Genomic DNA, 64237 nt, shown 5'->3' on the forward strand with positions numbered 1-64237 from the left:
CCTGGTGAGGTCGTCCGGTGTTAAGACACGAGGGCCACCATAGCTCTCCTCTAGCTCAAGAAGGTGAAGCAGCCCTGACTTTGATGCCATATTACACACTTAGCCTTTAAAAGCCTGTCTGCAATATAATGTTGAATGTATTTGTGTAAGTGTGACAATATCAATTTATTCTCAGAAAAAAAAAAGAATAGGAGAGAACAGATTTCCATGTTTTCGGCAGAAATGCTAATTTGCAATGCAAAACATCAGACTAGCTTGAAGGGACCAATGAACAGTAACTTGAAAAAAAGTTAATTCGTCAAGCCATTTTAGGTACCTTTATTTATACTTGGACTAATTTTTAAAATCCTTAATTTAAAATCAAAAACAAATTAAAATAGTTCCAGACTGAGGCTGAGTGAACCCCATTTAGTCTGGCCGGCTGATGACGGGTGTGGTCACTTCTCCAGGTGATGCTGTGGCGAGTAGCAGCCAAGACTCTCTGCACTTTGTCCCTCCTCCTTGTACAGGATAAACTAAATCTGGTTCCAAAGCCGCTGCTGACCGTTTTCAGTAAAATGTCATAGTGCATTCATTGTACTACACAACTATAACAATAAATACACATTCAGGCATATGCACATACAAATACTACAATGAAAAATGAGGATGATCCAAACTCTCAAGCTCTGACCTTATATGCTACACAATGTAAAAAAAATAAAAGGACTTAAAAAATACTTTGCAATCATACATGATAGTATAAATAAAGCAATTATTCCACTCTGCCCTGCAGGACACCGTCTGTTAAGCCACCAGAGCCAGGCTGGGGGCCAATGTCTTAACGATAAGTTCCTCTCTCTCTGGACAACGTAGTTTGCTCAATGCTGTGCGTTCATCGCCGCTCTCCACGCTGTCACGCCTGGTATCCCTCCTCCCACGTCATCGCGGTGAAGTCCATGTCTGTAAGCGTGACAGTGAACGGAGCCTCCACCCTCTCGGGCTCCGCACTCTCCTGGGCTGCCCTGGAGTTGTTCAGGTTGTTAACTCTCCAGGAATTCAGAGGTCGAATCGATTTCTCGAAACGCTGTTGGACAAGAAGCAAGAGACTCGAGTCATAAAACGTCCTAAACAGGCCATTTCATCTACAAATATATTTAAACAGATGGACTGGTGGTGTCTGGTTGGTTCGTGTGACAAGAGTAGCAGAGGTGTAACCAGACCTCACACCACCAGCAGTGACATAGTGGTGATACTCACTTCTCTCAGTGTTCCAGTTTCCTTGTAGATTGCCACAATGGCCCAGATGAGGATCTGCAGGCAGCAGGTCGCACCCATGCACACGCCCAGCGCTTTACCCCACAGAGGGTACACGTAGGACCCGTAGTGGAGGGACGTTCTGTACATCTCAATGAAGATGTACGTCAGGATGAGCTACAGCCACAAGGAGAAAGGCACAGAATGAACAGAGGGATGTTTTCCTCTTAAGTAAGAAGAGGAAGAAAGACAGAGGAGGAGCAGAATAATGCTGCAGGGGGAACTTGGATTGAATGTCAGTTTCTTCTTTTGAAATGTCCACCACTGTTGTTGTGAAGATTCCAGCACAGTTAGCTACATTTCATATTAGAGATGTCCTTTTAGTTTATTTGATGTTTTGTCACAATTTTTAATTGAGTGATTTATGCTTTTCACTTTTTCAGTTTCTGATAAAACTATTCGGCCATTTAATGGGATATTTTCTAACTTTCAGGGGCTCATCCCAGATCAAGTTACAACCTGAGAGTACAAAAATACAAAACAATAAAGGAGCTATTTCAATATCAATCAACCTTGATTCTGCTTCAGGCCACATAAAAAAAGGAACAGCAGAAATGTGAGAGGGAGTGACGTCACAGGCAAAATGATACCAACCAACAATATTATATAAACTGTAGATGATACTCGATTTAGCTCAAAAGTTTACTTAGGCTGGTAGTGAAGGTCACGCCTGCTTATTGTTAGTAATAACTAGGTTATATATATATATATATATGAATACAAATTATATTTTCTTTCTTTCTTCACAAAATATACTACCAACTGCCACAAAAAAATCTCAAGGTATGTTATTTTTAGTTTGAAGTGCTCTGCAGAGGTCATATTGATTTCAAATAGTCTAATCTTGTCACCAGAGGCAATTTGAAAATCTAAAAGTAAATCAGGAACACAATGAATCTAGTGAACATGAACATTTCTAAGAACCAAAGGAAGGGGATCTGCTATTAACTAGGGACCCTAAAGGAATTTCAGCCACAAAAACAGTTCAACATTATTGTGTCAGCTGTTCTCATTGTAGCAAGGAAGAAAAAAAATCCTCATTGATTCGGTGTTAGGTGTTGTCCATGAGAAAGAACAAGGCAGGTTATATTTACTTCAGAGTGAGGAGTAGCTAAAGCAGCATAATGGCAGTGCATTGAGAGCAGGGCTGGGCCCTATGGTTTAAAATCCTCACATTAAAACATCACATTATCATTTCTAAGCTTAAAGGTTCAGCTCCTGAGTGAAGGTTGTGGTTTTAAAATCTTCTTCATTCTTGATAAAACTGAATAATCAATATATCAGTATATATATTGTAGGGCTGGGCAAGTTAACTCGTTTTAATCGAGTTAACTCATCACTTATTTAACTCAGACAATTATTTTATCTCGCATTAACTCAGGTTTGATTATTTATTGTTTTATTGTGAAAGTCAGGCTTTTATTTTGTGAAAGTCTGTTGCTGACTGCTGCGGAACCGGAAAAAAGAAAATAATTGGCGGATAAACAACCATGGATAAGGGTACGGAGCTTTTACATGGCCATTTTCATTTTAAAGTTCTTCCAGACGGCGGAGTCGACAGAACCAAAGTAATTTGTAGCCACTGCCAAGGTGAATTTTCTTATCACCGGAGTACTTCCAGTCTAAAATATCACCTAAATGCAAAACACACAGTTGATACCAGCAAATCACTCAACGAAACAGCGAGCGGAGCGAGGCTTCGGCAGACTACGTTAGACGCAGGGAGGAGTATACATTTTTCATAACGAAGAGGATAACATTAATGCCCTGGCAGTGGCATTGAGCTTTAATTTTGTATTTGCTTTGATAACATTAAGTTGAGATTTACACTGAATATTTTATTTAACTGCTACTGTATTAAATGCTGATGTTAAAAGTGTTTGCACAACAAATGTTATGGCACTTTCGTTCATATGGCAGAACATTGAAAATAAAATTGCACTATACACTACTTTTTAATTCATTATTGGATTTTGCGTATGCAAATGCAATTAATCGTGATTAATCAGGGAAATCATGCGATTAATCGCGATTAAAACTTTTAATCGTTGCCCAGCCCTAATATATTGTATTTATTATATTGCTATTGATGAAAACTCTATTGCAATAGTTACTGATTTTAATTGAGCCCTATGATTTTAGAGATCAGATGACACAGTGAGCCAGCCACCCTCATTGAAGTTTAATTCTGAAAAGCAATTGTGTCCCATTGTACCTGCATCTGGCCAAATACCCAAAATATTGTGTTTACTCACCAGCAGAAGAAACGGAGTGAAGAAAACCCAGCATGCTTTGAAGTAAAGCAGCACTTTTCTGCACCAGGGAGGGCAGGGGTTGATCATATCAAGAATGTCTTGACAAAACTGGTTGACTCCTGAAAAGAAAAGTTCATTAGGAGGTGTGTATTATGAACGCTGGAAAAACCAATATACCACTGGGACAATCATATAATAGAAACTTGTTTTCAGGTTATTATTATTAAGTAAGAAACAAAACTGTGAAATTGTGTGATGTGAAGTGGTTAAAATAACTGCTTGATATTTTTTTTGCAGTTTTAAAGGACACATATTCATCTCATAGCCAGGTTCGGGATTTTAATTTGGATAATTACTTGAATTAGTTTAAATGCTCTAATGTTCAGAATGGTCACTCTCCTTTTGCAACACCTCTTTTCAGAAACTCTTGGTTCTTCATGCCCCCGCCCCTCTTGATAAAGGGGAGTGCATTGTGAAAAAATTCACACAACGTACTTGATAAAAGGGAATAAACTGCTCCCTTAAAAAAGATTGTAACAGTGACTGCCTATTTTTTGAACGGCTCTGGTTCTGGAAGTAAATTTCCATTTTATTTCCCCCCATTTTTTGTTTAAGAAAATCTCTATAAAAATAGTTTTTACATCTCAAGCAGGCTAACCAGCTACTCGATGAACATGTCCATGAAATATTTAATTCGGAGCAAAACAAGACTGTGTACATAATTGTCTTAACAATAAATAAACTACGCATCCTATAAACCATTTCAAATGAATACTTTACATTTCCAGTGCGCTTCTTCTTAAATTTGCCCCTTTGGACTCTTCTCCTCATCTCTTAAAAACCTTGCAACTGACTCAAAGAGGGAAACCATGGTTGCTCTGTGGTAAACGTAATGTAACGCTGAATGATCTGATCGTAGCCAACATGATTTTCATGGGTGCGATAAACATTTGCATGGTAACAGTAAGCTCCACAAATCAGAGATGTCACTATTACAACTGAGGATTGTGGGTAGTGTAGTATATCTCATTGACACTGCGGATAAAACACGTTTGTCTTAAGTTGAATTTGTATCATACGCACCTGAAACTTCTACAGGAGCACATAACATTGTTTCACAATAAACAGGACTTTTACTTTCGAAACAACACTGTTGATCTTGAGAGAAATTGGATTTGCTTCACAACACAGAAGCTCAGGTTTCTCTTCTTTTAGAACTTGCGTGTCTTGGATGACTGAGACTTATACAGAGGAACAATGTGGTGTTAGGGGAGTTTGATGTGAAGGTTAGGGGGAGTGAGATGGACTACCATAGAAGAAGGAGATGCCAATGCACATGAAGAGGGCGATGATGATGAGGCCAAAGCTAGTGCTGAAGGAGTCAATGAGGGTGAACCAGTAAATCCCTCCCTATGAAGACACAGACAACACAGGGGCATGTGAGCGAGATCACGGAGCAGATGCATGTGCAGACAAATTCCTCACTCACTGCAGTTCACTGAAAACCTACTCACGTTGGTCACTAACAAGAGACCCATAAGGTAGAAGCAGAAACACAGCGCGGCCAAGAACAGCGTCTTGTGCAGCGGGTTCTGTCTGAGCTGCGGAAATTCATCCATCACGGCGGTTGTGATGCCCTCCATGTTGCCAAACTGTGAGGCGGCAGAGCAGAAGTCATCACACACGAGAACTTGAATTGTGTTTTTGCCAGCATGCACCAGCCGGTTAATTGAGTGTGCGTACTTACCAGTGTATCAATACCAAGCATAAAGAGCATGATGAAGAACAGGATGGACCAGAACACCGAGCCTGGCAGGAGAGCAAGGGCCTCTGGGTAAGCAACAAAGGCCAAACCAGGACCTGGAGGCAAAAGGGTTCAAGAACAAAGGCAAGACAATGAAATATAACTGGAGATATAAGACTAGATTAAATTCATGAAGTAGAAGCACTGACTCCACAATACACCAATGAAATGAAATGATTTCAGAGAATATATCCTTCTTAAAAACTGCACAGAGGAGCATTAAAGTGGGATTTTTATTGTTTTAAGTGGTTGAAGTAACTACCCGTATCTGCCACCTCTGCAACAGGTACCCCCTTCCTCCATGCCATGTGGCCCAGGATGGAGAATATAGCAAATCCTGCTAAGAAGCTGGTTGTGCAGTTTCCTGTGGTGATAATCAAGGTGTCCCTGAAATGAAAAGAACCACGATTAAGAGCCTGAAACTGTCAGGACGGCAGCAGCAGAGGAAATGTTGGAGCGAAGCGCTAACTCACCTGATGACGTTGTTGTCGAACTTATTGTAAGAGGCCATAGAAAGCAGCCCTCCGACTCCAATACCTAAGGAGTAGAAGACCTGTGAGGCCGCGTCATTCCACACCTGCAAAGTTTCAGAGAAAAGTTAAAAACAATGGAAATATCTATTGTTATTTTTATAATAGTAACAGAGTATTGACTTAACACAGTCTATCGAGTCTAGGTACCTGTGCATTAGATAGTCTGCTCCAGTCTGGGGTGAGGTAGAAGGTAACACCCTGAAGGGAGCCCTCTAGTGTCGCACCTCTGATGATCAGAACAAGGAGCACAAAGTACGGGAAGGTGGCTGTTACATAAACCACCTGAAACCCAGACGACACAGACACGTATTAGGATAGGAAGTTGAAGCAGCATAGGGAAGGACTGTGTGTGTCTGTGTGTGTGTGTGTGTGTTTGGGAACTAACAATAGCAACATTATGTATATTCACCTTGCCAGAGCTGCGGATGCCCTTGAGCATACACAGGAAGATGATGATCCAGGCAGCCAGGAGGCACAGGGCCAGTTGCCACCGGACAGGGCCCGGGTCATGAAGGCCCTCGCTGTGTACTACACCCAGCACACGCTCACTGCAACACAGGTCACACACAAATATGTATCACTGCAGACCCACTAAATACACATGAACTAATGCAAAACAAACAAGAGTTGTTAGAGTTGGCTAGATTTATGAGTCTGAAGAAAAGAGCATTATTCATTCAATTATAATATTGTTCTTTTTATTGTCTTCTTTTGTTTAAATTTGTTTTAGTCCATTACTATAAATGTACACTATAAAAGTACTTGACGAACACTAAACTTGGAAGAAGGATGTGGTGTGGGTCAGGGAAGAACTCCTACAATTTTGGTTTGGATCTGGATTTTCCACTTTCTTTAACTTGTTATTGTGATATAAGGCGTTATTCAATATTTTCCTTGATTTCCCAGATCTTGATGAAAAAAAAAAAAATCACACAGGTGACTGATATCTACGAGTGTGTACAGTTTGGTGCAGTTCCAAATAAAATCAAGATCTGAAGGAGGCAGTTGGTGGAGATATGGTTTCTACTGAATTGAATTCTGGTATTTTCTAGAAAACCTTATCTATAGCAGGTTATGTATTAACATGTCCAGCAGATTCCCTTTGGACCGTCACAGAGCAGAGAACAAGAAAGAAGCTCGGGAGTGTTCGGTCACAGGTGAACCTTTCCCTGCACGGCACCTTTGTAAGGAGCCGCAGGAGCACAAGGCCCCTGTTGTCTAAATGCTCCACTGAAGGTTTTAGGTTGTCTTTTTATTTTGTTTTAGACTCTTACATGAGCAACGTTGATGACATTTCTTAATAAAAGGAATCCAGGTATTTTTAAGCAATAACATCTCAATCAGTTCAGTCTTCTCTTAAACACCATCCTAGCGTTTTGAAACTGGTTCTCTGGTTATAGTGTAAACAAACTTCTGGCTCAACGTTATATCTGGCCTCATCCTGAGCCCTTTGGTTTGTTTGCTGTACATCAGTAAAGCTTCATTTTCTCTCAGAGCAGACAGTAAGCTGTTATCACTGCACTATGGCTGACCATAACGCTATCAGCATGCTCACCACACCACACAACCTTTCATGCAGTGTTTTTTTTTTAAGTTCTTTGTCACGTTAGCTGAAAAAGACACGGTTTAACGGCTCTTGTCATTGTAAACAACGGTGGCGTTTTCTGAAAAAAGTCAAATATTTGAACAAGGTTTGTGTTTGTACTGCCAGAGCAATTCGCAAGTCTGACAAAAAGAAATGTATGCGTCCTGAAATATTAGATTGTCTCTTAGAATGAAAAGCATTAATTGTCGGAAGAAGTACAGTAGACATGAGAAACAGTATGAAAATATGTATTAAATAAAGAGAGGTGAGTGAGTGAGCGAAAAAAGACACTTACTTCCAGAAGAATTCGGTGGGGCTGAGGGTTTTACCGGTGGAGCTGTTACCCGTGTTGTTGTTACCACAGAGACCTGCATTGGCCAAAGCGTCACAGGACCAGGGCAGTGGGCTTTGGAAAGAGCTGCCCAGGTAGTAAAATGTCCACGCTATGATGATGTTATAGTAGAGACAAACCAGAGTGGACACACAGAGCATCCCAATGCCAATACCTTAGAGAAATGACAAACAGAAGCTTTTTAGATCTCATAAAAACAGAATATGAACTATTGTGTCAGGCAATGAATACAAAATATCACTTGATTGTCTGAAAAGAAGTGAAGTGAAATAGATAGAATTAAATAAATAGAAAGAAATAGATGTACCTTTTATCGTATAGTACTATTTTCTAATACTATCCTTTGGTGGGGATTGTACTTGCATGATGATATTTAATATGTGCAAAGAATATATATTTAATAAACACCTCAGAGTGAGAGTAGCTGATATTTTCAGTTTGAATAAAAACTACCCTGATGATAAAATCTGCTTTTCTGGCTTTTTCTTTGAGGCTCTGAGACTTTCTTTATTAGTTTATATTTAGCAACTGAGTTGTATTGTTCTGAGGAATGTTTAGGAACGGCCAATGACGTCAATATAATGTGACGGGATGACATGAGTCAGCCAGTTACGTAAACTGTTTAAATGGTCTGACTGGTGAAACAAGTATTATGATGTCATCTCGAGTTCCTGCTCACCCCATTCAAACTGCAACAGATTTTTAAGATTCCTGGATAAGTGCGATGAGATTTTGCTTTGGCCACTTGTAATGGATCACAATTCTTCATTCCTTGCTGTTTGCAGCACAGACGTTCTTTCTGTTGCCGAAGCTCTCCCAGTAATATGCAAACGTACCGGGCGACCCAAGCAACCCAAGAGGATTATGGGACAAGACAAGACACCATATGATCCCACACTGCTTCATGACTTCAACAAAATATGTCTTTATTCCTTATTTTGATGGAGTCACATATTGTGCGTTAAAGTCGACATGCTGACAGAGTTACAACAGTTTCCAAGGTAGGGGGGGGCAGAACTACAGTGTATAAATAGCGCACTAAAAGCATGACGGAGCAGATCATTACCTTTGAGCAGAGGGCAGCATTTCCACACAGTGATGGGGCCGGCTGCTCCGTACTGGCCTAAACTCAGCTCCATGAGGAAGAGTGGAACGCCGGTAACAAAGAGCATAATGAAGTAGGGGATGAGAAACACACCTGTGAAGATCAGGAATAGGTTAGCGTGAGGAAGGGGGGTGCTGAGGGAGACATCTACCGTAACGATCGGGTTTGTGCAGGCAACAGACAGCCTGTAGACGCAGGCTAACTTAAGCAGCCTCTGTCTATGTGGCAGCCTCACAGACACATGTTATTCTGCTTGACAGATAGTCAAGCTCCGACATGTTTGATTTCAGTTGAGGATGCAGAGTACACGAGGGTGGGTTACACAGCCAGACCGCATGTCTGGTGTGTAACCAAGGAAAAACACACTTATAGGATTAGGAAATGCTTTGTGTTCCAGCTCCCAGGAAAGGCTGCCATGGCGAGCCCCGGACTGAGTGTGCAAACTAAGCCAGCGTGATTACAAGGTTGTGCACACCCAAGGGCAGGGCGAAGAGGGCCTCCTGCCCAAATGAGTGTAACAAATGATCTCAGACGTGCACCCTGGCATTCAGAAGGAAGCTGACATGCCTGCAGACCACTCACCTCCTCCATTGCGGTAACAAAGGTATGGGAACCGCCACACGTTGGCCAGTCCCACGCAGTATCCAAGACAGGAGAGCAGGAACTCGTACTTCCCTCCCCACTGCTCCCTGGGGATGATTGGGGTCGTTGTGAGTGCAGGACTTTGAGGTCGGGAATCGAACTCTGGAGCAGGTGTACCTGCGGCGCTGTGGCCATTTTGAGTGATGCTATGCCCTTTCAGATGTGCCGAATTCTAGGGGGGGAAAAGTAAGATATATTAAGAGAGTGAAATCAGTGAGGAAATATATAATGATGCGAGTACAAATCTGGAATCGATCCAGTATTAGAGAGAGAGAGAGAGAGAGAGAGAGAGAGAGAGAGAGAGAGAGATAGAGAGAGAGAGAATATAGCATAGTGATTAGTCCATTATTCAGATTGTTAAACAACAGCGGGTTAATCAATGACATTTAACAAGTCACAGAGGTACCGTTTTACTATTATTTAACTGTCAAATTAGTTTGTGTAAGGTTTACCCTGTGTGTGTGTGTTTGTCTGACTATGACGTAAACTGGACTATTTCTTCCTCCTTCCTTCCAGTAGATGATCCGTCTCTAAACAAGAGAGGAACTACCTTCTCTCACGTCAGGTTGCAGGGAGGAAGTCAGGTTAGAAAGACTTCTGCTTTATGTGCAATTCATTGTTTTGTCTTTACATTAGTTATTCATCAGTGACACACAAGAACCAGAGTTTGAATAAAATGATGTTTAAGTCACGTTATCCAAGATATGACGTCTCTGAGATTCATTGAATCACTACAGAAGGAAAATGTATCCAAACATGTAAACATGTATAGGCTCGGGGACACTGATACAGGAAGGAGGAAGTTGAAACACGAGTCACGACACAATGTCAATGTGTTGAAAGAGAACTATCATCACAGAGGATGGGGATCAACCAATGGCAGCGACTACAGTAAACCAAGAGGGCTGAACAAGAATCTGTGATTGACCAATAGACTCATTATCTCAAGAATTGCTACTATTATTTACTGTACTTAGTTTGAACCTTTAAAGGTCGTATATAAATCCAGGTCATTATTATCATCACTATAAGTTACATCCCTACTGAATTGAGAACTTATATATGTATATATATACACATGCTTTCTTTGACCCCGTAAGGAGGACAAGTCTCTGTTATGTGATTTAGGTTCCTGGACCCCACACATACGCATATACATACATGTATACATACATACACAATCAAGATTTACTTGTAAAAAATCGGGACGAGTTTCTAAATGATATTGATTGTTTGAATATGCAGTTAGGATTGATAAAGCCATCAATCCTAATAATAAATGATAGTGTTGTGTGCATCTTTATAAGCTGTCACATACATTTGTTAAAACCTAAACTAAAGAGACATTTATTGGGGATAAAAATCAGATTATTTGTATTATCTGCGAATTGCTCTGCTGCTGTTGTGTAAACACCCTGAGAAAACTCTGCTCTGACACATCTGGGGACTGACTGAGTCCCACCGACTCCTCCGGCTTCACCTCCGCCGGCTGCAGCGCGTCTCTCCGCCCGTGCTGCTGCCGGAGCACCGGCCCCGAGCCTGGAGCGATGTGGACGGACAGGTTAGACGGCTTCACCAGGAGAATTTGAATCTTTCCTGCCGTGACCACAGCACCTCCGGGAGGTGAAACTGTATCCCCCCGAAAACTGGGTCCCACGTTGCTTAATTAAAGAGCCCTAACTCGCTTCTAACTCCCCCCAACACACACAGAGAGAGAGGGGGCCATGGTTGGCTCGGATCCAGCGTTAAAGACCCAGACCTCCGATCCTTACCTGCGCCGAGCTCGCACTCACTACATCGGGACTCCCGGGTGCTGGTTTGCCGCTGTCCTGCATTTCCCTCCCGGCTTTCACTCTCTGTACTTATCGCTCGGTGGTCCACATGCTTAAAGGTGGTGGTGGTGGTCGTGATAGGGGGGGAGTCGTGCTGAAATAACACCGGGTCGCTGTGGTTTCGGAAGCCGGCGGAGAGGTGCAGTAGTTCGGCTTTCAACGAGTGAAACACGACCGGTGACGAGGAGGAAACAGGCCGCTGGGTGGAGAGGTGCAGGGCAGGGAGGGAGGAGGAGGGCAGGGGGGGGCGGGGGGGGGGGGGGGCGGCGCAGGTGCAGCTCACACACCGGGGTGAGGAGGAAGAGGAGGAAGAGGGCTCCTCCTTCTACCTGCTGGGTTTGGGAGGAGCAAGTGGGATGTTCAACATGAGAATGACTGAAGTCACAGAAACTGATCCAGATCTTTCATTATGCAGCATATATGGGCCCTGGTCCTCACAGATAGGTAGATAGATAGATAGATGGATACTTTATTAATCCCGAGGGAAATTTAGATCATCCAGTAGTTTATACACTCAAACACTTAAACATATTTACTGATACAGGCATGGAATGCAATGATGTGATTGTGTCAGTGTCCAGTAGGGAAGTGTTCTTGTGCTGCTGGAGTGGAAAGTAGAATAAAAAAAATAAATATATATATATATATATATATATATATATATATATATATATATATATATATATATATATATAAAACAACAAAAATATATACATATATAAATATATAAGAATATGTAGTGGTAAAGTCACAACAACACAGTGTAATTTACCTAATAATAAAAAACAGGATAAGTATATATAAAATAGTATTAAGGGAGCATGAAAGTCCTTGAAAATGGGCCTAGAAGTTTTGAATTAAAGTAAAATATCTAGTAACTGCACAGATCATGACATGAAGATATTTTGTCAACCCTATCTTCTATTAAAACAAAAGCTTCGTCACTTTAGGAAATAAGGTTATTTCTTGTGTATGCAAAAAGTTTGTGTTTTACATGCTGCTACTAGCAGGCTTTTAGAAAACACCCTGCGTGTGTGGAGCTGGAGCCACGCAAATTAGCTTAGTTTGGCATAAAGACTGGAAGAACAGGCTCCGATAACCTACACCAAATGTTATAACTGGTGAATGAAATGTCATTAGAAATAGGTCTACTATCTTCAAATTGTAAAAACGTATTTAAGTGTGTGCTTGTTTCTTTGTCAGTTTCATCTGCACTTAAATTATTTCTTTGTTTCTTCTGATTAATACCTTCTGTCACATTTCTTTAACCGGTTTATACACAGAACTGTGAAAACAGTGCACTGGACTTAATTCTTGACAAACAACGTGTTGGTGCAGGGCCTCGGCTGCACTGTTGACATGCTCTTTCCACACCTGACCACACCCAGATGTGATCATGGGTAAGGTCAACAAGCTTTTGACCTTTCAACCCCTACAGGTCATTGTTTCAATGTTTACCTGCGATACAAGATCAAGTGGAGCACCTGAGGTCTTGTAGAGCCAACAGAAACAAATAACCATCCGTCAGTATGTGAAAGATCAGACTTGATGTGAACACATACAGGAAGTCTATAATGAATGCAACAGCAGTTTCACAGGAAGAGCTCTACATACTTAGCTTGTTGTCTTTTTGTTAGATTTCATAAACCTACTGCTCTGGTGCCAAAAAGTTCAGCACCATATACAAATATTACAGGCCATAAATTACGGTAAATGCTCCACACTCTTAAACCCTGATTGTCAGTTGGTATGTGAGGACACTTGTGTGTGTCAATTCCATTACTGCGTGTGGGTGGTGTGTGCGTTTCAGAGAGGGAGAGAGAGAGCGAGAGAGAGAGAGAGAGAGAGAGAGAGAGAGAGAGAGAGAGAGAGAGAGAGAGAGAGAGAGAGAGAGAGAGAGAGAGAGAGAGAGAGAGAGAGAGAGAGAGACTGTATCTATGATCTGACCACACTTCTAATGGCAACTTCCTCGGGTGAGATGTGTGAGGCAAACACATCTGAAAACAAATAACCACAAACATTCAGCAACAGCTTTTGACATGACAACTAAAGAAAGCAGCAGCAGCAGCAGCACGGTGAACAATACAACATCAGTGCTACAAAAATATCAACACATATAATCTATGCACACTTTATAGAGAGAGTACTCCCCCATGTTTTGGACTTAAAGAGTTTAAATTAATATTTGAGTAATCCAGGAAAGCAAAAATATATTGAAAACCGCCATAGGCTGAATCGGTTTTGTCAAAATCAGTCTTGATGGTGCGATGTACAGTGGCTATTTTTTCTTTCTTAGTAACAGCTCACAAACTCTTTAATCCACATAAGCTCATGATGCTTCTCTAAATCCATCCAATCTGTTGAGTGTCTATACTTAACAGCCCTACTCAACAAATCTGGGTCAATATATGGTACAGTGAAGCAGCACACTGGCGGTTTGTGCAGACCTACACAACCATGACTGCAACTCTGAAGAATCCTATTATCTTGAAATTACGTTTTTGTCAGATTCTGGTTTGACCACATCTTAATTTTGGAGACCCGGGGTGGAACAAGACAAAACTGGTCAAGGTGTTTGAAGAAGGGAAGAGCTGTGAGAATCTCTCTTCAGAAACTGGAGCTCCAAGATCAGCCGAAGAGCAACTGGGACTGGGAGTTTGACACCAGTGCAATCAACCATCTCTTCTCCAGTGAGATGAAGAGCAACGCTGAGCAGCCGAAGGACAGCTTGCATTCATACTGCAGCAGCTGGATGGACACAGAACCTGCAACGTTTAAGAGTTGCAACGGTCACTCGTTTGCCATGGATGCAAGGGCCAGACTGGATCATTTGAAGTCAGGGTGTAATTCACCCCCACCTTGCTCCGTCACGGACGGAACATTGAACGACTACAACAGTCAGAAAAACGCTTCGGACGATGAGCCGAAAGAAGAGGAGTCCGCTTTGGACTCTGTGGAGCTCCTTGATGTAGAGGAGGGTGAGCAGGATGAAGAGAGCTGGTGGGTGACATCACATCTTTAATGACACTCTCACTCCTAGTGAGGGACAATGTTTAATGTAAGAAAGTAATGAACCAATCTGTCAGCCAAGTCACTTTACATTTAAAACTAGAATTAACCAAAACATGCCACCAACAAGGTCCAGTAGTCTATTAAAATTCAATGGATCAGTTTCCCAAATATGTCTGATTGTTGAACTGTTTCCTGGGAAATGAGTAAGAATGTTGAAAACACCTTTTTCTCTGAACTTTAAAGAAAATGATAAAATAAATTCCTGGACCTGCACCTGCACCTGAAGACAGATCCATGCCAAAATTGAATTGGTTTCTGTCTCGGCCCATGTGCCATCCTTCCACTAAGTTTCATGGCAATCTGTTCTGTAGTGTTTGCATAATCCGGCTGACAAACAAAAAGACACACAAACAGAAAACACTTCCTCCAGGGTGGAGTAAAAGCTGTGTAAAGCAGCTAATGTGGTTGCTGATCAGCATAACCAAATTCTAGATACCAAATTTGTTTGTAAACTCCTCTGAACGTGTCTGTTCTTTATCGAGCTGAAGCGGGGCTTGTTCTCAGTCAATAAAAAGGGTAAACGTGCTCTTCTATTCCTCTCAGGTTATACGAGTCTCCAAAGAAACAGGCGACTGAGGAGAAGTCTGAGTCGGCTCTCACATGGTGTCGACACGTCCTGGATAACCCCGGTCCTGAGGTGGAGGCGGCGTGTCGTCAGCTGATGAACAGGCTGGATGGAAGTAAGCGAGCAGCATCTTGGAACCACTTCTCCACGCTGCTGATTTCTTTGATTACGAAACATTGTGGTCTGAGTAGCCCCCACTCTCTGTGTTGTCAGGGCCGAGCAGTCACCTCTACAGACGTCCTGCAGTTTGTCATCGCACGGGGGGGAAATCTTCAGGTCACACAACCCAGAACATCTCCCATAGTCCAGGTATTGCAACAACAAATAACCTGAGACATAGCTTTAAATGCTTTTAACACCTATCAGTGAAATAAAATCAAGATGGCCAAATCAATCTCTACATGTGCATCCCCCTTTATGTTTAGCCAAAACAAATGTCTTTCATTTTATATAACTCAGTCACATGTTGCCTGAATTAATCTGCGTAGATAACAACTCCATAAACACAAACTACAGACTGGAGGACATCACAGACGTCCGCATAATGGTTCAGATACAGGAGGCCAGTGAGTACACAAGTTTTTTGGATTTGATTTACTCTACACTGAACTCTCAATGACGTGTGATTATGTTGAATAGAGATAACTTTAGTCTTCATCTTTCAGGTTTACGACAGGACTACGTTTCCGCGCCCCGGAGAAGCCCTGAGTCACCTTTTTATTTCAACACCTCTGTAGAAAACACTGACGACTTCACTCGCTGGTCGCCTCGCCTGTTGTCCCAGAGCTCTCCCTCGGGCCAGTCACCAACATCAGCTGCCAGGCAGAGTCCCAAACTGGCCAGACTTCAGCAGCAGGTCACCCAGTTCAAGCTGCTTAAACTGACGCAGAATCAAGGTGCACAGAGAAAAAAAACCCGACTATATTATCAGAGGCCTCAATAGGATGTGAGGTGGAATGATTATAGATTGATTGTAATTAAAGAGGTGTGTTTAATGCCTTTAATGAAATTTAAATGATGTTTTTAGGAATATGATTTGTTCCCTTTTAAACTAGGAGACTCAGTAGAGTGCGTACATCCACCAGGCCAATAGTCTCCTTGTGTTACCCCATACTTTAATGTGCACCAAATTGTAAACACTCATAAACATCAGCCCTCTAAACATTTTTTTGATCCATTTATTTATGATCACGCTATGATCCAGATAGCCCACCAAAATGTCATGTTTTCTTTCCTGATCTTTACCACATCCTTTGAATCAAGTTTTGTGGTAATCTGTTTAGTAGTTGCTGTGTAATTAAGCAGATGAAAACATAACCTCTTTGGTTAAATAAATACTTGATTACTTATATTGAGGCGCATGAAATAGTGGAGACTCACAAACTACGGTTTTATGTGACAAATAAAAGGCACCAAAATGTTACATATTGTAAAACCATGACGTGTCGATAGAAACATAAAATATTTGAGAAACTGTCGATTCTGTCAACATTAGCATCACATGAATATACCTTGTGAGACTGAATGAGTGTGTGTGACCTGGATATAACACTGATGTGTTTTGCAGCAGCACGTCGGACCGGGTCGCCTGTCCGGACCAGCCTCCGCTCCCTCCAGGCTGTTAGGAACAGTCGGAATTTGGAAACTGACGACTACGACCCTGCTCATCAAACTGCCCCCACTGCATCAGGTTTGGATCCGATTCCTCACATTTGAGAAGCAACAAGACTGGAGTTCTCATTGGACTGCTCTGATAATGTTACAGCTATTGAACAACCCTCTTTGCATCCCTTCCGATGAAACATTGCATTCCCAGGTGCATCATCTGCCAGGATGGGGTCCAGCAGCTGCTCTCCATCCCTTTCTGCAGCCTCCGTCAACTCCAGCTCAGCCAGAGACCACTTGGTCCGGATAGCGGCCATGAAGAGGCCGCAGAGGTCTCAGTCCCTCAGCCCCTGCAGGATCGCTCAGTCTGCTAAAGTATACCTGTCTCGTCACGGGCGCGTCTTTGCGTCTCCTGAGAGGTCGACCCCTCTGGCTTGGGCCAGATATGCACCGCGTGCTCAACAGTGAAAGACATCACCAGTGAATCCCTAACACTTAAGCTGATATAATAACGAAAACATGAAGATGTTCATGTGACATTTTACTGATAGGTAATTGACTTCTATAGTTAAGCCTGCAGAAAAATATATAAATCCTTGCTCTTGGATAATGTCTGTACTGCATCTGTGTTTCCAGTTTCCATTACGTAGGCTGGATTTCTTTCAAGAGGGTGTATCTGGATTGATTATATTAATTTATCAAGTTAAAAACCTAAATGTGTATTGTAAATAAATAGGTGTTGAAGCACGAGTATAGTATTTCTCTGCTGATAAAACTAATCTGAGATGCCCTTGAAATAATCAAAGTGAAGAATAATTTTAATAAAATGAGACAGGATAAGGTCTTTTTCTCGCCATCAGTGACTTTGTGACCACTGCACGTGCATGAACTCATCAAATCGAAACAGAGTTAGAAGCACAACATGATTCTTCTAAGCTGATGTGAATGTGGAAGTGTGGTCTCACTTCACGCTGGATTGCAGAATGGGCCATCGCCTTCATTGGTCTTGTGTTGCAACAGAAAGTGTGCAGGTTGCCATCAAGAGAAACAAAACAGGTGACGTCTGCATAATAGGAAGCTCGCTCGTAACCAGGAAATATAGGTGTGATTTCTCTTTTCACTCTCTGTATAGGGTCTGTGGGTTTTACCCTTAAACCTTATAAACACGAGCAGGAAGAGGAAAATGTCTGTTAGCAGTAATGACTTGATGACAGCTCTTTGTTAATCTTCGTTGTGTTTATTCTATCTTTCATGTTGGAACTGGTTAGAAATAACAGAGCTGCTGACATTTTAGTGAGCACAGGATATTAAATGACTTAAAACAGCATATGACAATGGAACACACTTCAAGGTCAACAGTCAGCTGACATATAAAAAAGGTCAAGAGAATGTTACCCCAGAGGGGACGGGATAACAAAACACAAGGGAGCTATAAACATGATCCATTTACAATGGAATAAAAATGTACAATATGTTCACCTGAGGAATCTCTATTTCTGATTTTCATGAAAACTGTTGTCAGAGTCCATGTCGCTGTCTCCCCCGATTGATCGGAACTCTTCACTCTCCTCGTCTTCACTGAGCTGGACCTGGGAGAGCACGGCTGGGCCTCTCCTGCGTGCCTCATCTTCGTCATCTTCCTCCTCCTCCTCGCTGATGCCGTATTCTTCTCCATTTCCCATGCCCAAGGGCGGCATCGGAATCTGGCTCTCCGTCTCCTCATAGCTGCCGTAACTGGTACAGAAGAGATGGAAGGTGGGAGAGAGAGAGTGTGTCATCAGCCCACATCACTATTACCAATGATCCAAGTAAAGCAATGCATGCAGGAACAATATGGCATCCACCAATATGTTATGATGTTGAGGAAACCTGGCAGTAAAATACAATAAATAATACAATTCTAGTAAATCTTTATTCTTGAGAGTTGTTGTAGAGTAGGGCTTCTTCACTCTGGGGCCTGTTGTACCTGACGTTGCTGTCTTCCATGTGAGGCACATCAGGCCCGTCCCCGTCGTACGACATCATGCTCTCCTCCTGCTCCATCCCCATGCGTGCAGTATCTTGAGCTCTCCGTGGAGGTGCAGGTCGCAGGTCCACCTCTCTGTCGGAGTCACTCCCACTCTCGGACAGCTGAATGGCTGAAGGGAACACGCAATACATCAGAGACTGAGTAATGATATATGTTTGTTTACTGACCAATAACTACTTTGTCTGTTGCACTCTGTCATTGTCAATTGTCAGTACAATGCAAATATTTTTTTTTACTATACTAAACTTTACTTTCGCCCTTTTTACTTGTCTCAATAAGGTGAACTTACAGGAGAAAGGGTTGTCTCCCTCCTCTTCGCTGGCGTCGTCCTCTCCGTCAGACATGAGCAGGTCCTGGTACAGGACGCTGGCTTGGGCGGGGCGGTTAGATCGCCCGTCCTCTCCCTCATCGTCTTCATACTCCTCTTCATCCTCGTGGTCGTGCAGCCGTCTGCGAGGGGGCAGCAACATGTCCTCGTCGTCGTCTTCGTCCTCCAGATCTTCAGCGTCCTCTGCCTAGAGACACAGGTCAGGCAAAATAGAGGTGGATAAGACAGCCATGAGCAAGTTAATTATGTAGATAAAATTCAACAAAGAATAATGAAAAGTTAAATAAATACCTCCTAAAACTGTGCAAGAATTAAGTTAACACATTTCCTAAATCTGTAAAGTCAATATAATAGTAAATATAATGAAATAATAAAATAAGAATTAACCATAACACACTCAGGTGGTGCTTGGGTGAGGATGGTCTGTGTATACTTTTTTTAGGAAAATAATAAATGATTATTTTTGGCATCAGCGGTGCCATGAACTTTAAATGTACTTTCATTAAATCTATCTGTCTTACCGGAGCAGGAGTCTTGGGTTTTCCATCATCTTCCTCCTCAAAGCCTTCAATGTCCACATCGGACTCCTCCTCTCCAGGTCGTCTCATGTGGCGTCCCTGAGAAACAACATCATAAAAGTCTCAATTCACCCTTGTGGAATGACGAACTGTTAAATGATAACTTGTACAGTATGTACAACAAAGCATGTGAACAAGCTTGGTGATCTGAGGATAGTTTTGAGGAGAGGTGGCATGTGGTTGCAAGCCTCCTTTCTGTCTCTCTCCATACCTGCCCCCCTCTCTTTTCTGAAGCAACCACTAGAGGTCCCTCAGAGAACAGGCTGCTGGACTCTCTGGGCAGACTTCCAGAAGCCCCGCTGTCAAACAGATCAGCAGGCTGGCCAACACCACACAGACAAGCACGGACACAAGGAGAGACAGGACAAGACAGTTGGAGCGAAGGAGAAAAACAGGGTTGGAATAAAGGAGACACTGCAGTGAGGAAAACTACTTTGTAGAAAGAGGAAACATAAAAGTCAAGAAAGGAGAGTAATTGCAGATAAACAGTGAAAAGGGGCAGAAGGAGCTCTGCAAGGAGTGGAGAGGATAATACTTTGCATAGAAACGTTTACACAAGAGGCCTGAAGTCTACTGTCAGTGTACCCAGACCACCATTTGCTTACTATTAAATGAAACCTGGGTCCTGTCTGCTCTCCTACCTGCGGTGTGTAAGGTCCCGGAGTCATTGGGTCCAGACACTCCAAGTCTGCAGCATCCAGGGCTGCCTCCTTAGCCGTCGAGATGTCCTTCTCCAACTGGGTCAAGTGCTCATCATACTGGAAACACAAAATCATGCAATTATTCCAGCACCAATCAGTGTTTTTCCCACTCGTTAAAATGATGCAGGCAAATTTTTAGCTCAAATAAACCTTAAGCCAACCTTCAAATTTTGAAATAGACAGAATCTAGTTTGATATATTTTTCATCCTGTGTTGTATGAAAGAACACGACACAAACACAGTCTATTTTAACTACGTTCTTCAATAATGGGTTGTGTGAAAAACAGAGGAGCAACTCTGTTCTGAGAATATGTTTAAACCCAATGTAATTTACTGCACAATTAGAAACAACTATTCCCCTTAACACACAGAAAACCAAGTATCAGATTCATCATACCTCTGTCAAGGTCTGCTTGCACACGTTGACGATCTCCAGGGCTGTATTTGTGTACGGACTCTCTGCACCTGTGAAAGACACAAAAAGTAATTATGCCTCGACAAAGTTTGTAATGAACTACAAAAATGTTTTCAGTTATTGACACAGAGATACCGAATGCAGATCACAGTAAAGGTGATGATTTACCGTTGTACTTAATACTGTTGGCGTGGATGAGACTGACATCTGAGAGGAAGGAGTCCCGGTTCTGGTATTTGTGTTTGGAGATGTACTGGTGAACCACGAAATGAATAGAAACATTTTTGTGTTAACTGTCTTTGTATTGCTGATATTAAAAATGTTATTTGTATATTTGTTTTAGGTTGACCCCCTTGTATGACCCTCACCTTGCGAACGCTCTCCAGATCCATAGGGGTTACAATCACCTTATAATAATCCGGTACAAACTTTTTGTTTACAGGATGATGGAACGGCCATGACTACAGAGAGGGGAGGGATAGAGAATGAGACACAGATAGTTACTTTTATGGCATGCAGTATTATCAGAAGTAGACACAAGAAATATCATATTTGCACAAATTGCTAAGAAACTCTACGAAAAAGCGACTCACATCGAGAACCACCATCATTTTCTGGGTCACGATATTGTCCAGGATGAAGGAGAAGGCCACCTGATCGTCGTCATCCAGCAGAGGGTTGATGGCTTTCTCCAACCTCACAAGTCTGTCCTCCTTCTGAACACACATTCACAGGTTTGAGAGTTAACATGGAAATAAGCAAGAGAACAGGACGATGCGAAATAAGTCAAAACATTCCCACTCACCTCTTTCAGTTTGGTATCGCACAGGTCCAGCATGGACTGTGCCACCTGCGTTATCGGATGCTTTGCCCCTGGCGGAACAAAAACCAAAAGCCATCTTAACACACTTAGTCACTTTTTGAGCCTAAGAGGTTTGGAAACCAGTTTTTATGCTTTACCATTGTAAGTGGCACTGTTTTTGACTACGACCTCCACTGCTTCACGGAACTCGTCCCTTGATGGGTACATTCGTTTGCGTACATTCTCCCTCAGCGTCTGCAGGTCCATGGGCCGAGTGATGATCTTGTAGTAGTCCTTCACCACCTTAGCATTTACTGGTGTGTGGAACGGGTATGTCTACGTAGAGGAGGGTGACAGCAGTAAGGATAAGACCACACAGCTCTAAGGGGAATGTATGGGAACGGTCAAATGTTGGGGCGATTGAGCGTGTTCCTGGCAGATCTTACGTTGGGGTGATCCCGCATGTCATTGATGACGCTCTCGAGCACCGAGGACAAGGTCACCATGGGGTCAGTGCGTCTGCGGTGGATGGCCTTTTGTGGTTTCTGTGTACAGAAGAAAAGATCAGCTGCCGGGTCTGTGAGTTCAAAAACTTTTAAAACAAGCACTACAATGGCTTCGCTTACGCTAAGGTAGTCACAGTGCACAGCGCTGCCGACACGTCTCTTCTTCTTTGGTGGGAGCTGCTGTTTGGGGAACTTGAGCACTAAGGACTTCCTGCGCACCTCATCAGCACTGTACGAGAAAAATAATGACAACATGCGTGGTGAAATTTTGAGCGGTTCTTGCTGTGCATCAACTCAAGTTTAAGGAATACAGAGTTTTTGATGATAAAGACAGGAAGAGGAGTGACAATCCATTACCTCTCAATGAGCTGTTTGCCCAGGACGATCTTGGTGCCCTCCACCTTGATCAGTTCCTCGTTGTCGTTGTATGTAACTGTCTTTTCCAGCTCCTCCTCTTGCTCCTCTGTCATGGCAACTGGGTTAGAAGGTGGTGCGTTGGTCTGATAGTACAGCGGGCAGAACTTGTTGGTCCTCATGTGTCCTATGGCTCCACACGCGCCACATTTTAGCTGGGGAAAAGAGGCCAACATTAAGGAACAGGACAAAGCGTCTGCTATATAATAATATCATAAATAATAATATAATATTAAAAGAAAGCAAACCTGGTGAGGTCTGAAATTAGCAGGGTTTTCAGAAGCTGGTGAATAAGCGAAGGAGAGGAGAATAGTAATGAATCGGTTAGCTTACTTTTACTTTGAGGTCTGGTCTCTCCTTGATCTTCTTGGCCTTCTTCTCTGGAGGACCCTTGATCTTGTCCTTCTCTTGGTTTCTCTTCAGTCTCCTCAACTGCTCCTGAATTCGTCTGCGCTCCTTCCTCATCTCTTCTCGGTGCTGCTCGTCGAAGAGGGCGAACTTCCGTCTGCAGAGGTAAACATCACTGGCTATTTGAAATTCACAGGTTCCTTTGTGGTGATGGCACTAATTAAGTGGTATTTCGATAAAATAATGCAATTAAATCAATTTAATATTATAATTATTTTACAAAATAACTTTTAACCAATAGACCAAGCCACACTAAAATACTGGATCATAGCCTGACATGGAACTGTTGTTACGAAACAGTCGAAATACAACTGTCAAGATAAAAAAAAATAGCTTTAACTTTGATTAAAAAAACCTACATGAAATCATCATCCTTGGTGGCTCTGATCCTGGTGTAGGCGTCAATGACTGAAGCCTTCCGGACTGTCTCACAGCGGACATATTCCTTGCCATCTTCATCCTTGAAGGTGCGATAGATCTTGAGCCGCCTTCCTGTGGCTGAGGAGTTCAGGCTTGTGACGGAGGACGTGTCGTCATCCTTGTGTGAGCCGGTGGACATGGAACTGGCTACAGAGCGGAGAGAAGTTTACAATGAGAGACGTTCTTGACAGAGCGCACGCATGTCTTCAGTGTACCATGAGAAGATAATACAAGTAAGAGGTGTCAGTACACAAGCCTTTCCGCCGCTCCTTGCGTCCCTTGTGGTCACGTTCACTCTCCTCGCCCATAAGCATCCTCTGCAGTTCCTTCCTCTCCTGCTCCTCCCTCTCGCGGGAAAGCTGGGAGCTGGTCTTTTTGTTCTGCAGCATGTTCTCGATGTTCTTCCCCATTTCCTCAAAGTCACTGTCTTCTGCTGAGCTGCTGTCTGTGTCTGTGGAGAGCACCTCTGTCGATTCTAATACCCTGTGGTGGAGGTGCAACAAGGAAAATGAGCCAAACTGGGCTCACACAGAGTTTGTAATAACATAAAAAGCCCTAAATAAGAGCCTCACTTGTTCTGCAGGTCAAAGATCCTCTGGCACTCCTCCTTGTAGCGCTCCTGGTGTTCAGCAACAGAGAAACGGGACCCTCGGGCAAATTTGCTCATGGGTCCCTCGCCTGAACGCGCCTGCTCTGTGGACATGGTCCTCACCACGTCAATGACCTCCCAGCGAGAGAGCTTCTTGATCTAAAGCACATAAAAAAACACAAACCCACGATCACTCATCGACAATCGAACGCACACATTTAGAAGATGTTGTAATCAGAGGGAATAAAAGAAGAGAACGGGCAAGTTTAAGTTACCCATTGTTGCGATTTACGCAATGGTTGTTGGACACCAACAATCTTATGGGACATCCTTTTGAACTTCTAGACCTTTCAACTTGTCTCTTTGTATTTTGTAAGGTTCTTACTTCTTCCTCTGGAACACCAAACTTGCGTAGCAGCTGCTTGGCGTTTTTCAGCGAGAGTCTCCTGAGGTCGGCGTCTGTCCCCGTCACCGTCTTCTTGGTGGGCTGTGGCTCTTTGTCATCCTGAAAACCCCCACAGGATCACAATTTTCTCCTTCTATACATCAACAAAGCGGTGCAGGGAGTGGCAGAATGTAACTTTAGCTGGTCTGACCTTTTGTTGAGTGGGCTTGTTGGGAACTTTGACGTAGGAGAAACCCTCCCCGCAGCCGGTAGGATCGGCCACACCTGTAACCTCCAGCAGACATTTCCCCTTCATGGCAGAAATGAACGCTCTTGTTGTGTTCCACGGAGCTGTCCGCACCTATATGGATGTGTCAGAAAGGATAAGTGTGACGCAAGTCCTAAAAGCTTTTCGCCATCTCAAGTCTGAGTCATTTAAACTCATTATTAAGAAGCACTTGGGTCAGTACCTCATCATCAATCTTCATCTGAAAATCCTCTTCATTCTCTTCATCTGGAGCAAAGAAGGACTTCTCACCATACCCAGCATCCTACAGGGAAACAATAACTTGTAGTGAAGCCGTGGACACACAACTCACTTGTGCTAACCATCAAATTGCTTAGAGGAGAAGACAGTTACCTTGAGTCTCTGCTCTGCCACCAGCATGCTGTAGTAAGCACAACACTGCTCCGGAGACGCCATGGCTCGGATCTCTTCTTCTGTGGGTAATCTGAAGTCAGGCTTCAGCACCCACCAGTTAGAGTCCATCCCTAACACCAGGACCAGGACATTTTAGAATCACAGTCATGCTCGTGAATGGATGCACAAAAAGAAATATAACTATGATTCTGAATCATAAAAATATTAAACTACACTTACATATCGACAAGATATACACGCACAACCATACATCTACATTTAAAAATACATCCATGTTCTTTGATAGGTCAAAAAAAGTAATTAAGCCATGTGGATTTCGATGAATGTATAGGTTTGTCTAAAAATACAGTTGAATCCTTAATTGGCGATGGTGTCAGTGCTCCTCCTTCCAGCTGTTCCGCAACAAATTTTCCTGTGCACGGGTTAAGTAACATCGTATACAACTGTAGTTTCTTACCAACTCAACAAGTCCCTCCTCACAAAGTTCTGTTGTGTATGTATTTGGAATGATCCCAAAGTCCCTTGTTTGCACCTTCTCCAGCTTTTTATTGCACCCCGCCAAACGGACACTATAAAACCAATTTCAGTCATGACCTCTGGGTAAAATTTGGCTTTCACACGTGCAAAATGCAGCAGGAGGTGAACAACAGCATCATATCCTCTGCATTATTACGGTGAGAAGAAGTGCCGTAGTAACTCCACTGCGTAGATCAAGTGATGTTTACAGCATCGGTCTCGTGTTGGAAGCATGAATCCGGCAGGGAAACCCCTGCTGTGTTCATACTCCACACACAACCTTACCACAGCAGTGTAGTGACAAGGCTCTGGATCATATCATGAAGTAGAATAAAAACAAATCTTTTGCTTGTTTACAATATATGTGGAACCTTGTAGAAAACCTTGCTCAATGTCAATACTCAACATTTGCCCTGTGTGTCCTTACACTGTCTCCATGACGACATCTTACCTTCAGGATAAAATCCACAGAAGGGGTACAAATCTCTTTCCCTGCTCAGATCGCTTTCTGTCAATTCAAGGCACACGCACTGTTGAACTCAAATTCAAACAGCTCAGTATCTCTTTATAACCTCAACATTTCCCTGATAGAAAAACAACTGGATTTGGTTAGTTCAACAACTGCTGAAAAATCACGTTGATCACTGAAAGGTGAAACTTACAGAGAACAGAATTGATGAATGTGCAAAGTCTACCTGTACGTTTGAAGTCTGCACAGAGCTTAAGCCGTTTCCTGATGCTACTCTCCGAGTGTGAGGGAAAAGCTTTCTTTATATCCTCCATGCGGATTCTGCGTGGCCGATCCTTGCTCTTCCAGAACAAGCGATAAATGAACACCTACAGAATACACAAGTGACACACTTCAGCATTCGCAACAACAGCAGCTTAAGTTCCTGAGAGTTGACAGTAAATTAACCAAACCTGAAGGAAATCTCTGATGTGGGTATTGGCTCGTTTCGAGTTAGGCCCAGGAACCTCAAACAAGGGGCACTCCTGACCAACCACAATAATGTCCACAATCTCTCTGATGTAGTAGCCGTGGCGCGTCCGTAGCACCAAGAAATCAGTCTCTGGCATCTTGTGCAGGTAGATTGGTGCACGGAAAAGGTTGTTTTCAAACGCCTAAAGGATAAAGACAACACATCCCAGTTTGTAACAGTTACCAGGCAGGCCATGCTCCATATGTTGCTGATTTAAATATTGAATCTTTGACTGTGACAGTGCTGACCTGGAGCAGCTGTCCCGGATGCAGAGAACCAAGGAAAGGAGATGTGTGGCAGTACACAGTCTCTCCATATTTACAGTCAGGAGCTCCAGGATCTTTTCCAGGTTTCTAAGAAAGAGAGTTATAACAGAATATCACACCTACAGTATTTGTATACAGGGTTGCAATTGTTAGTGAACAAAAGCTATATATTTGACTCAGGGTTCAAGGTGTTTCAGTTAAGAAAAAGCTCAATATTGCAGAAAGATTTTACCAAGAACTATGCAATGCTTTATTTTTGTTTTCCTCACTCTGTAAAGTGGCCTTGGGTACCTTGAACGGTGCTATATAAATCAAAGTTATAATTAATTATTATTATTGTTAATAAAGACGAGACTCACCCTTTTGTAGTAGTTTTTGATCTTGGTTGCCATGCCTACTTGCATGATGAGAGGGGAGTATTCTTCACTGTACTCTGCCAGGATCAGGTCTCCATCTTTGCCAGTCAAGTCTTGGGGCGTTCTCATGAAGAACATGTCCCCTCCTCCCGATGCCTGACGTTCCTGCTCTCTCATCTATCACACAAACATGTACTCCACTCAGGTAAATACAAAAATGGAACTCAACATTGTATTTGTATGTGTAAAGAGTAGAGTAAGAGTAAGTGTAATGCTTGTTTGAACCAGTAATGTCTACCTTGGCTTTCTTCTTGATTTGTTTGAGCAGTGCCGAGACAGGATGAGGACCCGGCTGAGCCACTGCTCCAAATGAGTACTTCTTCAGAGCCGGCCGATGGAACTGCCGCAGCTTCATGGGCCCCATGTGAGTGGGGAAGAAGGGTTGCCGGAGCTCAAGTGCCGGGATGGAGTGCTGTTAAAGACACACATGTTAAACAACTTTGAATTTGAGGATGAGTTCCATCACAATGTTTACTTTCAGGCTCAACTGCTCACCTGAATGATGTTTCCCCCAAAGGTCCCCCTCAGGCCCTGCTGTTTGGGATAGTAGAACTCGTCATTGGAGAGGTTCCACGGGTCCTTCACTTCAGGCTGGGACATGTTCTGATTTGAGTGGAAAGAGATTTCATACAGAATGAACAGCCATTAAAACCTTTTCTATTTTTTAACAGCAAAGTTTAACCACCACTCTGCATTCAACATTTCCCTGTGTTTGGGATACCTCAGACAAATGCTTGGTGTCAAGCACAAGAAATCTGTAAATTTACTTTACATCATCTGCTACATTATACATACAGCCTCGATCTTCATGATTAGAGGCATATATTACCATTTCCTGTTTCTAATGAGTTGTATCTCCGTTGATGAAGCACAGCTTTTAATCCACACTTTGCCATAATCAAACACGTTGCCTCCCCTGATGTGATGAGGCGGCATACCTGCTGTGGCTCATCTTTTATCACCCCAGTCTTCCCCAGCAGGATGCGGCTCTTTTTGATTGCCGTTTCCTTCTTATTTTCTTTTGAGGGGGAGTGAGACATCGTTTTCTCCTTTTCATCTGGAATCTCTACAAGAGACAGTTCAGGGGGGCATCAAAAAAGCAGCATGGAAATAAAACTGAGAGTAGGATGTTGTAAGATCTCAAATTTGAATAAAACAGTAGTGAATGTCTCAGGATTTATTTTTATATACCAAGAATAATATTCTCATCATTTGGATCCAGTGTGAGAACTGGTGGCGAGAGCAGGTAATCCATCTCCTGGTCATCCCAGATAATGTTGTCTTCCCAGCGTCCGTACACTAACTCTTCATTGTCAATAGGAAAAATGGAGAACCAGGGACAATCATCTTCGTGGAAAGCTGTGGAGGGGAAAAAAAAAAAATTAACAGAATTCAGAAAATGAGAAGTTAGCTTGAGATGACCCTATGAATGTTTCATTTGTAGATTTGTTTAAAAGTAAACTCACCATGAATATCATGACTATTTTTTTCCCGCTTGGAGCCAGAGATTGAAGAAACTTTCGGCATGGGTGGAGGCGTAGGTGGCACCGACTGGGAGTTACTTCTAGTCAGACCTGTAAGATTTTACAGAATATTAAATTTAATTTTACACACATTAAGTATTACAGCAGGCTGTCACCTTTAGGTATTTCTGTACACTAATGATACAAATTCTGTTATTGTTTCTGTCAACTCACCCTGCTGAGCATTGTAAGCATTGGCATTGCGGGTCATACTAGAAGGCAGCCAACCAGCAAGGCTGGCTCGCTGAGTCTTGGTGCCCTTGTGTTTTATGTCTTCGCCGTTCCAGATGATATCATCTTCCCATTGCAGCTGAGTGACCATCAGGAAGAGCTCGTTCTCAGGGTCTGCGCTGTTTTTCTCTTGATCATCGTTATCATCATTATCGTCTTCTTGCCTTTGAAACTAGGGGTGAATTACACACAAGATCAGCAACACAGTCTGTATAATTGCACTGTACAGCTTCAGATGTCTTTGTCTATGTACCTCTTGAGAAGGCTCTGAAATTTCTTTAGGTGTGTCCTGCTTCTGAGGCTCACTGGACTCCTTTTCTTTCAGCTTGAACCCATAGTTGAAATAGCTTCCGTCCTCTGGGACGCCGAGCATGTCGTACCAGAGCTGGGCTGGACCATATCTCCATTCTGCTACTTTCGGCCGAGACTCTGTCTCTTTGTCCCCATCACCACAAGTCTGTGAGAACTTAGATTCCACTGGAGCCATCATGGTTATCTGGATAACACAGAGAAGCACGTTAAAGCGGTTTCAGACATGAACAGTGGGTAAAATCCACAGCGGGAGGTTTTCTGCACAGACGCCTTCACAACTGCCTATTACTTTAGCGTTGAATACAATTATGAAGAGCCGCACTACTACCAGGTGACATAATGCGAGTCTGCTGTAGCCTATAACACTTAAGATTTACCTCATCATCAGATAGACACTGCTCTGGTGGTGGAGCGTTGGCATACTCATATATCCACCCAGACTTCTTCTCCTGGCCTTGCTCTGTGGGTTCTCCTTCTGGAGGAGGCGTACCAGGCTGATGGTCCCGGTGCTTCCGCTTCTTCTTCCTGCGGGCACTCCTCCAAACAGACGGCATGCTTTTCCCAGGACCAAACAGTCGCAAGAACCTAAGCACCTAGTAGTACAGCCAAGACATCTGGTATCAGTGCCCACCCTGATTTTAAAATGATGATGATTATGATGATTCAATAAACCATTAGTGTACCAACTGATAAAACAAATGGCAGTGAGGAAGCTTTACCTTTCCAGGCCTAAACTCTGGGAAGAGCTCTGTGACACCTGGCAGTGCTTTGGCTGCATCCTTCTGCATGATGCCAGCAAGAGGGAGAGTGAGCCTGTCTGGGGACCCTCCATCCCCGGACTCAAGGCAGGGACGATCGGTTTCGGACTCAGAGTCTGAGGAGCTGCTGAAGTCGACCTTATCAGCCGTGGAGGACGGCGCAATAATGGAGGGCAGGATGATGCCATCGCCCTCTTCCCCGACTACAACTAATAAAAGTGATCGAGACAATAAAACCACATCATCAGCATTTGTGATCTAAAAATACATGAACCTAGCCTGAATTATTTTTCAATTGACTATAAGTGTCAAATTATTTTCAGAGGCGAACTAAACCTTATAAACCGTGACTATATCGACTTTCATGCAGTACCCATTACAGTACAATTCACTTTTTCTCTTTTCAGACTCCACAGCTACAGCTCTATAAAGAGGTAACCTCAGAGGGTAACCCTAGTATAATTTCTCCCCAGTGACAAATTATGAGGCAGCCCTTACCATTCGCGGTCTGAGAGGATGGCTCATCTTTCTTAGCGGCTGTTGCAAGACTTGGTGGTGGCGGAGGAGGCATGAGCTTAGAATCAATATCCTCACAGTCTGCATCATAGTCATCATCATCATCTGAAGTAAAGAAAAATCAAGGGTATTATATAACCATAAATAAAAGAGTGAACAAAGAGTTACAAAAATGTGAAATAAAATTTGTTAAATAAAATTCATTTTTAAAAGGTGTGTAGGATTGGCAGAAATTAAATAAAACATTCATAGTTAGGTTTTCAGGAGCCTCAAAAGGACAAAACCAAACTGGCTCCAGAAAGGACCCTTAACATATGTTAGCAGAACAACACTGAATATACTTCCAACCATAGAGAGTAGAGGGTGAGGCGAAGGTTATTCATTTGGTTGCAATCTGCAACATCACTTCTGGATGTTACTAGATCCTAAACACTGAACCTTTATATATATTAATATTTTTTAAAGATAAAACAGGTGTAAACGTTTTATATATCCTAAGAGAAAATACAAATAAATAAAAGCAAGAAAAAGTCAAATTAAAGCCTTCAAAGAGCCAATTATTTTGCCTGAAAAAAATAAAAAATAATAATGAAAAATGGCCAAAATGGTCTCTAAATGGCAGGCTTCCTGTTGCGTTTTTCCAATTGCACCTCTAGACTTTTTTGTTTGTCTGGTCATGATACACCTGTGTATTGATTTTTGTGAAGATCGGTCAATGTGAACTCAGGGGCTGCGTTCCAGGGGGCGCTGCTGAGCCTTTTTGCCCAGCCATAACATTACTCCAGAATACAACAATTTTCTCCACTTTCTAATTTTCTGCAAACTTTGGTAACGATTTGAGCGTTTTAAATTTTAAAGCCCATGTCCCAATTCTGAGAGAGAGAAAGAGATGTCACCTTTGAAAGACATCAAAGATCCCTTTGACCTATGACCTGTCATGTTGACAGTTGACCTGTTCCGCATCAAAGGATTCATGGACCATGTGTCCGAGATACAGAACATTGTGTTTTGATGGTGTGTAATCAAACTTTGACGCCACGGTCACACTGTGTGACGAAAAATCAATCTTTGAGTTAGTTTGTAACTCAATCTTGTTGAGATGACACTCATCTCCATTTGAAGTTGAGCTGTAGTACGCCCTGGTACAAGCACCTCAAGGTAAAAATGTGGAATATGGCCAAAATGGCCACTAAATGCAAAATGGTGGGCTTCCTGTTGCTTTTTTCATAAAGCCCCTTTGAGACTTTTTTGTTTATCTGGTTATGATACACCTGGGCTACGATTTTAGTGAAGATCGGACAAAGGGAAACCTAGGGGCTGCGTTCCAGTGGGCGCTGTTGAGCCATTTTGCCTCAAAAACCAAATTCATCTGCCTGAAAAAAAGAAATAATCCTTACAATTTCAATAGGGCCTCCCTCGTTCTCCTACTGTTCAGTGCTCGGGCCCTAAAAATATGACTCCTGTGTTTTGTAACATGATCACCTGTTTGCCTGCAGGGCTGCAGAGACCCCATGGCCTGACGGTACTTCCTCGTCTCATCCTCAGCCACCTCAGTGATGTCAGAATAATCAACTGCATCATCAGTGCTTTTCACCCAACCTGCATGAAGCAAATTATGAAAGTGTTACTCCATCTTGACCATGGCTACATTAATGCAAAGTTCTGTCATATACAGTATTTAGCCTCACCTTCTTCATCCACACAATCAGGGTCTCTGTTTTCCTCTTGATCATCATCTTCCTCAGCAGTAATATCTGTAATGAGTGAGCCCATACCCAGAGTACCCAAACCAGCCAGATGCTTTTTGGATTCCTGGAGGGAGAAAGGGGAAGAAATAGAAGAGAACCGTGCAAAACACAGGTTTGAGCAGATGATAACTGTCTCATAATATAAAACATTATAAACTTAAACCTTACTTTACATTGCTATGCAAAATAATACAACTGACAAATGCAGCAGTAGAAAAAAGTGTCTTCAAAACCCCTACATTGTCTAAAACACTGTCGTCCTCCAGCTGTCCATCTTCGTTGATGTTTCCAAAGAGGAAGCCGGTGATGGAGAAAGGACGATCTTGGTCCTCGTCACTGTCAGAGTCCGACATCCTGAAAGGTCGAGAGAGTAAACAGACACATTATAGGCAAGGAGCTGGTCGTTGTTTTATCTTGAGTGACTTGCAACAACTAATGAGACACCATTGTGATCCCTGAATGATTAGTGCCGAGAGACACCCCAATACTTAACCTGATCACAGACTATAAAGATATTTGTTGCTGTGCATGTATGAAAATATTTGATTAAATAAACACTAGAGTATTAATGCCAGTATTTACTTTCAGTTGGATTGTTTTACATTGTCCTCTAGATTATCTCTGTATCAAGATATGGGGTAAATATTAGTATTCAGTCCAGTCAGCACTGTAGCGTTGTTGTTGTTTGTTGGTTTGATACGCAGCTAACGTTAGAACCTTGATTACTTAGTTGTTTTTATTTATTTACATGCGTTGCGACACTAAACTTCATCGCAGTCATTTTAGAGCTGAAGATTTGTAACAGCTACACTGGTAACATCAACATTAGCTGAGCTGCGGTGCTTCTTACATTAGGTAAAGTTAGCTAACTCACTCGTTAGCGTCGGCTGACAAAAAAACAAACAACTGAATTGACATAGATACATAATTAACTTACCTGGCGCGCCTTCGGTTGCGGTTTAGAAAGCTCGGGTTTAATCCAGTTAGAAGAATCTACTGAATGCTAACTACATGTAGCATGCTAACCTGCTCAGCCTGGCAAAGTATAATGTTGGCAACAATAATACCTTTTCATATGTTCACTACGATCTATTTCGTAAGCGCATGTCTTCTTTGCCCTCGCCTGCTTAGTGAGAGCAAAATAAAACGTATTTATTACAGCCTAAAACATCAGAAACTTTTGTTTTTATTTGTCTGGTCGGTTCTACTGGTGCTAACTGGCGGCCAAGCCGAGTGACCCGGAAGGACACGGTGATGCGTTCAGGAACTCTCGGAAGTTGGTAACTGTTGACTTTTCCACAACGTATTCAAGATTTAATATTATTGTGTGGCAATACATAAGAACACTCAACCAGGTATAATTGCCTTTCTACGGTAATATGACATAATGCTGCATTTAATTCTAGACCATATACCACCATAAAATCCTATAACTATCTTATGTACTTTACACAAGTCATAAAACTACTTCAGAGATGTAAGATTAAAATAATTTATGAACGGGGGATTGAAAATCAACAATGGCACGTAAGAGGATTTATAGGTCGACTATCTTTGATACCGTTTGATGCAACTGTCCTTACCTTGCCCAGACCATATGCTTTATGTGCGGGGTGCATGACTTGAACTGTATACATTTGATGAAAACCCTAAACAAAGTTGAACAGTTTTACAGTCAGTAAAAAAACAAACATACAGAAACAGGTAAGCCAGTTTAATAGATTTAAAACACTTGGTTTGGAAAAAAGTACAAAAGTGAACCTGGATGCCCCAGTATGAAACCAGCCCAGTAACGCAAGGTGAAAGGTGTGTTCCTTTTAAAAGCATCTTCTACAGACATGTTAATTTCAACTGGCCTTACCATACACATACTGTACTCACTAAAACAGATACAAGCAATAGTTTAAATACAATGGCTGACCCCAGTAATACATTTACAAGTGATTCTTAAAAAACTAATTAAAAGGGGGAGGGGGGGGGAAGAAGTCCGACCACAATGCCATCTGGTGTCTGGCAGTAAAATCATGCATTATTACAATCGTTCCACTAAAGAGAAACAGCGAAGCACTATAGCTGTCACACAGTGAGAAAGAGGGCAGCCAAGAGGTGTCTCTCTATCAGACTGCCTTTCAAAGTGTTCATTGGTTGATTTATGAATTGTTACTGAGAGAGTTTTCTACTGTTGAGCAGCAGCCCAGTGGTCACACTTCTCCCAATTTGCATACATTGTAAAGTTGCTGAGGGTCTCCGTTAAGGAGAGCTAGTCTTCCACAATCGCATCGTTTAGAAAAATATATCTAACTGCTATTGAAGAAAACCCCAAAATGTGGGATATTCTCTCAGTATGTTGTGAGGAAATAAAAAAGCTAAGAAATACAGTTGAATAAATAAATTGCATGACATCCATAAAAGTCATGTGGATACATTGAGTCGACAGAATGCTATCCACATATGCACACCATGTTTTTTTTATGTTTTGGCCCGGCAGTGTTAAAAATGAATCCCATCCTCCACTCCGCACATCCCAAGATCCAGTGGAAAAGTTGCCATAAAATATCTAAAATATGTTGACATTTCGAGAAAAAAGGGTTTCTTTGTTTCGACAATTGGTTGCCATGTACAACATGGTCTCTGGCTTTACCAGTGAAGTAAATCGATGTTGATGGCAATGAGGAAACACAGGAGGGAGACTCTCACAGTGTTATAACAATGAAGCCGCTCTGTGTCGTTACCCGCTGGCCGGCCTATTGTTAGGGTAGAAGCAGTGAGCTTCCTGTCCGGTCAAACTTTTTTCCTTTGGAGAGTGCAGCCACTTGCTTCATCAACTCCCTGTTCTTGCCCTGTGGAAACAAATGATTTACTGTGTTAGAAATGATACACACAGTCACAATTACTCATTAGATGCTTCAACCTAGTTTTGGCTCAACATGTATTATTGTTTGAGGTGTATCAATGCAGTCCACTTTTTCTGGGACTTTATTGATGCTCTTATTGGTTATATCACTGCTATTATTATTTTCAAAGTATAAGAAGCTGGTTTAGAAGAATAAATTTAGTAAAAAATATATCAATAGTACTGTAATTATTCTGACTTAATTTCTGCTGATGTGAGTTCATAAGATGCTGGTGATGCTTCTACTGTCTGTAGCTACAAGTTTACAATAATCTGACTAACTTGTAGGAATATTAAAGTCCACACTTATAAAGCTTCTGTATGAGCTTGTTAATACCAATTTATTTTTAGCTTAACAAGCACATTGAGGTTGTGTAAAACCTGAAGCGCTGGGTGGGGGCAGTGGAAAATATCGCTCCAATAAACACCTTTAAAAGCATTTGAACAGCTCGTGTGATCAAGGATTCATATTGGCTTTTTACCCACAAAAGGTTTTCACTGCAGTAAGACACAAGTTGCTATTGTCAACATAATTTATGTTAATAATTTATCTAACTGGTCTACAACAATATGTAGTTTTTTTTACCTGCTGCTGCTCCATGGACTCTTTGTGCGATTTATCCATTGAGTTCATCTTCACTCTCATGTTGGACTCCTGGTACTGAAAGTCTGCTTTGATCTCTGTGAGCTAGAGAAGAGTTTCATAATTAATACCTCAGAGGACATCCAATCAGCTAACAGTGATGCAGTTTGGCTCATTCAAGCGGACGTCCTACCTTTCGGTCTTTCTCTAGAATGGTCTGATCCCTCTGTTGCAGAAGTCTCTTCAGTGACATCACTTCCTCTTTCAGCTGGCTGATTAGAATGAAGTTGTCTGTTCCTCCAGAATCCATTGACTTTGTGATGGAACTACTGATGGGAGAAAGGGGAAGTGCATGAGCTTAATGCTGAGATGAGTGAACAAAATATGGACAGGTGGTGTTTTTACGTCAACAACAATGCAAGTTAAGTCATTGCATCTTTCCTTTAACAGTTGGAAATCGATCTCACCTGTCCCCATTGGATGGCTTCATCTCCAGTTTTGGTTTCTTCTTTGGAGTCTCCTTCTGGATCAAAGACGATTTATGGCTGCACAGAAGGTCAGATGAGAATATAAAGTTAGGGGCCAAAAACTCCATCAATACACAGTATTCATTAAGTGGGAGAAATGAGAAAGAAAGTCTTACCTCTGCTTCCACAGTCCCTGCTCCTGCTCAGGACTCAGGCTCCCACTCAGTCTGTGGAAGACGAGATAGCTCAGCAACACACAAACTTTATTTTTGTCCTATTCTGCCTGGGACATAACAGCCTGGCTGAGCAGCCTGAGGATGGAAGAAGTGACAAAGCAAAGAACGTACTTGTGGTGAGAGCTGCTGTGTCTGTGCTGGTGGTGGTGATGATGGTGAGGTCTGGAGTGGTGGTCTTTCTCGTTCAGGGACGAGGAGTTGGAGGAGCCGAAGCCTTTCCTCTGTTCCTTGGTCTTCTGCAGGACCCGGCGGTAGGACAGAGTGCAGAGCCAGCACAGCAGTTTCCCATCCACCTGTAGGACATTTAGAAAATGGTAGCTCAAGATGTTGCTGTTACACAGTCACTGTAAAATCAGAGTGCATGTGTGTGTTGTAACCTTTCTCCTGCCTTCCTCCTTGCGGTCAAAGGCGCACTGCTGTTTGCACTGCTCACAGGTCTGTGGAGATCCATATTTCTTTTCGGAGTTTGTACAACGCTGGCACTTTGTCCCAATAAATGCTGCGATGATGTTACAGTACTGGCAGGGCTTGGGCTGTAAAAGCAGATAAAGACAAAGATGAAGATTAGAGGAAAATTACCCATCATGTAACTTTAAATAAATTAACAATAAAGCTTGAAAAGTGTTTTTGAGAAGAAAAAGGTTACTCACAGTTCCAAACTGTTTCACGTTCTGTGCACATTTCTTGCAGATTGTATTGGTTTTACTGTTAAGAATAGAAAAGAAAGGGTCACATCACAAATAAATTGCATAAAAAATACAAAGATAGTCACTTAAGGAGCATAAATAAAAGCTGAATTCTAATACGAGCCCAATCGTCTCACCTTTCCTGCTGAAATTCAGATCTGCAAAATGTGCACTTCACTATTGGGTGTGCGATGCGACACTCCTGAGGAATCAAAACAAAAAGAAAAGCACATGTTAGCATCTCGACATACAAGTTGACAAATTTGCTTACATGTTAAATTAACATGTTGTAAACAAGACCGCCCTTTTGATTGTTCGTCTCTCACCAAATCTTGGCCACTACGCCTGTGGAAATACCAGTTTCTAAAAAATGTGGGTGTATACAAGTAAGGACTGGCACGTGACTAGTTATGTTCACAGATACCAACACACTATAATGGTAGGGATTGGCGATGATGGCAACAAAAGTCAATTTTCTTTGTAGCCTGAGGTTCTACTTGAACGGGATCTGTGGCCCAGGAGTAAGAGTGGGATGACCACCAACCAGACGGTTGTTAGTGCGATTCCCGTCTTTCTCATCCCATGTGGCAAAGTGCCCAAGGAAAGATACTTATCCCCCAAAACACTTAATGAATAAGTGATGATAAACTCCACCATGGCACGATTGAATTCTGTTTACAGATCTCGAAATATATATATTTTTTGTCTGTTTACTTTATTGCGATCATTTATTTTTTTGGAGGGGGGAATTTGTGGTGTTCCATGACAATAAAGGCGTTATATTATCTTTATGACAGATCAAGTGCTGCACATAGATGCACTGTATTAATGCATGTGGATGGGTGAATAACAACTGTAAAACACTGAGTGTCCATCAACACTTTGTAATTACAGAGCATTTCCCCGTGAAGCTCTACAAGGAGCAACAAGTTGAACATCAGTGGCAATCATCAGGATAAAGCTTCTTTCATGGAGAACATCCAGCTGTTCATTATTCATTATTAAGTAATACAAGTGTCCTGATGTGTCGGTGCTCTTTAACAAACAGATCGTGTATGGATTGAGATAAACAGGCTTTCAGTGAGCGTGTGTGTGTGTGTGTGTGTCCAGGTCGGAAAGATAAAAGCTGTTGCATAATCGGAGATGAGTCCTAAACACCATCGCGCCCACAGATCAACAGCAGCACACACGGATCCCACGGTGGCCGCTGTGTTGTTTACAGTCCGAACCTTGCACAGCTGCTGGCCCTGCGACAGCTCCTCGAAGGGATACCGCTGGTTACACTTGGTGCAGGCGTACAGAGCCGACGTTGCCATTCTCGCCCAAACGAAAGTCACCGAGCCCGGGGGAGGATGGGGGTGTGGGGGGATAGGGTGGTCTGAGTCCAGCTGCAAACCGACCGGACTAAAAGGCACCGTGTCCTTCCGCTTGTCGAGACCGTGGCGAGCACACAGCTCCGCGTTGGCATCCGGCGTTAGCTAGCGTTAGCGGGCTGTGCTCGGCGGAACAGAAATAGCTTGGTTAGCCGGAGGGAGCAGCCGGAGAACAATAAACTCCAGAGATCTCGGAGCTTCCGCCGCCCGCTCGTCGTCCCGCAGCGCCGACGTGCCGCCGACCGTCGGTGGATCCTCCGCGAACACGACCCGCCGCCACTCCCAGCTGGTTATTTCCGAAGACTTTCCACTGTTCTCGCCCAGAAAGGAATTCTACTGTTCTCTCCTTCTCTCTTTTTTTGTATCGATGCCGTCGTCGTCATGTCACCGGAAGTGGCCGACGGCTCCTGCGAGAAGAAAGAAAGACCTATCGCGACACGACGTCCGTCCGCGGGATCTGGAGTTTGAAATGCTGCGAGCCAATCAGCTTTCACACAGCGGGTCCGATCAGCTCGTCCACCTCCAGATCGATCAACTAGTGTGATCGATCACATGAGAGTTTTAATCGATAAAGAAAGTGATAACAATAGTTCACTCATTATCCACTCACCACTATGGCAATGGAGGGTGGGTGAAGTGTTTGGGTCCACAAAACACTTTTAGAGTTGCAGCCAAATCCGATACAATGGAAGTTGACGGTGACCAAATCTTCAAACATGAAATAAATACATTAAATGCCTCCATGCTGCTCCTGTGGTGTCATCCAAGTGTCCGTAAGCCCTGATATTCAAATCCAACTCAAAAAATGTACACCATGTTTGTAAATGGCCTCTGATATCATCTGGAGACACGTTCATGCTCGCACCAGCTCTCACCTCTATGCTCTCGCCAAAGGGATAAATGATGAGACTCGCCATGTTGGTGAGCGTTAACGATTTGGCCGCAACCCCGTTTACCCGTGAAAGACCAATCCAAACAACTAAAGTGTTTTGTGGACTCGAACATCTCACCCTACCCTCCATCGGCATAGTTGTGGGGAGATAATGAGTGCATTTTCCTTTTTGGGTGAACTATCCCTTGAAGTCATTTTCATACCACTTGGTCGTTTAATTTTGAGAACAATAGTATGGATTTTCAGAGGCCAATATCAATACCAACACAAAATATCAAGAAATTCATATAAAACTTGAAGTAAGAAAGAAAACAACTTTTAAATTGGACATGGTTCAGGATAGAAGTTATTTTGTCCAAACACACACACACCATTAAAGGGACAGTTATTTAATATAAGTGGCAATAAAACGTTGTAGGTATAACAGGTCAACTAATGGGAGGATTATGCCCTAAACCCTTTTTTATGGCTACTGATCTCAGATCTATTTATGAGAATGAAATAGACTGAAGATGGTAATACAACTGTTTTCAGAAATATTAGTTAAAATTTCCCACGGTAATATTTCTTTATAACTGCTAAACCCAGGGTAATGGACTGTCTGGAGGGTGTTGTGTTGGCACGACGCTAAAGTAACAAACCATAGTGAGCCGAGTCATGTGTTTATTGCAAGTACTCACACACACACAGTGGAAAAGCAGGTCAACACTGTATTAACGTTCAGCCGTTCTACTCTCTCATTCTCCCAATCATTCAGAGGAAGGCACAGATCATCAGTAAGATTTAATATACCTAAAAATACCCAGAGCAAATTATCAGTCGTTACAATTTTGGCTACATTTTTAAAAATAAACAGGATATTTGATAGTAGTTTCAAAAAGCATTTGGCGAAAATGTTCACAAGTGTGAGTCGATGCTTGTTAACTGTTACTGTTGGGTGCAGCTCATTCACATTTAGATGGGAAGAGCTCTCAAGAATTGATGACATGTGTGTTTGTGAGCTATAAATACAAAGTCTGAACTAAAGGACAATAAATAGTGCTGACTATTTGATGAAACTTACAAAACTCAATGACAGGAATGTGATTAACTGTTTGACACAGTAACTATATATTAAAAAAAACAGATATTTGGTCACAACAATCTAAAAGCACCGACTCCGAAGAGAAGCCATCAATGTGTTTTTATGCGCTCTATGACTCGTTGTTAAAATTAGAAGAAGCTAACATTACAGCCCTTACGCTACATTTTAAAGTCAGTATTTAAAGTCAGTATTTAACAACTTACTGTCAGTATTTAAGTTGTTATATACTGACACTTTAAAGTCAGTATTTAACAACTTCCACGCAATTTAGGTGATGTTAGCATTTTTACCTAAAAGTATTTGCATTATTTTACGTGTCCACAATTGCTTCAGCTCAACAAATCCTCTACTGCAAATGTTTGCAGTGTAGAAGAGTGACGCGAGTGTTGCTATGAAATGTATAAGGCAGACATGTTTAAAACCTTGTAATATTTTAGTGTCCTTTAAATGTGATCAACTCTGATTCTAGTCAGTTTAATGCGCGGAACAGACTCCCATATTCTTGTTACATTTCCTCTCACCCCAGAGGATGAGAACAATAGGACTGTGGTCAAGTGGTCTGAGACAGACTCACTTCTGTTGCAGGCAGATTCTACAGAACCTCTAAGAGATGCAAACACAGTCATCCACTTCAGCAGACGTTTTGGTGATGGTGCATCAACGCGCCAGGTGAGGCCTTCTTACTAGTGGGACTAAGCTTAATGAGGGTCAAGTTGTGTCAAACAAAAGTCTGCACTGGAGTGATGGAGCGTGTGGGGGAGCCCGCCCGCTCGGAGGAAGAGGAGGCTGAACGGTTGGTCACCTCTCTCTGGAGCTCGTCCACCCTCTTCTGCAGCTCGGCACGCTTCGCCAGCAGCTCCTTGTAACGCTGATGAACAGGCTCCTGTCAAATAAAAAAAAAAATAAAAATAATAATGGTAAGACACTGAAATATAGTTCTTTTTCAGTGCCCATGTTCTGAACATATAGAGGTTCATCATTTTAATTTGCGGGTTTAATAGTATAGGTTCAGATGTTGCAAGGCTAAAAATACACATTCTTCTTCTCATTCTGTACACTGCTGCTAAGTCTACTCTGATTGGTCAACTCGCCCACTCACCGCATACCAATTTGAGACTGAGTCAGTTATTGAAAGTCTAGAACAAGTGACATCATTAATTCGTTTTTTAGCTGCAGTTTTAAAGCCTCAAGTTTGGCATTTTGTCCAGAAGTAACCATATTTGGAAGAGAGGGAGGAGGATCCTGACCCGAGAGCTTGAGGACAATGAGTTCTCACCTTCGACCTGCACCCACTGGATATCACTAGAAGTCAATTACATGCTATCCATGCCCCAATTCATATCATGCTTCATTTAAAATTTGACTTTAAATGTGACAAATTTATAAAATAAACATCATGATGTATTGAAGACGACTTGAATCATGTAAAAAGTAAGTTAATTTTCTCAAAGATTTTGCCAATGTCCTCTGCTGGTCATTTCAGTGAATACATTGTTTCAGGCACTTCTGCATTGGTTTCACTGTCTGGAGTCTATATGTCTATATATATATAATATATCATCCATATAAAGGATGAACCAGCCAATAGACTTGCACTACCACATTTCACAGTGGTTGTTTTTCATTTTGTTGAACTTTAGTTTATTTAATAATAATTAATGTTATAGTTGTGTAATCACTTTACCATGAGGAATAAACTGGGATATTATATGTTATTTGGTGATGCAGAAATAAAAGCCAGTTATGCAAACCAGGCATTTCATGCTCTTCAACTTTTGTAACTAGGCCTTTAAAATAAACAAAACAATACATGACACACAGAAGCAAAAGTAAAGCATCAAGTGGGCGTACTAAAAACATTTAACTCAGGTACAGACAGGATTCCTTGACATACCTGAGGTCTCATACGAGGGTTCCAGCGAATGTAGTAGCCAACCCAAAGCTCCAGATGGCGCAGGCTGACTACAGGGAACAGCACATGGTTGGAGTAGTTCACATACAGAGGATTGGTGAACTCCTCCAGCTGGCTGTTAATATAAGACCACAGAGAGCCTGTCCTTCTGGGAACCTCCTGTAAAATAAAGATGTCATATCTGAATTTGCAATAAATTCTTATTTTTTTATAACAGACTTTGCATCTACTTTTTCAACTACATTGTTAAAATGTGCAGAGAAACAAAAGCTCTCACCTCCTTCACCCTCTGCTGTTCACTGTTACACAAGAATGTCCCAAACAGGCAGCTGTACAGGTGATCCAGAATGGTGACCAGGAAGTATTCATTAAACTCAAAGGCTGCAGGGAACTTAAAAAACAAAAACAGCTTCATTATTATCCTTGAAAGATTTTTCGGAAGATTATTTTCACATTTCAGTGTCATGTATCTATTACCTGACGCGTCAGCTGCCAGACGCAGTCAATGAACTGAATAAAAACAGGTGAACGGTCTGCGTCTGTGTGGTTTTTATCGCCATGACCGATTCTCTGCGAGCGAAAGAGGAAAGATAGAAGGAATAACAGTGATGTCACAGGAAAAGTCACAGCACATTACACTGGAATACTCCCCCCAATGTATGAGCGATTGTTTACCAGCTGGAAGCGGTGACCAAAGCTCAGCCACTCTTTCTCCAGCAGCACTTCGAAGCCGCGAATGGTGCGATAGTAACCGTCCAGCATGAGCATGGCCAGGGAGGTGAGCTGGGCTGTGCGGTCCCAGCCGTCGCTGCAGTGAACCACCACTGATGTTTTCCCAGACTCCACCTTATCTGCAATCCGCAGCGCTCCGGCCAGAATCAGCTACAAACACACACAACTCAGTCAGGAGTCTGGGGATTGGCTTAATTTCCTTTTCTTTCTTCCTCATTCCCCTGCAAAGTGACGCATCTCTACGCTCACCTTGATGTGCTCGAGCCAGTGAGTGGATTCCAGATTGGAGAGCCAGTGGGAGTCCTCGATGTTGGGGTAGACCACGTCCTTCAACTTGCGCAGTGACTCCCTCATCACGTGGATGTTGTGAATATCCAAGAACACCAGCTCTGCATTCTGATAAGCGTCCTCACTTTCATATCCGCCCCCTTTCATCTGGAAGAAACAAATGGACATCAGACAGGTTGTATTTTGATCCACTGGCCACGGATCAGCAAAACTTCAATCCCTACCAACCCCAGTACATTGTCTGACGGCGGAATGTAACGTCTAACCTCTGGGTATAAGGGGCAATAACACAACAGGTCCTTGAATTAATGTTTTGAAAATGTTGTGCTTCATAAATATTGCTGTTGAATTTAGATTTTTTTAAAAACAAACCTTGTTAGCGGCAGCGTTGACACTGGGCCTGGCATCAAAAATGAACAGTTTATGGGACTGAGCATTAGCATCCATGATCGACTGGAGGTATTTCTCATCCTCTTTGCTGCGCTTCCCGGTTACACCGACCATCGGCTGACTGCAGCGCGTCACGGTCGCTTGGCTCTCCGGATGGATCCACGATAACACCTACGAAAGGGAGTGTAGCAGAAAATCAACACAGACACAGGAGAGGAGGATTTTATTCACTCTGAAAAAGTGTGTCACTCACAGGTATCCTGGACTTCACTCGGAAGGCAGCGACTCTCTTCACCTCTTCGTCTGGTATGTTGACGGGCACGGCGAGAGTTGATGGGTAGGTGTCACACAGCTCGAAGTGTTCGTTTATTTTTGTTATCCTCCAGCTTTCATTGGGTATACCCTTCCAAGAGACACGCACAAATCTATAAGTTTCCTTCCTTCCTTTATCATTTAGCTGACGAGTCCACTTCATCTTTAAATACCTGTCTTTTGTACTCCGAGACAGCGTCATACACCTTCCACCCGTTTTCAGGAAACACTTGTCCATAATCAAAGGCAAAGATTTGCTGTGGAGATGTGGAGAAGAAACGTAGAAGTTGATCAACTCGAGTGAGGAGCGACAGCGTCAGAGACAGTGAGGCTGAGAATCACTCACCAGCCCGTTGGAAACGGGAAACGCAAATTTTATCAGCACTTCGAAAATTGACTTCCTGAGTGTGTCCTCCAACTGTTTGTGTGCAAATCGAAGATTACGCACATCCTGCAGAAAGGCAGAGCGACAAGTTCAGGGGTCAAGAGCAGAAGGTACAGATGAGTTTCATTGGTGTAAAAATCACTGCAGGCGGCAACAGTTATTTCCTAGTGCTCTAATGTGGACATGCTTTAAACAGCAGGGATGACAAGAGGTTCATTCTCTCTGACCTGTAAGCTGAGCATGTGATATACATATATGCATCATCACTTTGCTGGCTTGCATTTGTAACCAGTAAAACTCTGACCTGCCATAGAAAAGAAATTCAGATATTCCAGACCATTTCTGGGTGACTCACCTTGCAAACTAACCCGTAGGACACGTCACCGCGGCTCGAAGCACTTCCAATCTTTTCCACACGACTCACCACCCCGAGGGGCAGGTCCAGCACAAACGCTGGTTCCTGGAAACAAACACTACATTAGCAAAAGCTTCACATACTCATGAAACAAATTGTTCTTAAATCACAAAGCATACCCTTTCAATGCATTTGAAAAACAGTCTGTAGTTAGTGACCATCACTGTTCCCCTCAGTGCTCCAATGAAGGGACAGAAGTAGGTGATGTCTTGGGCTGTGGAACAAGATAAGGAGGGACAATATCTTGATTTAGCCAAATATATAACAAATCTCTTGAGTTAAGACAGCTGATTAAAGCTGACATTTTTCTTTACTACAGATAATACAACCTACCCATGTCTTGCACAGTTTCATTGGGAAGTAACTGTGGTTCCTCTTTTTCAGAAACCCTAAGCACCTGCTGGAAACATTAGATATAATTTAACATACCAAGTAAATACTGGATGTAAATTTAATATACTAGTCAACAAATTATTGAGTAACAAGGCGTTAACGAATAGTTTGACAACAAGTATGTACTTCATACCTTGGCAGGAGTTTTGGGTTTGACCTGAAAGGTGCAGAGAAGAGGAGAGTCACGCTTCAATCACTATTATTAGCTGCTTTAATTGAGGAAGCAGGATCTCTGTGATCCATGTGTACGTGCACGTTACTGACCCTGAGCTCCGGAGAAAACTCTGCAGAGGTGGAGACAGAGTCCGAGGACATGGCAGAGGTCGGCTTGGACTGGGCCGAGCGGTCAGAGCGAGAAGTGGACGTACTGTTGAAAGACGGAGCGACAGATGAGTCAGAGGAAACAGTGCAGCCATTTCATCAAATTTCACTTGTGTATTTCTCTTGGTGAATAGACTGTATTCATATAGAGTTTTTCTAGTCTTATCGACCAGTTAAAACACTTTGAAGCACAAACATTCACACAAAATCATATGCTGCAGTTTTTCTGTCACACAGAGGAGCTTGGGATCGAACCAATGGAATCTGTTTAGAGGACTTGGTCATTGAGTGTTTTAAGCAAAATACAAAGCTAGGATAATTAACCCTATAGACTGAGCAAGCGGATGAGAAATCCTGCTACATTCTGGTGCTGAAACGATGATTAATAATTACTGATAATAAGAAATAAATGTTATTTAAAAGTAATTTTTCAACAAAATAGGACCGGCATTCCCTGGGTTCAGGATTTGCAAATGTTCTCTAACAAAAAGGTTTGAAAACAAAACAAATAAGCAAGCAACTTCAAGACGAATTTACTTTTATTTATGTTATATAGAAGTTTTTAACCAAGTCTATGCATGTACGGTTATTTTCTGTCTATTTATTAATCAACAGGACTGATTATTTATCTGTTTGACTGGATATTTTCTTGATAAACAGTTGATCACAAGTGTGCAACATTTGTCAAAATAAACATTTGTGAATAGAGAAGTTACAAGAATGAGCACACCCATTATCTGACATAAGCGATCCATCAAGATAGAGTGAACATCTTATAGCTGCTGGTCAGTAGACTAAATAAGTGTATGTTCTTAAACTAAATCTCGGCTCCAGAACCACTGAACGACTTCGCATGAATATTCGATCAATCGATCAAGCCTTGAAAACAACAGATAATGAAAGCAACCATGAATCTGTGTCCTAGTTTACTGTCAACCTCCAGTAGGTTGTTACCCGGATGATCTTAGTTGTGGTTTAGCAGCCCCGACTGCAGGTTTATATAAAACTACACGAGGATAAGTCGTGTTAACTTTAGCTGTAAATAGATTAAAATAACCCCCTGTTAGTTGAACACTTCTCTGGTTCGCTACGTGTTGTGTTGTGTTTAGCATCGACCTGGACAATGAATCGACACTCGGATGACGCGACGAGGAGCGTTTCGAGCCCAAGCTGTCGATGCTGGCGCTCTTCTCCATCTTCTCCTCGGTCGAGTGTCGGTGCGAAGCCCCGGGAGAGCGACGGAAACCCGGGTAGGTGCGGAGGGAAGTGAAGTGAAGACCCCTCAGAGGGAAGTCACAGCGGAGAAACAAAAGGAAGCTGCCATCTTTATCCCAGCAGCCTCCCTGTCACCGGCAGAACGGAGAGGGCGCCCCCTGCCGGATGTCTCCTATGCTGACCTAGGCCCGTGCTGCCTTCACGGTTCCTCTTCTTCTTCTTCTTCTTTCCGGCAGACACTAGTTGCTGCATTGCTGACCCCCGCCGGTAGGGAAACACCACTGCAGATAATGCCCTCAAAACTTATATCTTGCCATATACATTTTGTAGTTTTACTGAAGTGCAGAACTTCCAAAGTTCTCTCCTTTGTATACATCCTATCACCAAGCAGTGTTTTAAAAAAAAAATCTAAGTCCCCATTTTGCCTTTTGCTCCAAGTCGCTCCCTCCTTTCTTGCCAATGCATTTAAACATGCTGTAGCCTACAGAGTCCAGGACTCCACAGGGGTCACGGTTGCCATCTCTGTTTCCCGAAGCACCAACCCAATGCCCGGAGCCTTGTCCATTTATATATATCATCTATACGAGGCATGGTTATTTAACTGTCAGGTTTAAATGATGCTTGGACGTTATATAGCTTTCTCCCTCTGCTGTCTCCATCCCACCTTCGCTGCCATTTCTGATTCAGCCTCTACTTTCCCGTCCTGTAATGTTGCACAAATGCCACATCTGTCTAAGTTTATTGTTTCATTGACATTATTGTGCACATTGACAACAGTGGAAAGAGTATAAAACCTGAAATGATTCAAAAATAAAAACATGTTCTCCTAGTTGTGAAAGTCCCAAATGATTCTGAAGTTTGTTCCTGATTCGTTCTCTCTGTCCTTTATTCAAGAGAAATAACGTTTCATAGTTCGTGAGCTTGTATTCATACAAACATCAAACTCATTCTGTCAAAACTGATCGTTATTCTGTTTCTTTATAATAGTTGTAAAGTATTAAAGAGATTAATTGTATCAAGATAATCAAAAGGTGTAATAAATATATATCTTTCCTCTCTTATCCCCAACATCAGTCTTTATCAGATAAATTCTTAGGAGCCATATATAACAAACCAATTTATTAAAATGATAAAAAAGGACAGGATTCAGAATCACATTTAACAACTAAATCCACTTTGTTTTAAGCTTTATTCAAAGGATGCAAATTCATTTAAATACAACATTTTATCTGTTGTCTGTAGAGAAACTCACATTTAAATAAAGAACGTATTTAAATGCATTAGTGGTTTCTACCAGGTGGAACGATGAGACCAAAGAAATCCGTTAAAACCCCCCCCCCCACACAGACAAACAATAAAATGAACACACACTAAGTCCTTTACTTTACATATTTCTCCATAAATTTCTTGTGGAACTCAGAGCGCAGCGTATCGTTGATGAAGCGTTTCTCTTTCCGCGCCTCATCCACTCCTTTGGCGCAGTTTTTGAACACGACGTCATCATCCCACCTAGAAAAATATGAACAAATTCATTTTGACGATTAGTATTGAGTGAGGAGAACTTATTTTCCGAAAAGAAAAAAGATCCATGTTATGCATACATGCATATTTGTGTGTACGTGTGAGGTACCTTCTCTTGACCCTGAATGTATTCTGAGGCACGGGCATCGGTTGCTGTTGACCTGCCAAATGAATCAATGGATTCCCGCTCAGGATGTTCTCCATACGGATCCGCTCCTCCTCTGCCTTTTGCTCCCGCTCCTAAGATGAGAAAAGATTTGAATTCATGAACTAAATGGGCAAGTATTGACCTCCTCTCAAATATAACCAATGTCTAACTCTAATCAGAGAGCGGGTGCAAACACTTTACTTTGCGTTCTTGCTCTTCAGCCCGCTCCTTCCTGATCTTCTCCAGCTCAGCCAGAAGAGCTGCAGTGCTGTCGTCCTCACTGTCCTCATCAGAGTCCTCGTCCTCATCATCCTATAAACAAACAAGCACCATTGGTGAGAAAGCTCGATGGGGGGGAAACAATAAGTGTCCACTGAGTCTCAAAGGGGCAGCACTTACGTCAGTGAGAGGGTCATCTGCGTCAAGGTTGGCTGCTGGGATCTGATCCAGTCTAGGCCTCTTTGAAGATGACGAGGAAGATGAGGAAGATGTGGTGTGCTCTGCAAAATTTGGTTATAGCAGTATTTTAAGTTAAAGTCTCCATGGGTATAAATTAGTGGAGGGGGAAAAAATCAATTCTGTTCTGTATTGCGATATTTTGCGCCCGCGATTATATCGATTCTGTAGCACAAAGTATTGCAATTTTGTAAAAAAATTTTAATACTTTATTTACAATTATATATGTAACAGCTCCTGGCTGGCAAAGCATGACAAGGAGAGTTTCAGAGTTTAAAATGTACCTAGTGTGTATGCGGAAAGGATGTTCTCCAATGCAGGAGATATAGTAACGGCCCAGAGGAGCACTTTAACATCTGAGCATGTTGACCAACTCCTTTTTCTGAACAAAAATGCCAATATTCCCAAATGATTTAACATTTTGGGTCATGACCTTGCAGCCAACTGGACTGGACTCTAGTAGTACACATTTGTTTATTTTTCTCAATTTGATTGAAGCTCTAGGTTACTCTTATTTATATGATTATTCTCAGATTTATGTTACTCAATTATGTCTGCTTGATGTTACTGTATTGTATTTAAATAATTGTAAGTTATGTGCTGGGAGCTCAGTGTTCATGTGAGAGGTCTCCTATTTAGAAAATAATTACAAAGGTCCTGTGTCCTGAATGTTCACGGACAAAGTTTTTGCACTACCCTTTCTTAGTTTTTGCACTTCAGTTAGAAGACAATGTTGTTCACAGAATTAAATGTGACATTTGAAGTGAGTAGAGCAGTCTTATTTTCCTCACTCGACATGAATCGCAATATATCGCAGAATCGAATCACAATACTTGCAGTATCGCAATACTATTGAATTGGGCCCAAATATCGCAATACTATTGAATCGTCACATTTTTGCCAATTCCCACCCCTAGTATAAATGATAAAACATTAAGTCATCTGTACTACTCATTACGTCTAATATTTGCAGACAAACAAACCTCTTGGTCCCCTCTCTCTGGTCTTCTCACGTACAGCTACACGCTCTCGTTCCTCCAGCTCCCTGCGGAAGTCACGGGCACGCACCTCCTCGACATTATCCTGAGTAGGTTGCCTGAGGATGGGAGAGCATTGAGGGGAAAAAAAGGAATTTAGGATCCAGCACACATCCACCGAGCTGGTATTGGAATCTGTCCTGAGTGATCTAATCGCAAGAGCTTAGTGCTACAAAAAGAAACAAGTCTTGAGATCTGATCACACTCAGAGGTGGTTTGGGACAAAAGCCGCCTGGAACAGGGCCATAGAAGATGCATTGGGAACAGTTCAGACAGCATCTTCACTGGATGGATGTGAATGAATACCTGGCTGAACAGGAGCCGAGCCAGTCACACACAGATAACCCAAAACACTATTCTCTTTGGATCTGCTGACCTGTATTTGATCTTGGTGTGACCTGGAAGATCTCGGCTGGAGTACTGCTTGGACAGAGCGCTCAGGTCGCCTTCTCCTTTACCTCGACCTCCTCTCGCCGGCTCAAACGTCGGTCTCGCAGCTGTTGTCATCTTGGACGGCTCTGCTGTGGAAAACACATGGAAACAGAACGAACATAAACTAACACGCCAAGATTTGAAGGATTTCCCATCGGGATGATGACAGAGTTAGAAGCAGGCAACTCCTGAAAAAAAGTGGGACTGCAACACAACGACAATTTAACATTTTTTTAAGCTGATTTCTCAATTATTCAGCTTTGGATTTCTGGTCTGTTGATGAGACAGATTCAAAATCACTAATTTTGCAGCCGCAGCATTTGCTATTAATATCTAACGTGTTTAGTTTTCATACAATAAACAAGCAGAAGAAGCTGCACGACACAAAACAAAGCCTTCTATGTGTGAGCACCTGATGTTTACGTATAAAAAACAACAGGCATTCAACTGCTATGTTGTATTTGTGAGACATAAAACACGTATTATTAAACATATGACGCTGATTGTAAGAGAACAACAAAGCACGAACACAAGTTATCTCGTTAGCCGTTGTTGCTAAAAGATGCTAGCAGGCTAACCAGCTTCAACAGCGCTTCAGATCAGGAAAACAGAGCTTGTTCACGTCTCCAGCAGTTTGTACACAGTCAACACTGATTGTTTCAGAAAGTTACAACGAAGAGATCAAAGCCAAACTCAAGATAAATGTAATAAGAGATAAACAGAGGAATCAGACTTACGATGCTTCCACCACACGACAAACCGGAAGTCCCGATACAACGTTTCATTTGTACGTCACGTCCGGTTGAAAAGGTGCGTTCTAATGCACATGGAACCGAGAAAAAAACCGATTTTTAAGATATGACTCTAATAATACTATAAATAATAATAGTTAATTCGTCTGTGATCAGGATACAAATGAACCAGTTTGCAAAGCTTTCCCTTTGTGAGAACAAGGACACAATAACGTGCAGGGATGTTGTGAGGGAGATCACAGGCATATCAAAGGTAAAGATAAACAATATTCCAACCCTCCACCACGTGATGCATGCCTTCTGTCTGAGGAGGTGCTTTCATCACCTGCTTGTTTGCCTGTCATCTTTCAGCACAGGGATTAAAGAGAAGTAATGTTGTCATTGTTGCGTTAGTTGAACATACTGTACTCAGACTGTACTGTTCTCTGTACATTGTGTCTTACAAGGTCGTTATTTAGAAGATCTGTAAGTCACAAGACTTAGTTTGGGTGCATTTCAAACTGCATAGTTACCATTGATCTGCAGACGTATATGTGAACAATGTTGTGAGGATAAAAAAGACCAGGGTCAAAGTAAAAGTCATTTACACAGATTTAGATTAAATCGATCCAATGTATCAAATTTTCAGGCGGTTGTAAATATCCCTACATTAAGTCTCATTATATCAAATATTCATGACCAGTTTTCAAATCTATCATGGGAATCAATGACAGCGGAGACAGCCACAGGAAAACAAGATTGCACAGCTGTCTGTATCTTTATACTGTGGGAAACACAGCAAACATAAATCATTATAAAATACAAGAAAAATACAAAATCAAAAAAAGTTGAATGTTAATAAGAACATATCTTCCACACTGTGTTTCGGTTACGAAGTCCCGAGTTCAGATTTGATCAAATCCGGTAGAATTATTAATATTAGTATTACAACTCAAATTTTAATCACTTTGGCACATTAATGTGCACTAATTGTATTTTAATGATTTATGTTACATCAACAACTTTGACTGTGTAATACATAACTTCTGTCTGTACTGTGTGTGATTTATTGTTTTTTAAAGATCTCTTGTTTCAAAACCATGCTGTTGTAATGCAAAGAATTGTTATTGAAAACGTTTGCTCAGGTAGACCAAGGCAGAAACTGGGGGGGGGGGGGGGGGGGTGGGTACTGCTGGATTCCACACAACTTTTAAATATCCAGCGCCTCAAAGGCCCTACTTCCTAAAAGTAAAAGAGGGCAAAACTGCGTAAAACACGGCAAAGTGAAAAACAATATAAAATTCCTGCAAATAGATGCATTTAGATGTGATTGTGGTTCCCTGCTTAATGTATGGTTACCTCTTTGTATGATGTGATTTGATGTTTGTGTGTGTATGTGTCTGTGTGCGTGAGTATTATATTTAAACAGTCAGTTCACACAAATCAGTAAAAAAGTATGATTTCTCACTTGTATCATGCAGAGTCTGGCTTTCTCTCACCTGAAATTGAAATTACATTTAATCCGTGGTAATGTTTCTGTAACGGCCCCCCCGCTTCTCCACACAAACGCTAGGTCTCTTGAACTGATGTACACGGCTCTTTATTCTCACATCTGGTTTGCCGTAGTGACACCGTAAAACTGTAATGACAGTTACAAGTTACAAAGATTTTAATCATTAAAACCAAACACGAACGTTAAAATACAATGAACAAACAAATCGCCACGTGAGACATCTGACTCGTTAACGTGACAGCGACTCCCTTCCGCACTACCCGCAGCAAAGTAAATGGGACCAGCTTCCTTACCTCGTTCCGCTTGGCGAGGGGTGTTAAGCTAAAGTTGTTTGGATGTTTCTTTCGGTCCGAGAAATGCCGCAAAGCTGGCGTCCGGTTTGGTTTCCTATCTGTGCCGGGCTGACGGCAGGGATTTTATTGCACTGGGGCGGAAACGAGGGATCAGGTGTGTCGAATAAAACCGTCCGCTCCTTTGCTGCAGGTAACTATGCGAGGGGAGTCGCTACGTATAAAAGACAACGAAAATAACCCAAACCGTAGTTGAACATAAGAACAATATATAGCCCAACCCTAAAATCAAAGAATAAAACAGTCTGCATAAACTGGCCGGTTTTGCTGACAGTTACACTCCCACCAAATCCTGATATAAACATTTTAACCGACTGTGCTATACAGGATTTCTAGAGCATTTAATGGCCCTTTCAGCTAAATATCTAGGAGTGTTATGTCCTTTTAACTACTCCTCATGCAGGCAAGTGGGATGCCTACGACCACAGGTATTACATGTATGTCGCCCTCTACAGTCTTTATTGATGTGTCCCTTCCTTAGGCAACCAAAACAGAGGCGGTTTTCGTGGATGAATGCCCTTTTATCTTCCAAAGATTTCGCAGCGAAAGAAGGGCACCTGACGATGACATGCGTTTCATCTTGGCAGAGCACACATGGGGGTCTTCCCCTATAATTGGCCGTTTCAGGTGCATCTCGGGTGGCGTACTTTAATTGGGCAGTTGAATTGAGGGATCTGGCTTCCTTCTCGACTGTGGGATTAAAGTTCATCCAATGTGGGGACGTGATAGGGTTGCAAGATATCCGGGCCTCTTTGTTCAGGAACGCTGTGAAACTTTTGAAATCAGGGTAATCCCCCGCTTTATACAGGTTATCGTCGACGATTCGGCCCCACTTTTGTACAATCCAATCAGGTAGTTTTTGAAGTAGCTTGTGGTTTTCTTCGCAATCATTCAAGATGGTCAAACCTTTAACGTGTGGGATTGCCTCTGCGCAGCCTTGGAGAAAGTCTGTAAAATCTCTCAGTGCTAACGGATCAGTCGCACTGATTTTGGGCCATCTGGCGAGCTTGTCTCTGAAGGCCTTTTGAACAAGGAATGGGTTTCCGTATCTCTCATGTAGGACTTTCCAGGCACCTGTATATGCGTCCTCAGAGTTCCTATAGAAGAACCCTTCCACTGCTCTGCGGGCTTCTCCGACGAGGTAGATCTTTAGATAATACATCTTCTCGCTTGGTGAGAGAGGTTTCTGATCGATAAGGGTTGTAAAAGACATCTTCCAATCAGTGAACTTCAAAGGATCGCCATTAAACGTTTCTGGCTCCGGTACAGGCAAGCGATTTATGCTTAGTGCGCTTGCTATTGCTTGGGCCAGAGAGACTGTATCTTCAGATGTTGTTGCTCGCAAAGGTGCTAGTCGAGGTTGAGATGGTGAACCATTTGAATTTAGCCGAGCTTCATATCTGGTCTCCTGGTGAGCAGCGACTGATTCATGGTTCATCCCATCTTGGCGGACATCTTCGAAACTGTTATATGCTCTTACTCTAGCAGCTGCTACCTGGACTTCCTTCTCTGCCTTAAGCTGCTGCAGGTTCCTCCTTTCCTCTTCTAGCTTTGATTGTCTCTCTGTCCTTTTCCGCTCCAATTCGGTCAACATGGCCGCCTCTTCAAGTTTCCATTCATCTTCCAGTCTTCTGAGCTTGGATTCCTGGGATAGAATGTCTTTTGTTGCCTTTACCTCCGCTTGCTTGGCTGCGAGCTCTGCTTCTGCGTCTTGTCGTTTACTAGAGCTTGTTGAAATTGCATTTGATTGGTCTGAGTTCCGTGATGTTTCTGAAAATGCGGTTTCAGTATTTGTAAGTCCAAATATGGAGCCATGATCTTCCTTACTCAGCACTATTCTCACTCTCTCCTTCTCGACTCGTTCATTATAGTTGCCATCGATGATGTCTCTGCGTTTACTCACAAGAGCAAGAATTTCTTCAGTCAGAGCAGAGCAGGTGTCCATTTTACCAACGATATCTGGGGTGGTGGTTTGGCTGCATACAAGTGCCTCATAATGATGGCTCACCACATCATGGTTTGTGCAAATTTTTCGTTGGATTTTATCGAGGTCATCTGGAGAGCAGTAGTTTTTCATTTCAGTCCGAACTTCTCTCGCTGACAATTTCCAGGACTCATAGGCCGAATAGAAAGTATTTTTATGCAGCTCTCGGATGTTCTCAGGAATTATTCTTTGCCGCGAGCCTGGTCTGTCTTGATGCATGGGAACTGATTTACTTGTTGCTGCTGCTTTAAGTGACATTTTATTTTACTTGCGTTGTTAATTTGACCTTCGGACCTTAATCTTTAGGTGTGATATGCAGTGTGCCTGAATAGAACCTCTGCAAGTAGTCGCTTTAATTTAGTAACTGCTATTTCTTATACCAGACATTTGCAAAACAGTTGAATACTCAGAGTTTTAGCACAAAAACAGATGCAACCTAAATATCCTAAGTAAGATGGGCACAAACAAAAGAGGATGCGCTGTAAGTATGCTTAGAAAATTATACTAGGCAATTTAAACAGTGTTTACGCTCCTCATAGACAACAATAAATAATGTTAATTGCAACATGACACACACAATTACCATTGGTCGTTAAAATCATCATCATTATTTAGTGATCAGTTTTGACTTCAAGAAAGCAGGAAAGTTCACAACATTTTTGTATTTACATATGTAAATGCTTCATTAAATTTGCATATATTCTCTCGTGCGTGCGCCTTTGATGCGTTGTCCGGTCTTGTCTGACGGTCGATTTGTAAGTTTTGTGTCTTCGGGTGACGACACGAGTCAGGAAGACGTTTCGTTGTAGCCTCGAGTTTTACTGTAACGGCCCCCCCGCTTCTCCACACAAACGCTGAGTCTCTTGAACTGATGTACACGGCTCTTTATTCTCACATCTGGTTTGCCGTAGTGACACCGTAAAACTGTAATGACAGTTACAAGTTACAAAGATTTTAATCATTAAAACCAAACACGAACGTTAAAATACAATGAACAAACAAATCGCCACGTGAGACATCTGACTCGTTAACGTGACAGCGACTCCCTTCCGCACTACCCGCAGCAAAGTAAATGGGACCAGCTTCCTTACCTCGTTCCGCTTGGCGAGGGGTGTTAAGCTAAAGTTGTTTGGATGTTTCTTTCGGTCCGAGAAATGCCGCAAAGCTGGCGTCCGGTTTGGTTTCCTATCTGTGCCGGGCTGACGGCAGGGATTTTATTGCACTGGGGCGGAAACGAGGGATCAGGTGTGTCGAATAAAACCGTCCGCTCCTTTGCTGCAGGTAACTATGCGAGGGGAGTCGCTACGTATAAAAGACAACGAAAATAACCCAAACCGTAGTTGAACATAAGAACAATATATAGCCCAACCCTAAAATAAAAGAATAAAACAGTCTGCATAAACTGGCCGGTTTTGCTGACAGTTACAGTTTCTTCGTAGAGATTAATTTCCCTGATAATAAGGGATCCACATCTAGAACTGTGAATATTTGAGTTTATTCAATATTACCTAACATTAAAGGTTTGGTTTAAATGGTTCATGTGTGCGTTTTTTCTAGTTTTGCTTTGGTCGGATGCATCTCAATGTAAAGAACGTTGACATGTTGTGATAAGGCCATAGATTGAATTCCAAGTAGTTGAAGATCCGGTCTTTCTTGATTCCTAAAGGAACGGCGTCTTTCTGAAGGAATGTTCTTTGGAGTTCAATGAAACAAGATGGAAATGTTTCTAATGAAATGCGTCAAAATGATGAGCTGCAGGGTTTCAGTGTAGATAGAAGGTGGAGTGTGCAGATCTCAAGTCAGTGGAATAAAAAAAGAATACCGGTAAATACTAACTTGAATCATGGGTTTGAGTTGTGCAGCTGTTACACATCAGAAAAGCAGAAAGGGCAAGAATGCTTAGAATATTTATCTGTCTTTCATTTGGTTGTCACGAAACAACTGCTGTGAGAAGATTCCTGTCAAACAGCTATGGAATGCGTCAGTTCACAAACATGTAGCATGAACTATATGTTAAATGGCCCCTGTCAATCCATACCACCCGCCCACATGACCAGCCTGCATGGCAGCATCTCAGACTGGATGGTGCGGCAGGACGGGTGGAATCTAACATGACAGGGGGAGGGGGCTCGGGTTGAACTGTCTCGTACCTGCGATCCAGAGATCAGAGCCGGCCTGACACTGATGACTTAACAGGTGAGAACAGCAATATGGTGCATGAGTGGACTTGACTTTGTTTCTGATTTCATTGACTCTGCAGGGCAAGGGCTCCTTACAGAGTCAGAATGGCTTTAATTTTCTATGCATAATGAATTTGACCTGGTTAATTGTCGCTGGCTCGTCTCCAGAGAGATTCATCAGAAGTGATTAAAGCACTAAGAGCAGGGTGAGATGTTAAGAGGGGCTCAGGGAGAGTAAAGATGCACAGTGTAACAGGATGTGATGCTGTAAACACAAGGAGGATTCACAACATTTAGAGTGAAGGGAACATGCAATCATTGTTTTCAACTAGGTGATATTTTTCTACAGTTTTAATTTAATGTAAAAAGTGGTAAACACTGGGCTCACACTGAAACTTTGCACCGAGGAGCTGTTGACAAATGTTTTTTATATGTTTTTAATGAGTTCTTTGCGTGCAGAATGCAGTTTTCCTGGTTTTGTATGAGATGTGTGGTCACTGTATAACTCACTGGTGAAACTATGTAGAAAGAAACTATGCAAATATAACATCTCTGCATTCATCAACTACTGTTCTTTTTGCATTCATGTTTAAAAAACAGCTATGAGAACTTAATCTTGACCATATTCCAACAGGTTGAACATCTGAGAAAATATTAGCATCATGACGCAATGTAAGTTCCACTCAAATTCAATATTTCTTCCTTTTTTGTGAGCATCATTAGTGTGCACAGATATCCTGACGTGTGAGGATGTGTTGCAGACGTTGACAGAAACGAGGTGTTAAAAACCACCAAGTGGCGAACATCGCTGAAGAATGATGGCAGCTGGATCCAAAGCTCCGGACAGGAAAAAGAAGAGCAAGATGAAGCAGAGTAAACTTTTAAACAGATATTAAAGCCTTTGTGTTTTTTCTCATGTGCTCTGGTGCAGTTTGGCATCGCTTCTATTGCATCCTAAGAAAACTAGGATCCTGTAGTAGTTTTAGCTTTAGATAGATTACTTTATTCATCCCTGAAGGAAAATTCTACACTATGAACACAGATTTTTTGCTTAATTTGTATTTTAAATAAATGGTGCAACAACTACTTCTGTCTTGCAGGACGCACCTCGGTGACGAGACCACACCCGCTCAAGTCAAGCAGAAGTCATACGTCCTCTCCACGGCCAAGATATTTGAGTGAGTGCTGCAGTATAAATATTCAGATGGGAACGTTATTGGTACTCTAGACTTATTAAAAAAGTATAAAAATGTAGATGAACAAATGGGTTTCTCAGAAAAAGTTCACAAAGAATGAGGGAAGAAGTTATCAAGCTCCTTCAGATACCACAGGTATAAAAGCAGCGGAAAGACATAAGTGGCGATGATTGATTTTAGCATCTGAGAAAAATCTGTTGAGAGATGAATGGACAACAAGAGTCTCTTCATAATATAGGACAAAGGTATAAAATTTGATTAAATCATTTTCAGTAAATTTAGTGATTTAATTAACAATTTAGCAGATTTTATGGTTTTGAGTAATATTTAAATGTCATACACCAGTGTGACACATCTTTGTATATGAGAAACATTGTAGTGGCAGTTCTACAAGTCAAATCAAACTGTCCTTAGACTTGCTGCTTTCAGCTGATAACTGAAAAAAATGTTAAAGCTTCGTGCACAAATCACCATCTGTGACATTAACATACTGCACATTAATATTAACTGAACTCTGGAGCAGCTTCGCAGCATTGATAAAGAACAACAGTGTACAGCAGGCCGACCTGTGCTGCAGCAGGTTGATGAAGCATTGTTGGTTTTACGATACAGACCTCAGGCACAGTGGCGCCCTGTTGCTTTTAAAGGTTTCCTTCCTTAAATTTCCTTTTAGTTTCTGTAAAATTTAACAATCACAAATAAACAAAGCTGTATTCAGTATCATTTAAATAGATTCTATAAATGTTCTGAAACATTCAGACTGTTTATACAGTAATTATTATTAATAATACATATAGTTAAGTTCCCTGTGGAATGACCTGGTTTCCTGCATCAAATGTGATGTGATCGTTATGTAACATATAAGTCACAGGTCTACCTGTAGTTCAACACACTAAGGAATGTCACTGAGTGGAGCGTATACCTCCGCCAAGGCTCAACAGTCCCTTGCATTCAATCAAGCTGCACACGATTTAAAAAACTCATAAATATCAGTGCCCTAACATATGCCTGATGTGAAACATCGAGATTCATGAATTATTCCTAGATAAATATGTGTATATATTCAATAACACCCTGCCTTGGAATGTTTAAGAAGCTGAAAAAAAACGACTCCTGGATCCGCCCCGTGATCTGGATCCTCCCAGAAACTTAATGGGTTCTTCTTTGGCTGGTACCCCACCCTTCCACCAGGTTTCAGGGAAATCTGTTCTGCATGTGTTGTGTAATACTGCAAAGAGACAAACAGCAATGAAAACACACTTTCTCTGCTGAGATAACAACACACTGATCTCTACTGATCATTCTGCTTTGGAGTCATTTTAGCTGGATGCACAATTCTAGGGAAAGTAGCCACAGAACTAACATATCTTCGACTAAATACCATCTTTGAGATGATTCTGTCAACCTATCCAGCATTATGCAAATCAACAAATCCTGATTGCAATTATTTTAAGATCTCTTTCCTGCAAGTGAAAGAGAGCCAACCAACTAAATGTTTGAATGCTGAGATTAAATTAGTCAGATTAACTCTTACACACACCTCAGATCCAGTTTCATTGATCAGACTCTCCTGGTTTAAGAACTCCTGTTAACTGCTGTTGATGTCATCAGCCGAGGGGTTCACATTCTTTTTCCTTCCTACACTGAGAATGTTAGATGGTTTAAATCATGACAAGAACAATATAAGAATTTGTGTGTCAAGACTTAAAAACAGATTTGTACTGATCACCAGACTACACATGTGTACAGAAATGCAGGTGATCCTAAAGTGGTTTACTGACTTGTTCCATGTCCCTGTATTGTTTATAGTTGAACCTATTGCATTGATATTACATCACATTCCTTTAGCACGTACATGACACATAAATGTACAACTACAACCCACACTTGAGTGAATTATTGAGGGGTGTGTACGCATATACCTTAGTAGTCAGACACCCCTCCGCAAAATAATTAAAAGGTTTAGTTTCCTCAATAATTCTTAGGTATTTTAGACACCATATTCATTTATAACTGTCAAATGGACCTAACAGATTTAGAACTGTCCATCAAAAGAATAAAAGATTCACAACTGAAGTGAGTCCACAGTTTCAAAGGCGTGTTATCATTTCTCTTCTCAGTGTGAGTGTGAAAAAAAAACATGATTACCCCTCTGTCAGTGAGTTTCACAACAGGCTTGAACAATGTGAAGAAGCAAACACTGAGTAACTTATATTTTGCAAAAGAAATCTTGCCAGATCTCCCTGTGCCTGACTTGTTTCATCAAGATCAATTAGACATATTCTGGGAAAACATTGAAATGTCCTTTCTCGCATTGTCAAAGAAATATTTGTTAAAATTAATAATAATTCCTGCATCTACAACAAAATTGAATTGGTTTTTCCCTGACCCATACAAAATCCTTCCACCACGTTTTTGTGGAAATCCATTCAGTTCTCTGGGTAATTTGCTTAAAAACAAAACCAACCTACTAAAAAACAGAAACATAACGTCCTTGGCAGAGGTAAATAGTGAATAGTCACAAAGAGGAAACAGATTTTCATGCAGCAGAAACTTAGCCTGTAGTTTTCTTTATTTTTGGATTTGAAAATGTTTTGTCTCCTTTAGTGTCATCCAGAGACCCACAAGCTGTGAACCACCGTTGAGCAGCATTCCAACATAATCACTAAACCTGAACACAACGTTGAAAATATCCACTCACTCCGTTCTTCTCTGCGAGCTGACAAACGCAGCGCTCTGCAGGAAGCCTCCTTCCTCAGAGTTACTAATTGGCCAATTGACAGTCATGAGTAGTAATGAGCTACAACGAGGGTCCGGCTGCTGTGAGCTCTCCTCCAGTGTGCACCCCCTGTGCTGATGTGGCAAAGGAAGGGTCAGCTGCTTGGCCCGTGCCGTGCGATGGCATTAAATGTCCCTCAGTGACAACAAAGTGGTTCAGCGGGTAGATACCACATTTGCTAAAGCCTTCCTTGACAATCCTGGCGCCTTCCTCTTCCTTCGCCAGCTGATACGTCCCTTTGAATACGCCTGAGAACTCCTTCTTGCTTATTGCAAAGTGAGTGTCGGTGGCGCAGCCTTCCCCTAGGAGCGCTGCGAAACGCTGCCTCAGCAGCACAAAGAGTCCTGCGTTGAGCGGCTGCAGGATGTGAGAGCAGTGAGACGGAAGGCACAGCAGGACCACGTCCTCCTTGCGGGCGGCCTCCACCACCTCAAGGTTCACCGGTGACTTGTGGCCGTCGAAAATCAGCAGCAGGGGACGCTGCTTTGGTGCGTGCAGTAGAAAATGTTTGAGGAACCACTTCTTAAAGAGGTCCGAGTTCATACACCCTGAGCCGGACCACCCGTAGAGGGCGTTTGGGGGCCCTTGTGTCTTGTAACACACTCCCCCTGGATAGGCCTTTGAGTAGACAATAAACGGGGGAATGTCCTCGCCGGCAGCGCTAAAGCAAGCCAGGACGGAGATGTGGTCCCTCAGACCCAGCACTGGCCTGCAGCCTAAACTGGCCGGCTTGGGGACGAGCACCCTCTTCCTGCCCAGTTGAAAGCCAGTCTCGCTGCAGTTGAAGATTTGGTGAGGCTTGTCTCCGAGGCCATGAGCGTCTATGACGGTGCTCAGCAAATGGAAAAACTGATCCACTGCTTCCTTCCTCACACACACTGTCCTCCCACGGACAACATTGTCCGCTGGCTGAATGGCGATGTTCCTCTCCTGCCGTTTCCTAAAATTGAGCCACCAGGTCTGGCCCAGTTTGGAGAACGCCACCCTCCGATGCTGCCGCTTGTAAATGGACGAGGCGAAGGACACCAGCTGCTGCTTGGTGAGTGGGAATCCATGCTTGGACATGTGCAAGGAGAACTCCACCAGCAGCTCCTCGTCAGCAGACGTGATGAGCTGAGCCGGCCCGCTGCGGCTCCCCGGTGTCACCCGTCCACTGACTCTGTCCCCCAGGGAGGATTTGGGGACCCCGAACTCCTTGGCAGCCTGCCTCACCGTGCACCTCCCGGACTTCACCTCGATCAGTGCACGCTCCATGGCCTCCTCCGTCCATTTCTTCTTCTTCCTCCCAATTTTGTCAAGATGGTTTCTTGATGGCATTTCTTCTAGAAGGGCGCAGGAAACAGTTAAACCAACATGCTAGCAACAATTAAGTCTAGACATGCATTACTAAAGTAAAAAGACATAAACAATAGCAAACTTTTCACATGACTTAATTCAACAGATTCTTACACTTTTGACTTTATCTGGCCCCTTTCCTGACCGACAGGATATCTGGCAATGGTGGGTTGCATTGGGCTGAAGTTGGCATCTGAATTTCTAGTTCAAAAAGAGGTAAAATAAAACTTAAATGGAAATATTAACCTCCATCAAGGAAATTATGCTTTTGTCTCACAGTTAGCAGGATTATGCAAAAACTACTGGACGCCACATTGCCACACAACTTGGTGGAAGGATGCGGTCTGGGTCAGGAAATAACAGATCCAGGATTTAGTTTTTCTCACATTGTCGTTGATGGCTGAGAGAATAACTTCAGATCGGGCATGTTTGAATCCAGATCTAGTGAGTTTAATGTAGTTTCATAAGGAGACCGTTCACAAAAACGCCTGTAGAAAAACTTTTATGAAGACGGAGAAGAACACACAGAAACGTGTCTGTTTGACAAGTGAGACTAGTGTCCAATTAAATGAACAGGGTAAGGGGAATTTAATATTATTCGTCAAAGTTACATTTCATTCATTCAGGGAAAATATATATGGGTCAAGATGCAAGATACCTGCAACACAGGGACTGTTTCAGATGCAACTCAGAGCTGTTTTGTTTGAATGATCCACATTAAGATTGTTCAGCTTGACTTGATCTTCTGATTCAGATCGTTGCCTGGATGTAGAAAACCATTCAAACGTTTCCTTGTTGTCTGAATATATTAATAGTTTTCATTTTGAAACAGGGCTTTCTAATTTACTGAAACTCGTGAAGCTAATTGAACTCAAGGATCTAAAAGGAGGCTCCTGATGATTTCGCTGTACAACTACACAGTTGGTGTATTTATTCCACACAAGGCTGAGCGGGACTTACTTGTTCTTGGGGAGTCGTCCTGCTAACTTTTCATGGGGAAAAGAAAACAAGTGGTCCAGTGTTGGTTGTTGTCACACCGAGCTGCTGCTGTTCAGAAACATGAATGTAAAGACTGTAGGTTTTTAAATGAACTTAAGCGTAAACACATGAACTACAGTGTGTCGTGTATTGTGTAGCCGCTGCTTCGTGTCTTTAACAAACTGGAAACACGCGGTGACACTTTACTTTGACCATGTTTTGCTGCCGGACTGGAAGACAGGATACAGCGGAACACTGCCGGAAGTGTAGAGACGCAGTCTTCAGAATAAAAGCACCTTTTTTCCTGTTACCAAAATAAGTGTCAAGCTCACATCAACAACTATATTACATATTTTTTTGATAAACGGATAATGATTTTTTTCTTTCTTACTTTCTTACTTTCTTACTTTCTTACTTTCTTTCTTTCTTTCTTTCTTTCTTTCTTTCTTTCTTTCTTTCTTTCTTTCTTTCCTTCTTCCATCCTTCCTCTCTTCCTTTCTTCCTCACTCCCCCCCACCCTTCACTCCTTCCTTTCTTTCCATGCCGTCTCCGTTATAAAGTTTTTGGATGATTTCCTTCTTTCTTGCTTTCTTTCTTTCTTCCTCTTTCTTTCTTCCTCTTTCTTTCTTCCTCTTTCTTTCTTTCTTTCTTTCTTTCTTTCTTTCTTTCTTTCTTTCTTTCTTTCTTTCTTTCTTTCTTTCTTTCTTTCTTCACTCCTTCCTTTCTTTCCGTGCAGTCTCCGTTATAAAGTTTTTGGATGAGCGGCTGTCAAGACATAAAAAAAGAACACCGTCCGCTCCAATTTATTTATGAGAACTATGGGCAGTAAAATTGTTGTATTATTTATCCTTGTACTTCAGATTCACATTTTT

At 42.2% G+C, this 64237-nt stretch overlaps 6 protein-coding genes across 9 annotated transcripts; all 6 read right to left on the minus strand.

The window, feature by feature from the left end:
* Positions 1–348: 348 nt before the first annotated feature.
* Positions 349–12802, minus strand: slc6a7 (solute carrier family 6 member 7). Its single transcript, XM_061085327.1, has 16 exons — positions 12728–12802; positions 11345–11603; positions 11035–11168; positions 9513–9744; positions 8892–9023; positions 7769–7979; positions 6298–6436; positions 6036–6170; positions 5829–5932; positions 5618–5742; positions 5299–5411; positions 5066–5203; positions 4862–4961; positions 3552–3670; positions 1240–1413; positions 349–1066 (listed from the first exon to the last, which is right to left on the minus strand). The coding sequence occupies exons 1-16, from the start codon at positions 12800–12802 to the stop codon at positions 896–898; spliced, it is 2361 nt and encodes a 786-aa protein (XP_060941310.1). The 3' UTR covers positions 349–895.
* Positions 12803–17863: 5061 nt separating this feature from the next.
* taf1 (TAF1 RNA polymerase II, TATA box binding protein (TBP)-associated factor) lies at positions 17864–33380 on the minus strand. The gene is made up of 40 exons (XM_061085631.1): positions 33086–33380; positions 32388–32502; positions 32089–32212; positions 31883–31999; positions 30383–30505; positions 29846–30093; positions 29504–29719; positions 29068–29310; positions 28758–28986; positions 28527–28634; positions 28252–28419; positions 27999–28126; positions 27556–27663; positions 27299–27472; positions 27004–27177; positions 26627–26731; positions 26320–26520; positions 26094–26235; positions 24862–24992; positions 24692–24772; positions 24433–24582; positions 24222–24341; positions 23820–23995; positions 23498–23730; positions 23187–23394; positions 22753–22924; positions 22363–22574; positions 22126–22234; positions 21946–22044; positions 21658–21835; positions 21503–21570; positions 21291–21413; positions 21066–21158; positions 20866–20950; positions 20680–20747; positions 20223–20339; positions 19525–19620; positions 18965–19190; positions 18613–18784; positions 17864–18380 (listed from the first exon to the last, which is right to left on the minus strand). The coding sequence occupies exons 2-40, from the start codon at positions 32499–32501 to the stop codon at positions 18137–18139; spliced, it is 5883 nt and encodes a 1960-aa protein (XP_060941614.1). The 5' UTR covers position 32502; positions 33086–33380; the 3' UTR covers positions 17864–18136.
* Positions 33381–33847: 467 nt separating this feature from the next.
* On the minus strand, positions 33848–38780 carry fam76b (family with sequence similarity 76 member B). Of its 2 annotated transcripts, none has more exons than XM_061085630.1 (10): positions 38243–38780; positions 37151–37215; positions 36978–37032; positions 36705–36860; positions 36439–36620; positions 36268–36318; positions 36092–36169; positions 35818–35950; positions 35628–35729; positions 33848–34988 (listed from the first exon to the last, which is right to left on the minus strand). In XM_061085630.1, the coding sequence occupies exons 1-10, from the start codon at positions 38327–38329 to the stop codon at positions 34899–34901; spliced, it is 999 nt and encodes a 332-aa protein (XP_060941613.1). In that variant the 5' UTR covers positions 38330–38780; the 3' UTR covers positions 33848–34898. The 2 variants fall into 2 exon arrangements, with proteins under 2 accessions (XP_060941613.1, XP_060941612.1); XM_061085629.1 differs by having other exon boundaries at positions 35818–35953.
* Positions 38781–39927: 1147 nt separating this feature from the next.
* On the minus strand, positions 39928–46848 carry mtmr2 (myotubularin related protein 2). 2 transcript variants are annotated; one of them, XM_061085690.1, is made up of 16 exons: positions 46627–46848; positions 45454–45556; positions 45323–45346; positions 45130–45193; positions 44916–45010; positions 44737–44841; positions 44343–44447; positions 44170–44253; positions 43938–44087; positions 43667–43855; positions 43256–43441; positions 42950–43156; positions 42752–42844; positions 42552–42665; positions 42257–42433; positions 39928–41245 (listed from the first exon to the last, which is right to left on the minus strand). In XM_061085690.1, exons 1-16 carry the CDS (start codon positions 46704–46706, stop codon positions 41081–41083), a joined length of 1941 nt encoding a protein of 646 aa, XP_060941673.1. In that variant the 5' UTR covers positions 46707–46848; the 3' UTR covers positions 39928–41080. The 2 variants fall into 2 exon arrangements, with proteins under 2 accessions (XP_060941673.1, XP_060941672.1); XM_061085689.1 differs by having other exon boundaries at positions 45130–45196.
* A 1029-nt stretch (positions 46849–47877) lies between these two features.
* Positions 47878–51086, minus strand: cwc15 (CWC15 spliceosome associated protein homolog). Its single transcript, XM_061085805.1, has 7 exons — positions 51057–51086; positions 50264–50408; positions 49834–49946; positions 48794–48894; positions 48596–48706; positions 48356–48486; positions 47878–48234 (listed from the first exon to the last, which is right to left on the minus strand). The coding sequence occupies exons 2-7, from the start codon at positions 50392–50394 to the stop codon at positions 48105–48107; spliced, it is 717 nt and encodes a 238-aa protein (XP_060941788.1). The 5' UTR covers positions 50395–50408; positions 51057–51086; the 3' UTR covers positions 47878–48104.
* Positions 51087–60830: 9744 nt separating this feature from the next.
* On the minus strand, positions 60831–63601 carry LOC133019611 (uncharacterized). 2 transcript variants are annotated; one of them, XM_061086146.1, is made up of 3 exons: positions 63348–63601; positions 62502–62588; positions 60831–62374 (listed from the first exon to the last, which is right to left on the minus strand). In XM_061086146.1, the coding sequence occupies exon 3, from the start codon at positions 62367–62369 to the stop codon at positions 61074–61076; it is 1296 nt and encodes a 431-aa protein (XP_060942129.1). In that variant the 5' UTR covers positions 62370–62374; positions 62502–62588; positions 63348–63601; the 3' UTR covers positions 60831–61073. The 2 variants fall into 2 exon arrangements, with proteins under 2 accessions (XP_060942129.1, XP_060942130.1); XM_061086147.1 differs by lacking the exon at positions 62502–62588.
* Positions 63602–64237: the final 636 nt, after the last annotated feature.

Source organism: Limanda limanda, chromosome 14 (assembly GCF_963576545.1).
Source record: "Limanda limanda chromosome 14, fLimLim1.1, whole genome shotgun sequence".
NCBI lineage: Eukaryota > Metazoa > Chordata > Actinopteri > Pleuronectiformes > Pleuronectidae > Limanda > Limanda limanda.

Excerpts from the sequence above, each read along its gene's own strand:
- slc6a7 (XM_061085327.1), bottom strand. The coding sequence starts at position 12,802 with ATGATCACATCTGGGTGTGGTCAGGTGTGGAAAGAGCATGTCAACAGT. Across the intron at positions 11,169-11,344 it reads TGAGTGCGAGCTCGGCGCAG|GAAAGATTCAAATTCTCCTG; the intron begins GTAAGGATCGGA and ends TGGTCACGGCAG. Across the intron at positions 5,412-5,617 it reads TGCAGAGGTGGCAGATACGG|GTCCTGGTTTGGCCTTTGTT; the intron begins GTAGTTACTTCA and ends TTTTGCCTCCAG.
- taf1 (XM_061085631.1), bottom strand. The coding sequence starts at position 32,501 with ATGTCGGACTCTGACAGTGACGAGGACCAAGATCGTCCTTTCTCCATC. Across the intron at positions 23,996-24,221 it reads TTGGTGTTCCAGAGGAAGAA|ATCAAGAAGCTCTCTCGCTG; the intron begins GTAAGAACCTTA and ends TATGTGCTTTAG. Across the intron at positions 21,836-21,945 it reads ACATGCGGGATCACCCCAAC|ACATACCCGTTCCACACACC; the intron begins GTAAGATCTGCC and ends TCCTCTACGTAG.
- fam76b (XM_061085629.1), bottom strand. The coding sequence starts at position 38,329 with ATGGCAACGTCGGCTCTGTACGCCTGCACCAAGTGTAACCAGCGGTAT. Across the intron at positions 37,033-37,150 it reads TCTGAATTTCAGCAGGAAAG|TAAAACCAATACAATCTGCA; the intron begins GTGAGACGATTG and ends TATTCTTAACAG. Across the intron at positions 35,954-36,091 it reads AAGCCATCCAATGGGGACAG|TAGTTCCATCACAAAGTCAA; the intron begins GTGAGATCGATT and ends TTCTCCCATCAG.
- mtmr2 (XM_061085689.1), bottom strand. The coding sequence starts at position 46,706 with ATGGAGAAGAGCGCCAGCATCGACAGCTTGGGCTCGAAACGCTCCTCG. Across the intron at positions 44,254-44,342 it reads TTCCCGTTTCCAACGGGCTG|CAAATCTTTGCCTTTGATTA; the intron begins GTGAGTGATTCT and ends ACATCTCCACAG. Across the intron at positions 42,434-42,551 it reads AACAGCAGAGGGTGAAGGAG|GAGGTTCCCAGAAGGACAGG; the intron begins GTGAGAGCTTTT and ends TTTATTTTACAG.
- cwc15 (XM_061085805.1), bottom strand. The coding sequence starts at position 50,394 with ATGACAACAGCTGCGAGACCGACGTTTGAGCCGGCGAGAGGAGGTCGA. Across the intron at positions 48,707-48,793 it reads CAGATGACCCTCTCACTGAC|GATGATGAGGACGAGGACTC; the intron begins GTAAGTGCTGCC and ends GTTTGTTTATAG. Across the intron at positions 48,487-48,595 it reads CTGAAGAGCAAGAACGCAAA|GAGCGGGAGCAAAAGGCAGA; the intron begins GTAAAGTGTTTG and ends TTCTCATCTTAG.
- LOC133019611 (XM_061086147.1), bottom strand. The coding sequence starts at position 62,369 with ATGCCATCAAGAAACCATCTTGACAAAATTGGGAGGAAGAAGAAGAAA.